Source organism: Lactuca virosa, chromosome 3 (assembly GCF_052849685.1).
Source record: "Lactuca virosa cultivar CGN04683 chromosome 3, Lactuca_virosa_CGN04683_v6, whole genome shotgun sequence".
Taxonomy (NCBI): Eukaryota; Viridiplantae; Streptophyta; class Magnoliopsida; order Asterales; family Asteraceae; genus Lactuca; species Lactuca virosa.
In genome coordinates, this window is record NC_136428.1 from 115,060,753 (window position 1) to 115,132,841 (window position 72,089).

General features: G+C 39.9%; 1 non-coding gene and 1 pseudogene across 1 annotated transcript; both read left to right on the top strand.

Annotated features, from left to right (window-relative positions):
* The first annotated feature begins 2,854 nt into the window (after positions 1-2,854).
* LOC145168082 (small nucleolar RNA R71) lies at positions 2,855-2,959 on the top strand. The gene has a single exon (XR_013741672.1). It is a non-coding gene; the product is annotated as a small nucleolar RNA R71 (small nucleolar RNA).
* A 27,327-nt stretch (positions 2,960-30,286) lies between these two features.
* On the top strand, positions 30,287-30,904 carry LOC145163947 (secreted RxLR effector protein 161 pseudogene; annotated as a pseudogene).
* The last annotated feature ends 41,185 nt before the right edge of the window (positions 30,905-72,089 follow it).

The window sequence follows — 72,089 nt, forward strand, 5'->3', positions numbered from 1 at the left end:
CCATTTCATACCAAAACAATTAAAAAACATAAATTTAAAAATGAAGAATTGGAACAGACTTCCCTTGGGTAGTAGTGACGAGATTGAATTCTGAAATTTGTATGGTAAAGCTTGGACTTCTCGTGTAATAGTTGGAAACAGTACTTTTGAACTTTCTCTTGTGAATACAAATGTGTTAGGTTGGAATAAATCGAAGAACCATTCTTGAAAAATGTGTTGAACCTCAAACACTTCATGGGAAAGGAATGTCACAACATGGTGTAGAGCTTGAAGTCCTAATGTTCGTGAAATTTAAAATCGCCACGATGTGGTCTAGTGTTGCCCCGTTGTGGTTCAGTCAGATGAGGTCGCGATAAAATAAATTGCCACGACGTGGTGATGATGTCCACGTCGTGGTGTTTTCTCATAGAACCTTGTAAGATCCAAAGTAATACATCGACTCCTCGTGATGGCTAGGACTATTATCGATCTCCTCTTTCAGTAAATATTATTTAAAAAATCTTCTCTTCTTAATGTGGGAACCCTACACTTATCTAAGAACATGGTCTTCAATTATAATCTTCACAAATCGCACGACTTCTTCATCCAATAAGCTCCTTCACCGCTTCACGTATTTTTCTAACACTAAAAACTAAAATCAGAATACTAAAGAAACACATGATCAATTGGTTAAACTAAAACCAAAATAAAACCAAAAACTAAAAAGAAATCAAAATGAAAAGAAAATGCAAATTATAAAACATCAGGTAGCCTCTTGAAATCGCTTCTTTCTGAGGAGTCGTGAGTCGGACTCCTTCCCACTCTACGTTGTTGAGGTTGGGAGTGGGATCTCCCTTTGCTCCTTTTGCTCCGTCCATTTTCTCTTGTAAGCTTGAACCCTTCTTTTGTAAACCTTCTTTGAATTCTCATTCTTCTTTTTGTTGGCATTGTCTTCATACTTGCGCTTTACCCCTTTTCCTTGCTTATTTGCCTTGTTTATCTTCTTGTCATCTTCTTTAGGACCTTCCTTATCTAACTCCATCTTTACCAAATATAGCTCATCTAATTTCCCACCCATGTCTTCATCAATTATCTCCACTTATTCGTATAAGTCCTCTTCTACTTCATCAATTTCCTCTTCCAATTGAACCTTAGGGGTAGTAAATGCTATCACCTTAAATGCCATAAGGAATCGAGGCTCTTGGTTTCGAACGTTTGACTTTGTCACCATGGGCCTCCTCCCAACCTTTAATTCCTCCTCCATCATATTCTCAATTTTAACAAGCTCATCAAGATCTTCTTTCATAACATCCATCTTGGACACTTCATCTCTTGGTTCTTCATGATTTACTATTGGGCTCATCTCAAAGGTAATTGCTTCATCTTCCACACAAAGTGTGAGTTTTGAGTCATGGATGTCAACTAAAGCTCTTGTGGTACTCAAAAATTATCTTCCCAAAATTATGCAAAGTTCTTCATCTTCCTTCATGTCGAGAACCACAAAGTCACTCCGGAAAGACAAACTTTCCCACTGTTACTAATAAGTCTTCTATAATTCCACATGGGTATGTGGTCAAGTAATCCTCCATGCAAATTGTCATTCTTGGGTCTTGGAGCTTTGGTAATCCTAGCTTTTGGTAAAAAGAATAAGGCATTAGGTTAATGCTTGCCCTCGAATCAACTAAAGCATTAATAGAAGTAGAATTGCTAAATTCAGAAGGAAATGTGAGTTGGCATGGATCGCCTATCTTTATTGGAAATCTTTTGATCATTGCAGCTAAACATAACTCATTAAGTACTATTGTTGAGGTCTTCTCCAAATCCTTCCTATTATTCATTACATCTTTTGCAAACATTGGACGTTTCACCATAGATTTGAGGAATAGGGCATTAATTGAGAGGGAAGGAACTTGTTCCATGAATTTCTTTTGTTTGGGCTCCAGAGAATGCTTGATTGCTTGAGATGGGAATGGAAAAGGCGGTTGATATGAATTAAAAGACATAAATTTTTTGTTCTCTCGAGACCACGACGTGGTGAATCATCAGAGTTCGATTCGCTTTTTGCTCTTTTTGCTCCGGGCTTCTCCTCTTCCGAACACGAGTTGGGTTGTATTGTAGCTGCTTCATGGGTCATTATTGGCTCATAATGAACCGCTTCTTCGGTGTAGATCTGCATTATATGCGGTTGTGACTTTGGATCTTGATTTTTAGGAAGCAATCTCTCATTGAAAAGTGTAGTAAGTTGCACAAGTTGAGTCTCTATGTTCTTTATGGAAGATTGATGATTTCTCACATTAGCATCAGTATCATCATGTCTCTTTTCAGATGTTTCCATAAATCTATGAAGTACCGACTCGAAATCCATCTTATTTTCGGGTGGTGGTTGCTCTTTTTGATAGAAGCCTCGACTGGTTTGTCTATACTTTTCATCTTTTTTCTTCTTATATTCTTCATATGGTTACCACTCCTTCTTGCGCTTCCTCCAATATTCATCATACTTGTCATCACTAGAGTAGAACACTTGTGCCTTCTTGTACCCATTTTCATCCAAATCACAATCCTTTGTCAAATGGGGCCCACTACAATTATCATACCTAACTCTTATGGTATGAATGGATTGATCCAACTTTATCATTCGCCCATCAATATTTTCTAAGTTTGCCAAAACCACATCCATGTTCTCGTTCCCTCCAGCTCCTTTTCCTCTAGTAACATCCTCTCGTGGGTTGTGGTACTCACGTGAGTGCTTTGAAAACTCTTTAATCAATCTTTTATGGTGTCCGACTCCTTCTACGTTATTGGTCATTGTGAGTCAAGAAGTTGTCTTGTTACATTTCCTCCATCATATAAAATGGAAACCTCATGTTGAACATTAAGAACATGTTGATGGCAACTTCTAAGCAAGCCCTTGTACCTCTCCATGCTTCATACAATGACTCCCCAACATTTTGTTGAAAGTTAGCAATCTGTTTTAAGCTTTGAAATCTTCGAAGGTGGGCTAAATTGCTTAATAAAAGCATCACGAAGAGTTGCCCACGTGGTAATGGATCCAAGTGCTAGAGAATTCAACCAAACTTTTGTGTCACTGATAAATGTCACCGAAAGCATCCTTAGTAACACCGACTCTCTTGGCACATGAGGAACATTGAAGTAGTTGCCAATGTCATTCACTTCATCGATATGCTTAAAAGCGTCTTCGTACTCTTTCCCGGCGAAAGGTGTCTCCTTGAGCATGGATAGAATATGCCCTTTGAGATCAATAATTCTTTCGGATGGTATCTTGGGTGGAACTAGACCTGGTCCATGTTCTTCTCGTATCCTCTACTTGTAGTCTTCCATCGTCATTCACGTTATGTTTTTCATCTCTTCAAACTCGCTTTTTACCTCTTCCTCACCTGAACTTTCTTCGGTAGATGTTTCTGGCTCGTATCCTATTTCCTTCTTACTTGGAGTCTTCTTAAAATGTTCGAATTTATCGGATTCGAAAGTATTGCTCGATTCGCCTTTCTTGTCTTTCTTCTTGTGGAAAGTGGATTATGGATCTTCTAGTGGAGGAACAATTGGAGTTTTTTAGATTCTCGGGTCATAAATCACTTAAACAAAACAAAAACAAAACAAAAACACGTAAAAGTAATAAAATCACTAAACTATAAATTAACTGAAGCGAGACCACGACGTGGTTAAGATGACCACGATGTGGTTGCACCTCAGAGAGAAAAATAAAATTAACTAATTGCAGAAAAGTAACTTCTTGCGGTTTTTACCCTACAAAAAGGATCGAATAACTAAAAGCAATTAAACTACAAACCAAATAAGTCGTTCCCCGGCAATGGCGCCAAAAACTTTGATGTGCACAAAAGTACCTACTAGTCCTAAATTTATAACCTAACAAACTCTTACTAACTGTGCACCTATAGGCAGTGTAACTAGTCAGATTATAATATAGCTCAGGTAAGTCGGGTGTTAATCATAGGGAATAGAATTTAATTAAATAAATTAACTACTTCTAAGTAAAGGAAGAACAAACTTTTATTTGGGGGGTTTTTACTGATTTCTCAAGATCATAAGAACTTAATATCACTTAACAAGTAAGCAAGCAAAGAAAACAAAGTAACTTCAAGAATTCAAAGAATACTTCTGCCTATATCTGATTTCACTTTCTCGTATGGTTGATGTCTAATGGATATATTATATTGATTACCAATTATTTAGCTATTAGGATCAAATATCTAGGCCTACCAATTTTTGAATAACAAAGCAATGATCATGCACAAGTTAAACACCAAATTGATAATAACACAATTAGACTGTGAATGATAACAATCTCTCTCCTCTGATGAAGTTAAGTAACCAAGCACAAATTAAGACTAATTACGCTCCCTAACACAGTTAAAGTTACTAGCTGTAATTACTTAAACTAAGATGTGATTAATCCTAACTCTAACTATTTAATGATCATAAACAATTAGAGATAGATTCATGCAATTAATATGATCAATTAACACACAAAATCTAATTTATAAGCAATATAAACTAGAACTAAAACATGCTAGGGTTTGGATTTATCAAACACAAGTAAAATCAAATATAATCATCCAATAATTGAAATCAACACATATTGATCAAGTTCATCTTCACCAACACAAAAGTAAAAGGTATTTAGCCTCTCATTGTAGCAGAAAAACACAATAGATCCATGTAAAATGAGCTAGGCATGAGTATGATAAGCAAACCAACTAGATCAATGTTAAAATCTTCTAAATATTCTTCAATTGTTGAGCTTCACTTGATTTTTAATCTTCTTCCGGTTTCTAGGGGTTCATAGTCGCAATTAACCTCAGGTAACCGAATGCATACCCCTGATTTCGACCTAATGTCCGGAATTATATAATTGTCATAATATGACCACCACGTTATGGTTGACCGCCACCATGACGTGGTCCTTGAGTAATTCCCGTGTTTGCCAAGTCAACTCTAATGGTCGCAAATATTCTATTCGTTACGTCGTGTTGGAGAACACGACGATGTGGTCTTTAGTCTTTTTTCTTCTTCTTTTGTTTCAGCTCCCGTTTCCTGCTTCCAGCTCCTTGTATGTTTCCTTTTCGTCCCGAGCAAGTGTTTTCCTCTACAAAATATATTTTAAACGTAATAAGTATATTTCGTTCCATATTATGCATAATTGTAGCTAAAAGTATTAGAAATATGAATTAAATATGTAGTTAATTATGCACATATCATACGCCAAACGTACTTGACTAATCTTCTTTTCCTCTATTAAGTGCTTATTCCATTAAGATGCCACGTCCAAAGTTCAGATCTAGTCCCAAATAACATTATAGGTCATAAAGTTTCCAACTTTATGAATTTCCAAGTCTATAATGAGTCCAACAACCAAACCTTAACTTAATACACAAACCAAAACCTCATATCTCATGCACGAAGAAAGGAAAGGGACGAAGATCACATTTTTATGGTTCTAAGCACCTAAAAGCATCTGAAAGGACAGCTCTTCTGGTTAGAGTAAGCCATACTCATGAGCACCAAGCTTGTGGGACCAAAAAGCATGAAAACCTAAGAACTAGCAACATCTAAAGAAAACATGCATTGAGATCCAAACTTTATACCTCCAAAGGATGCTTGAGGGTGAGATGCTTCTGGATCTATGTTGCCTTGAGCTTCCAAGAAGATTCCACTATCTTCTCCTTCCTTCAAGAACACAAAACACACATTCTTAAGCTCAAAATGCTCACACAGTGGATTAGGGTTAGCAAGGGACGATTTGGGAGATGGAGGCTGATGAGGGAGAAGGTCTTGAGGAGTTAATGATGCTTTACTAGGGATCAAACCCTAAGAATTAGGGTTTGAACCCAGCCACATACACTTGGCGTACACTTGAGTACACCCATCATACTAACATGAAAGCGCGACTTCATTAAACAAGCTGCATAACGAATTTGCAAGAAAATTCTACTTTGGGTCGAAAATGTACATTTACCTGAACAATAAATGTTACAGGCTTGTTTTTTGTTTCTTTGGCTGGGTTGGAGTCGATGTTGACTATTTCTGTCGGATGCTTCACATCAGTTTTAATTGTCTTCCTCATGATGTTCCACCCTCCTGATATTTCACCGCCTCTTTTAAACAAAGAAAACATGTGTATTTGTTTGGTGCAAAGCTTCACCTTTATCGATCACTGGACTTGCTTCCATCGATCACACCTTTGAAAATGTGAGATAATCGATTGTTACATGTTTTGAAGTGGAGAAGCTAACCTAATATGTGCAATGGACATGGTACGGCCGGCGGCCACTATTAGCAAGCTTTCTCCAAAACTGGCGACTCTTGAAGATGAAGCCGCCCGTCCTCCGATTGCTTCCCTCTTCTTTTCCGACATCGACACAGGTGCCTCAATGTTTGTTGGTTCCTCATGTGTTGCTTGTTAGAAATAGACACTCATAACTCACAGTAACAGTGACCTTACAAGAGAAAAAGAATGACTTTCTACTAAGTAACCAAAAGGTAATTCAAAGTTTCAGGAGGAAAGACTTATACCATACTCTCTGTTTTTTAAAGCTAAAGTGAAAAGTGAAGGAGGTTTATATATAGCCTTACTCACGTCAGAAAATGCAAAGAACAATATAATAATACTTATATCACCTAAAAACTAGCTGATTTCTTTTACCCTTCAAACTACCTCCCTAAGACCCGGTAACAGCTTTTACCAAACTTTTATTATTAAGAAAAACATGCATAATGGACCTATCTAAACCCATGAAACAAAATGGACTTAACCCATCATAAAGATTACCCAACATTCACCCCCTCATCTTGATGATTTTGACATGTTTCTTCATCACAACAAAGTCAGTTCTTCCTCTTATATCAAATTGGTTTCGTTCTCTTTGTCTTTCCATTTGGTACACTCATTTGCAAACTGTCCACGTCCTCTTTCACCTCTACCCCGTCCTCTTTCACCTCTACCGAATCCTCTTCCTCGACCTCTTCCTCGTACATATTGCCTGTCATCATGCTCACCATTGGTTAGTAAAAGTTGTTCTTGTTGTCCTTGTTGTCCTTGTTCTTCATCTCTTTCATCATGGCTTTTGGGTCTTTCTTCGTATACTTTGAGTCTTCCCACTGCTTCTTCAAAAGACATGGTTTCAATATCCAAGTATTGGTCGATGGAGGCAATGATTGGCAAATATTTCTTTGGAGCTGAATTGAGAAGCTTTCTCACCACCACTTCTTCTTCAAGAATTGAACCGAGACTTTTAAATTTTGCCATTATGCCACTAATCTTCCCCGAAACATCATTAATAGTCTCGTTTTCCTTCATCTTTAGCATCTCCAACTCATTCCTAATAGTTTGCAAACGTGCCTTTTGGACTCGATCGGCTCCTAAGTATCGAACACGAATTGATTCCCAAACATCCTTTGCATCTTCATGTTTAGAGACTTGCAATAGAATATATTCTGGTAGGGTTTGAAAGATAATGGCTTTGGTGGTGTGGTTCTTCTTTGCTTCCAAATTTCCCATGGGATCCACTGACTCCCATAAACCATATGCCCTTAGCATCGTTTCAACCATAATCGACCACGAAGTGTAATTCGTTTCGGTTAGTTTAGGACATTGCATGAACTTGCTCACGGATAGTTCCTCCGTTTGTTGGCATTTCTTGCTAAACTTTCAAGTTCCAAAATGGTTTTTGATCTCGTTCTTGCTTCTTATCCTCTTGTTTCTTGCTAACTGCTTTCTTGCTTCTTGCTATCTGCTTTCTTTTCTTTCTACTGCTTGGCACTTGCTTTCTTGCTTACTGATTCTTACTGCTTCCGTTTTGTTTCTTGCTTGCTAATAACAGAAGAAAATTTTGCTGCTTCTTTCTCTGATCACCAAACTTGATCAGCCTTGCTTCTTGCTATCTTACTCTTGACCTGATTACACAAGGTTGCAATCAGATATTTCTCTTTCTTGCTAAGAACCAGGTATGTGCCTGGTGCTCTAATACCAAATGTTGGAAATAGACTCTCAGAACTCACAGTAATAGTGACCTTACATGAGAAAAATAAAGACCTTCTACTAAGTAACCAAAAGAGATTTCAAAGTTGCAGGAGGAAAATACTAATGCCATACTCTCTGTTTTTAAAGCTAAAGTGAAAAGTGAAGGATGCTTATATATAGCCTTACTCATGTGGGAACATGTAAAGAACAATATAATAATACTTATCTCACCTAAAAACTAGTTGGTTTCTTTTACCCTTCAAACTACCTCCCTAAGACCCGGCAATAGTTTTTTCCCAAACTTTTATTATTAAGAAAAACATGCATAATGGACCTATCTAAACCCATGTACCAAAATGGACTTAACCCATCATCAAGATTACCCAACATTCACCCCCTAATCTTGATGATTTTGACATGTTTCTTCATCACAACAAAGTTGGTTCTTCATCTTCTATCAAATTGGCTTCGTTCTCTTTGTCTTTCCATTTGGTACACTCATTTGCAAAGCGTCCAAATCCTCCACAATCATAGCATCTAAGCCCACTCTTATCACCTCGACCCGAGCCTCTTCCACGTCCTCTTTCACCTCTACCGAATCCTCTTCCTCGACCTCTTCCTCGTCCATATTGTCTGTCATCATGCTCACCATTGGTTAGTAAAAGTTGTTCTTGTTGTCCTTGTTGTACTTGTTCTTCATCTCTTTCATCATGGCTTTTGAATCTTTCTTCATATACTTTGAGTCTTTGTAACACCGTAAGTTTTCAAACAGATTTTTCATTTTAAAATCGCATACTTTTCATAACATATTGTATGGAAATCTCGTTTATTCAAATTACAAAACATAGCTCCATTAAAAATCCAGGATCCTCAAAACATAACTCTTTCTCTGGTGTGTACAATCAAGTCGGTGCCTTCCCGCGATCCTCTGAGATACCTGAAACACATAACACATAACACGGTAAGCACGAAGCTTAGTGAGTTCCCCAAAATACCACATACAACACATACGCCACTCGAGGCTACAGTACGACCCTCCGGTCGATGTGTCTCAGCGGGACCCTCCAGTCCCGTAGCTTGTTGGACCCTCTGGTCCGGTCATAGCTCATCGGACCCTTCGATCCAGTCCGTGTCGTTGGACCCTTCGGTCCGGTCTATATCGTTGGGCCCTTCGGTCCGGTCTATATCGTTGGGCCCTTCGGTCCGGTCTATATCGTTGGACCCTCCGGTCCGGTCTATACAACACATAGCATACATATAACACAATGCACATAATCTCATATATACACATAGCATACAAGACCCTCTGGTCTACACATAAATACCACTCTAGGTAATGTATAGTGAGAAGACTCACCTTGGATGATGATCAGCCCCTATAAACGCTGCTGCTACGCCCCGGGCCCTAACTTTGTGCCAAACCCAAAATTATCCTAATTAGAAACTCAACCCAAACTCTCACTCGTTGGGTCTAAAGGTAGACCACCAACCAGTCCATCAATGACCTATATCCATTGGGCCCACCAAGGCCCAATAATAAATTGGCCCACACAAGGCCCAATTCCCAAACAAAAAGGCAAGCCCAACTCAAGGGCCCAAAGCACATACCTATGATTCTCTGATCCAAGGCTCTATTGCGTGAAGCCCGAACCCCAGGCCCAACACTCAAGGCCCAACACATCACTTAGCCCAAAACCCCACAGAGGAGTTACGCGGGGCGTACCTCCTTTTGGTACGCTCAGCGTACTCAAGCATGCACAATTCTGATCGGGGACCTCAGCCTAGTACGTGGGGTGTACTAGAAGTACGCTGGGCGTACTCTCAGTTCTGCTTAAACTAATTTATGGGTCTTAACCCATTAAGACCTTAACTCATCTCTTGGATCTGGACATCCTAACATCTCCTACTCCATAAAGTTAACGACTTTAAGCCTTTGCATGGCTAAAGAAGTCACAAACACACAAAACACTTATTCTCTTTACCCATTAAGCTCTTATCTCATGCATAACTTGGTTCCAACACCCAAGGTCTCATTTTTATGACATTACACCACTAATAACCTCAAAAAGGGAGGGTCTTAGTCTCTGGAGTTCAGGATCTCATCAAGTCTCCACCTTTTTGGGACAAAACCCTAAAATACCCCATTAACATACTTAAAACAAAAGAGAGGTAAAGTTTGAAGCTTTATACCTCAAAAAGAAGCTCCCAACTCAGATATGCTCGAATCTAGAACCTTAGACTCCAACTCCTTCTTCTTCAAGGCTTCTACTTCTCTTCAAGGGCACACAAAACTCTCAAAAGCTCTTAAATACACATACAAGCTCCAAGAATGAAGGACTAGGGTTTTGGAGGGTTTGCTCTCTGAGAAAGGTGGCCAGGAATGAGGCCATCTCATTCTTTATATAGGGTCACCTCAAATATTAGGGTTTACCTTCTGTGCCTAGTACGCCCAGCGTACCATCTGGTACGCCCAGCGTAGTAGGTGGCTCTTGCTTAAGGAATACGCGCATTTGTACGCTAAGCGTACGCATACGTACGCCCAGCGTACTTCGCTGCCACACTTCTCCACTTTAGGGACTCATCTTGCCAAATCTTCAAACTTCCATAGCTTCTTTGATATAACTCTGATTCCAAAGATCCTCATACCTACGGGAAGGTGATGAGATGCCTTACGATTCCAGCAACTCGCCACAACCCGAGACTTCCTCATGCCCGGTTCGTGGCCCACGAACCCTAATCATGGACAATCCGAATCAGGATGTTACAATTCTCCCCCACTTAATTAGATTTCGCCCTCGAAATTCTTTCTTATCAACACTCAGATTGAAACCAAAAAACCCAAGAAGCACCAATAAAAAGGACCTCATATCCCACCACTATCTTTGCATGGATGTCTGAGTCCAAACAGGAACTCCCAAATCCAGAACCAAAATCGAACACTCTGCCGCTAAGATACCCCTTTCTGACCTTCCCAAAATCGGAAACTCTAGTCGCCTGGCCCGCCGCCAGACCGCCCACTCATGCTATCACCATGATAGTCGCCCCTTGAACCTCAAACCCTGATAACTCACTGCTCCTCTGATTTCACAAGACAAAATTCAACAATCGGCTATCGATCACTCATACCAATGTACCAAACAATCTGGATCACGCCTCAAGGAACGGAAGGGTTCACATCCCACCAGGGCTCATCCACTGAACTGCTATACTAACCCATCCGAACAGTGAATTCTCAACACTCTGCCCTCAGACACAAGAGAATAATCATGCTCGCTCAGAAGTGTCCTCAGACATAAAAACAACCATAAGCCTCAGCTCCATTTCACATACCCCTTTTTAACATTGTGCACCAGGTCTGAACTCGACCCAACCGTTGAACCTCCAAGGTCCATTGCATTATCTCAACCGTCTCAATGGTTCCCTTCTCACAATAACTACCTCAGCCCATTGTGACACACAAGTCATGAAGTTCGCCTTACCCCAAGCGAATGCTACACTCCCAACTAAAGGTCGACTCAGCCCCGACCTATGTCGTTCACTGCTCATAGTTCCATGCATCTCGCGGTACTTCCCGTACCCGAGTTCTGACCTACACACGTCTAAGACATCAGATGATAAACAATACCCCTCAATATGGAATCCATCTCTGAATCCGGCATCTCATTCCACCTACTCAATACACCACTAGAATCAAACTCAACTCGAGAGTCTAGTCTGGCACAAAATTGGAACCACTCGTCCCAACGAACACTCAACTCGTGACCCATGACCCGCAACCCATGCGTACCTCACTGATTCACTTCCCTTGGCCATGAAAACCACTACTCCATTCGGAATATAACGACTTCCGACAAACATGGAGACCCCAGTCCCGCCCCTGGTTCGACCCCAGGCTTCTACAAGTCAAATATTAGGGCTACCCAAGCCTAAAACTCTTTTGCGTCAAGCTCTGATCAGAGAGCACTTCATCACAACATTCTCTTGCTGACTAGTGGGTACTACAGCTCCACGTAGTATCACAACGACCTCTCACTGAATAGTGAGTACTACGGCTCCCCGTAGCATCACCACACCCCTCACTGAATAGTGAGTACTATGGCCCCCCGTAGCATCACCACAACCTCTCGCTGAATAGTGAGTACTACGGCTCCCCGTAGCATCACCACAACCTCTCTGCACTGACTCATTGAAACTGCAGCTCCCCGCAGTCTTACCGCACTTACCCTTACCACTTCACAATCTCATCCTCAGGTTGACACCATACTGCGATCATTAACTCATGCTCTGCGGCCCAGCATAGATAGGTACACATACACCCATCCGGGCTAAGCATCACTACTTCGGACGACCACCGTCGTGACAAAACCTCTTTTTCTCGCTGCAATTCACATTCTCAAATGAATCCATTTGATGTCAATTGGCTGAAGGGCCCCCACCGGAACCATAGACACGTGATACACCACTCGACATCTGAAACTCAAACTCAAAACAATCCGAGATTTTAGGACATTAAACTCGAATACTCCGGAATACCATCACAACGCCTCGCAGGGTCTCGACTCTACCACTGATCTCATACTCATGGTATCATACTCAGATACCGCAATGCTTCCTCGGAACCTCACAACCGGTCTTTCTCTCGTGCCACTTGTAACCCCGGAATACTCCATCCCCCAATTTAAAACACGGAGAAATTGCCAACGACTAAGAACACGAAGTTGACAATCCGAAACTTCCTTCTCTATTGCTCAAAACTCATGCAAGAATACTCATAACGACCCTGAAGTTGGTTGCCCAATCAACTTCTTCCCTTCCCATACTGCATATAATAGCCCATACTCTGAACCAGAAATTCTCAACCGCCGAACTAACCTCACAAGCCAACCACCTCGAATTCACCATTTTAACCTTGAAGGATTCCTAACCCCATAAGGTCTCCGACCAACGGCCACTTGCCGTGGAGACACTCATCCTTTCTCAAGCACGTACCACATGCACTATCTCACTTTGCACCTCTCATTGACCACCAATAACCCTGGTCTCAGGAATCCATACCGCAAGCCTCTTTATCTAATTCTCTAACCGTTCTTGAACCATTCTCTTATCTCCTCAAAAGTACCCGGTTCTCCCCCACTCAGGGTTTGAACCATCACCAATTGGTTCGCCAACAATCTAACCCACAGACTGTTTTTACCAATAATACCGCACCTACTCTTGGAAGGGGATGCACAATGCTCGATGAGTTCCCGATGGAGGTCAAGCAATCCCAAATACCCCGAATCTCTGATGAAATCCTCAAAAACTTCTCATCAAGACTACCTCTAGTCATTCAGAATCTCGTACCATCCCACTACCGGACATCTCAACTGCCCAGTCGTAACCCTGACTCTCAGTCTGAAAGTAACGAACTAACATATTCCTCATCCTCGACTCTTCAACCAACGTACCATCACGTAGGTTGTAGTAAGAGTGGAGTCCTCATTACCACACTCGATACTCATCATAGACAATAAGAGCCACGCCCCAATATCCTATTCTCGATCGACTGCCGCTGTAGCTAATACATGCCCTACTATGCTCAAATAGGGTGTATCTTTGCCCTTAACCATCTCCGTCCCCGCTGACAACCTGTTCATGCTCTAACATCACCTATTGGTAGACATATTGCCCAAATACTCTGATGAAAGATCGTAACCAAAGCTACCCCACAGGGCTCGCCCCCAACCTTGGAAACCGAAAATCTCAATACCTCTCATGTTTCCCACCGGAACAGAAATAGCACCGCTCAGGTCACAGAAAATGACATCTCCACCATCGGCTGGTTGCTCGGCCCAGACCGTTTTCTCTCGTAACGTACCATCTCTACTCATCCCTGAGTCTTGCGACTCCAACTGGCATCTCACAAACAATCCCTCTGAGCTAACTTGATTTCCCTTTTAAGGGATGCTCGTTCATCATGGCCCTCTGGCCCCATATTCTTTCACATCTGATCTCAGTCTAGATAATCACAACGGAATAACTGGTAGAACCAGTAACACTAACCGCCACGGGTCATGGTACTCGAACCATGTGGCCACCTCTCGATCTGCTATGAATCATGGTACCCGAACCATGTTATCTCTTCTCAATCCGCTACGAATCATGGTACTCGAACCATGACATCACCTCTCGATCTGCTACAAATCATGGTACTCGAACCATGAAATCACCTCTCGATCTGCTACAAATCATGGTACTCGAACCAAGAAATCACCTCTCGATCTGCTACGTAAAACCTCCGGACTGTTCCCTGTATCGAGTATGGGTCCTCTGCTTTCAATAGTACGGGCCCATACTACTTTCCACATCTACCCATACTTTCCACACAGACCATCCCCGAGTTCCTAAGTAGCTGCTCGACCTTCTCAATCACCAACCCCGTCATGTGTGTTCGCTCCTCTACGAAATATCCTACTATGTCAGTGTACTCATCTGACTAGGGTCACCCTTTCCTAGGCTCTTCCTAGGTTCTCATACTTCTCTGCCATCAGCTGCTGAAGAACTCTTTATGATGCCAGCCATCTACCTCCTGAGTATCGTCATATTCACTTAGTAGCTGACTCGCGTCATCAAGAGTTCCACAAAGCACGAAGCAAGCAGCATTCAGGCATCGAATAATCTCTACCAACATGTAAAACCACTCTAGGCTATTATCCTACTTGCTCTCCTCATACACGTAGGATACCACCGAACTCAAGCGACTTCACCCCCACGTGGGCATCTGACTACCCTCTCAGTAGACTCCACAAATGCTCATCTAGGTATCTCTCCTAGATTACTCTTCTACTCAAATCCCTCTCTAAAAAGGATTCCTGCTGGATACTCTTACTCAGCACATACTCAAAAGCACATTACAGATAACAGTAACTCCTAGGCTAAGGCATCACATATCAGGCCACTCTAGTCCTAACATATGAAATACCTAGCCTATCTCTAGCATGCATAATATCTCATAGAATATCTCATAAATATCTCATAATACAAACGTAAGGGTATTTTGGCAAATCACCGTTCGGGCTCTGGCTGATTCTACACACTGCCCCTTTTCATTTTCTCTTAGAAACTCTTGTTCGCTTTAGAAAAATCATTTCTTTGAAATTTTTTCTCAAATCCTCAGTTTGAGTCCAGATTTACCCGAAGGTGCATCCGAATCCCTCAAACCAAGGCTTTGATACCAACTTGTAACATCGTAAGTTTTCAAACAGATTTTTCATTTTAAAATCGCATACTTTTCATAACATATTGTATGGAAATCTCGTTTATTCAAATTACACAACACAGCTCCATTAAAAATCCAGGATCCTCAAAACATAACTCTTTCTCTGGTGTGTACAATCAAGTCGGTGCCTTCCCGCGATCCTCTGAGATACCTGAAACACATAACACATAACACGGTAAGCACGAAGCTTAATGAGTTCCCTAAAATACCACATACAACACATACGCCACTCGAGGCTACAGTACGACCCTCCGGTCGATGTGTCTCAGCGGGACCCTCCAGTCCTGTAGCTCGTTGGACCCTCTGGTCCGGTCATAGCTCGTCAGACCCTTCGGTCCAGTACGTGTCGTTGGACCCTTCGGTCCGGTCTATATCGTTGGGCCCTTCGGTCTGGTCTATATCGTTGGGCCCTTCGGTCCGGTCTATATCGTTGGACCCTCCGATCCGGTCTATACAACACATAGCATACATATAACACAATGCACATAATCTCATATATACACATAGCATACAAGATCCTCTGGTCTACACATAAATACCACTCTAGGTAATGTATAGTGAGAAGACTCACCTTGGATGATGATCAGCCCCTATAAACGTTGCTGCTACGCCCCGGCCCCTAACTCTGTGCCAAACCCAAAATTATCCTAATTAGAAACTCGACCCAAACTCTCACTTGTTGGGTCTAAAGGTAGACCACCAACCAGTCCATCAATGACCTATATCCATTGGGCCCACCAAGGCCGAATAATAAATTGGCCTACACAAGGCCTAATTCCCAAACAAAAAGGCAAGCCCAACTCAAGGGCCCAAAGCACATACCTATGATTCTCTGATCCAAGGCTCTATTGCGTGAAGCCCTAACCCTAGGCCCAACACATCACTTAGCCCAAAAGCCCACAGAGGACATATACGGGGCGTACCTCCTTTTGGTAAGCTCAGCGTACTCAAGCATGCACAATTCTGATCGGGGACCTCAGCCCAGTACGCGGGGTGTACTAGAAGTACGCTGGGCGTACTCTCAGTTTTGCTTAAACTAATTTCTGGGTCTTAACCCGTTAAGACCTTAACTCATCTCTTGGATCTGGACTTCCTAACATCTCCTACTCCATAAAGTTAACGACTTTAAGCCTTTGCATGGCTGAAGAAGTCACAAACACACAAAACACTTATTCTCTTTACCCATTAAGCTCTTATCTCATGCATAATTTGGTTCCAACACCCAAGGTCTCATTTTTATGACATTACACCACTAATAAGCTCAAAAGGGGAGGGTCTTAGTCTCTGGAGTTCAGGATCTCATCAAGTCTCCACCTTTTTGGGACAAAACCCTAAAATACCCCATTAACATACTTAAAACAAAAGAGAGGTAAAGTTTGAAGCTTTATACCTCAAAAAGAAGCTCCCAACTCAGATATGCTCGGATCTAGAAGCTTGGACTCCAACTCTTTCTTCTTCAAGGGTTCTACTTCTCCTCAAGGGCACACAAAACTCTCAAAAGCTCTTAAATACACATACAAGCTCCAAGAATGAAGGACTAGGGTTTTGGAGGGTTTGCTCTCTGAGAAAGGTGGCCAGGAATGAGGCTATCTCATTCTTTATATAGGGTCACCTCAAATATTAGGGTTTACCTTCTGTGCCTAGTAGGCCCAGCGTACCATCTGGTACGCCCAGGGTACTAGGTGGCTCTTGCCTAAGGAGTACGCGTATTTGTACACTAAGCGTACGCATACGTACGCCCAGCGTACTTCGCTGCCACACTTCTCCACTTTAGGGACTCATCTTGCCAAATCTTCAAACTTCCATAGCTTCTTTGATATAACTCCGATTCCAAAGATCCTCATACCTACGGGAAGGTGATGAGATGCCTTACGATTCCAGCAACTCGCCACAACCCGAGACTTCCTCATGCCCGGTTCGTGGCCCATGAACCCTAATCATGGACAATCCGAATCAGGATGTTACAATCTTCCCACTGCTTCTTCAAAAGACATGGTTTCAATATCCGAGTATTGCTAGATGGAGGCAATGATTGGCAAATATTTCTTTGGAGTTGAATTGAGAAGCTTTCTCACCACCACTTCTTCTTCAAGACTTGAACCGAGACTTTTAAATTTTTCCATTATGCCACTAATCTTCCCCGAAACATCATTAATAGTCTCGTTTTCCTTCATCTTTAGCATCTCCAACTCACTCCTAAGAGTTTGCAAACGTGCCTTTTGGACTCGATCGGCTCCTAAGTATCGAACACGAATTGCTTCCCAAACATCCTTTGCATCTTCATGTTTAGAGACTTGCAATAGAATATCTTCTGGTAGGGTTTGAAAGATAATGGCTTTGGTGGTGTGGTTCTTCTTTGCTTCCAAATTTCCCATGGGATCCACCGACTCCCATAAACTGTATGCCCTTAGCATCGTTTCAACCATAATCGACCACGAAGTGTAATTCGTTTCGGTTAGTTTAGGACATTACATGAACTTGCTCATGGATAGTTCCTGCGTTTGTTGGCATTTCTTGCTAAACTTTCGAGTTCCAAAACGGTTTTGATCTCGTTCTTGCTTCTTGTCCTCTTGTTTCTTGCTAAATGCTTTCTTGCTTCTTGCTAACTGCTTTCTTTTCTTGTTACTGCCTGGCAGTTGCTTTCTTGCTTACTGATTCTTACTGCTTGCGTTTTGTTTCTTGCTTGCTAATAACAGAAGAAAATTTTGTTGCTTCTTTCTCTGATCACCAAACTTGATCAGCCTTGCTTCTTGCTATCTTACTCTTGACCTGATTACACAAGGTTGCAATCAGTTATTTCTCTTTCTTGCTAAGAACCAGGTATGAGCCTGGTGCTCTAATACCAAATGTTGGAAATAGACTCTCAAAACTCACAGTAACAGTGACCTTACAGGAGAAAAAGAAAGACTTTCTACTAAGTAACCAAAAGAGATTTCATAGTTGCAGGAGGAAAAGACTTATGCCATACTCTCTGTTTTTAAAGCTAAAGTGAAAAGTGAAGGAGGCTTATATATAGCCTTACTCACGTGGGAAAATGCAAAGAACAATAGAATAATACTTATCTCACCTAAAAACTAGCTGATTTCTTCTACCCTTGAAACTACCTCCCTAAGACCCGGTAACAGCTTTTACCAAGCTTTTATTATTAAGAAAAACATGCATAATTAATGGACCTATCTAAACCCATGAACCAAAATGGACTTAACCCATCATCAAGATTACCCAACATTGCTTTTCTGTAATTTCTTCTATATTTCTTTTGAATGATTTTATTTTAGAAGCCAATTAAACATTGATGGTGTGCTTCCTTCCTGATTCTATTGTCGAAAATGCCGATGTGCATCTCTTACCGGTTCAGCTACTCTGCGTGATTAAATTCTTTCCCTTCTGGGCCCTAGATCAATTGAATTCTTACATCAAAATTGTGCTCGATCTCTGTTTGTGTTTAACTATGTGTGTGTTTACAGGTCCTGAAGAAGGATGACGATGAAATATGGGATGAGATAGTTAAAGCCATTTGAAGATTCTTAAGTATTAATGTATTCCTTAAAGTTTTTCTTATTCAAATGTGAATTCTTATTACCAGAGTAGAAGAAAGAGATTGAACGATACAAGTGGTTTTGGTGTTATTGTGTTCATCCCAAAATTCAATTAATACATGTATAGGGTTATGTCGTTTGATTTGTTTTCAATTCAGATTTGATTTGGATGTCCATGGGGTTCCACGTACTTGCCGATTTTTGTGCAGGTTTTTTTTAAAGTTTGATTGGTTCACCTGTTGATGTGGTAAATCCATTGCCTTTGTTCAAAAACACCGACTTATTTTAACTGCAAATTGATATGCATTTGATTATTGATATGCATGTAATGGAGTTTTTCTTCGAGTGTGACGTTCCAAATTGTTACACATCACATACTGCCCTTCTTTTATTTCGTGGGGGAACAATGACAAAATCTGTAAGTGATCAAATTAAATTAAATAATGAATAATGTGATGTGCAGGAAGGTGTAAAATAAACTATCATATAATATATTTACTTATTGATTGTTTAAAGACCATAGTTTCTTATTTTTGCACCAACATTGCCAAATAATTCACCAAATACGATCAACATAAAGAAAGGGAAGATATATAAATAATGATTATAACACAAAACTGTAACACGTTGGATATGCATGTTATAAATCTAATGTATAATATTTTTTGTTAACATTTTATCGTTTAAGTTGCACCAAAATTGGTTGTATACCCAAAAGAATCTTAACTGGCTGCTACTAAGTATAAAGCTCTATTTATGTACAATCAATTATTTTGCCTTTGATGAGAAACAAAAGATATTTACTATTTAGACATACTGCATGCATTAAAAAGTAGTTGGTCACGTGACATGTTGAGATGTGTCAACATGTACTACTAGCAGCTTTCGAACATACGATGTTAGTAGATATTTCCTAATAGCAATAACATCCAAAGAGTCAAGTCGATATAAAGATAGTAAAGACTATATATCTTAATAACACAAAATTCACCCATTTACACGGTATATTTTCCTAATGGACCAATTATATATTTTATTGGTTATCGTTATAAAAGTCTGATGTGTGACAGCATACTGATTTATCGAGTGTTCTTTTAGGAAATTATCAAGAAAGTAGTAAATTACAGTTTCGGTTTACATCCACTGCCGTTTTATTAACATTCCACAGCTTACCCACGTAATTTTTTCTCATCAATTTTATATCAGATGTAAAATGTAAATGCAAGAAATTAGCACGTACATTCACTTAATTGTTTATTATAGCATTCTACTTTCACTTTTTCCTATTACAACATGGTACTTTGAAAAAGCTATATATAGTGTTAATTTTAGTATTTTACAAATGAAGTTGTGAGTTTGAGCCAGATTAACTACATTTTTGTCACAAAATTGCTTTGTTATACAGTTAAACCGATCACTAGGTAGATATAGATATTCTAGAGTGGTTGGTGAGCGAAGGTCAGACTCTGTTGAAATTAGACAATACAGATTTCCCAACATCTTCATTTTCTTATATCATTTAAGGATTAAGAAAGAGAAGGTTTTCACAAACTTACAAACAAAACCTCACTACAAAGAACCTACTCTACTCTCTTGATTTTTCACTCAATCCTAATCTAAACAGTCGACACAAATCTATTCATCTGAAATACTGAACTAATCACAAGAGAATAACAAATCATCAACATAACATATGAACAAAACAAGATCAGAAAGAAACGAGAGTACTTAGATGAAAACCCTAAACAAGAAACCCTATCTCTGGATCTGGAAGTGATAAGATCTGATGAACAACACTCTTCCTTAGCATATATACTACGGATACTTGGATATGGAGCAAACCCGTAAAAAGAACCGATCCATCTGATCCATCTTCTGACCCGCGTGCTTTCCCTGCAATTTCACTTAACACCCAACAAAATATATATTGACCAACTTCCACCCCTTATTATCAAGACTTAACATTTTAAGTTAATAAATATGAGATTGAACCTTTATTACTTTCAACATCCCCCCTCAATCGAAATATTTATTTTTCCTTCTTAAACACATCAACAAGACCCATTTTCTTAGATAAAAAATTATGTTGATTTACATTTAAAGACTTAGTAAGAATATCTGCATTTTGATCAGAAGAACTGATCTTAACCAATTTTAAAATTCCATTAGAAATTTTTTCCCTAACAAAATGCAAATCAATCTCAAAGTGCTTTGTTCTTTCACGAAACACAGGATTAAGAGCTAACTTAATCGTTGAATCATTATCACAAAACACATGGACTGGAATAAGATCTTTAACCTCTAATTCAAACAAAATTTTTAAAACCCAAATTATTTCACAAGTAACTGAACCAAGAGCTCTATATTCAGCTTCAGTAGAAGATCTAGAAACAGTAGACTGTTTCTTACTCTTCCATGATATTAGACAATTATTCAAATAAACCATGTAACCTGATACAGACTTTCTTGTAGTTAAACATTTAGCCCAGTCTGCATCCATAAAACCTTTTAGTTCAAACTTATCAGATTTATTTATTGCTACACCTCTTCCAGGACTACACTTTAGATACCTTAGCAATCTGAAAGAAATTTTCAAATGAGACTTCCTAGGTTTGTGCATAAATTGACTAAGAACCTGAACTGCATAGGAAATATCAGGCCTAGTAATAGTAAGATATATAAGCTTACCAATAAGTTTTTGAAATTCAGTTTTATTGTTTAATAAATCATTACCTTTCTCATTTTCACCTGTACTCATTATAAAATTTGTTTCTAAAGGTGTATTAACAGGTTTTGCACCCTAGCATACCATACTCATGCAACAATTCTAAACAATACTTCCTCTGATTCAAGCACAAACCATTATCAAAATTTACCACCTCTATTCCTAGAAAATACTTAAGAATACCAAGATCCTTAATTAAAAATTGAGTTTTCATAAAATCCTTAACCCTTTTCAATCCAGTCTCACAATTACCAGTTAATATAATGTCATCCACATATACTAGTAAGACAGTTATTGAATTTTCAAATTTCCTAACAAATAAAGAATAATCACTTATACTTTGTTTAAAGCCAAACAAGAACAAGGATGCACAAAGTTTTTCATTCCATTTCCTAGGAGCTTGCTTCAAACCATATAATGATTTGGTAAGTTTACAAACCCTAGAATCATTCGCAGAATAATACCCAAGAGGAAGACACATATAAACATCTTCTGAGAGATCACCATACAAAAAAGCATTATTTATATCTAATTGATATAAAGGCCAAGAATTATGCACAGATAATGAAATTACAATACGCACAATAACAATCTTTGCAACAGGAGAAAAACTTTCCTCAAAATCAATCCCCTCTCGTTGATTATAACCTTTAGCAACTAACCTAGCTTTATATCTTTCTACTTCCGCATTTGATTTATATTTGATTTTGAAAACCCATTTACAGCCAATTGGTTTTCTATTTTTAGGTAATTCAGTTATTTCCCATGTATGATTACGATGAAGAGCTTCCATTTCTTCATTCATTGCCTTTATCCAATTTGGATCAGACAAGGCTTCATTGTAATCTTTGGGTTCAATAGATTTATTCAAATTGGAAATAAAACATTTTGTCTCAATATCAAGCAAAGAATAGTTAACTGATCTTTCTATACCATATTTATATTTTCCTCCAACAACATAATCAGCATAGCTAACTAGCATATGTGACTCACGTCTAGACCTTGAAGCACCTAAAGACTGCTCTACAGAGGGGTTTAATAAAGAATGACTACTTTCCTCAGACACAACTGAAGAAGAAGGAACAGAATCAGCAGTGGGAGGCACCACTGCCTCGCCACTACGGTTGACAGACCCACTAAGGTTTACATCATCCATGTCAGTGGCTGCATCAGTACCATCCAACTGAGATTCTACTCTCAGCTCATCAGGGTTAATTGAATCATTTAAATACTCATTAGTGTCAAAAACATCATAGGAAAATGGATCACTAGGGCCAAAATTATTAGTAGTCTTATCAACCATAGTTGATTTTAACTTGTAGGGAAACACAGACTCATAAAATTTCACATCCCTGGATACAAAAGAAGTGTTAGTATCCAGACTCAAAAGTTTATAAGCCTTTTTATCAGAAGAATATCCTAATAAAACACATTTCTCAGCACGTTCTGAAAACTTGTCAGTAATATTTTGTTTAACAGCAAAACAAAGACAACCAAAAACTCTTAAGTGATCAAAACTAGGTGCCTTTTTAAAAACAAGTTCATAGGGAGATAAACCTTTTAAAATAGAGGTAGGCATTCTATTTTTTAAAAACACAGAAGTTAACACAGCATCTCCCCAATACTTAATAGGAATTCCTGATTGAAAAATAAGAGATCGTGCCACATTAAGAATGTGTCTGTGCTTTCGTTCCACAACTCCATTTTGTTGTAGAGTACAAGCACATGACGTTTGATGAATGACACCATGTTCAATACAAAAAAACTTCATTTGATTATTCACAAATTCAGTGTCATTATCAGAACGTACAGTTTTAATATTAACACCAAACTGATTAAGTAAAATATTCACAAAAGACTTGAAACAATCAAACACTTCACTCTTAGATTTTAAAAGAAAAACCCAAGTTGCCCTAGTATAATCATCCACAATAGTCAAAAAATATTTAAACCCCTCAACTGAAGCAAGTCTATAGGGACCCCATACATCTAAATGAATCAATTCACCTAGTTGTGTTGAACATGTTGAGTATGAGAGAAAGACTCTCTAGTTTGTTTTGCTCTATGGCAAACATCACAAGGAGGAAGAGAGTCATTCCCAAGTTTCAGCTGATTTTTTAAAACACTTAAAGCCTGATCAGCTGGATGACCAAGTCTACTATGCCAAGTTAGTTTTGAAACATAACATTTAGAGTTAGTTATACTCGCATAATTACCTGAGGGAACATGATCAAGATAATACAGTCCCCCAGATTCTCTACCATTCTCCACCATCTCCTTTAATAGTGAATCCTGTATTTTACAATTATGTTCAGAAAATATGACTTCACAACCACTATCCTTACATAGTTTATGTACAGACAAGAGATTCACATTAAAGTCTGGAACAACAAATACATCAAATAAAGTAAGGTGAGAGGATAACTGTAAGTTTCCTATTTTATTAGTTGGAGCAGAAGAACCATTAGGATGTTTTACAAGAAGGTTAAGTCTAGACACATTCACTGTATCTTGAAGATGTGACTCAGAGGCTATCATATGTTGATTTGCCCCAGAGTCAACAATCCAACTTTGAAAATTATTAGAATTGACAACAGAATTACAGCATGAAAAAATAGATGTACCTGCCATATTTGCAGCAGCAGATACATCCTCACTAGTAGAGCTTTCACTAATGAGACGAAGAAATTTGGCATATTGTTTACTTGTGAGATAGTGAGCATCACTATTATGAACAGACTCAGAAGAAACTACAGTACTACCATTAGAACCAACAGAAGCAGAATTTATAGAAAAAGATTTCTTCTGAATAACATTTTCATTCTTTTGCTTAAAATCTTTTGGATAACCTATCAGCTTATAACACCTTTCTATTGTATTACCTTTAAGATTGCAATGTTTACATTGTAAATTCTGATTTCTGAACCTAGTTTGACCTTGTCCTCTTTTAGAATCATTAACTTTACTATTAAAACCTGAAATCTGTGGTTTTGAAGAGATAATAGAACTTAAGGAACCATTCTTTTGAAGAGACTCTTCTCTAGAAAGAATAGAGAAGGAAGACTTGACATTTGGAAAAGGTTCCATCAAAAGAATGTGACTTTTAACTTGATTGTAAACATCATCAAGACCACTTAGAAACTGCATTAGCTTCATTAATTTTGAATGATCACTAAGTTTAGTTGCAGCTTCACACACACATTCAGTTAGACTAGTCAAAGCATCAAACTCTTTCCACAAGGAATTAAGTTTATTATAGTAATCAGAAAGAGAAGACCCATTTTCTTTTAAGCTGTTAATCTATTGATGTATGTTAAAGATTACAGAACCATCAGCCTTATTATAAGTTTCAAATAAATCAACCCAAATATCTTTAGCTTTATCAGAATAGACATGACAAGCATATATACTCTCAGAAATTGATCCTAAAATCCAATTACACACAACAGCATTAACACGTTCCCACTTAGAGGCTTTAGAAGTTTCAGTACCTTCAAGAGTAATAGTACCATCTACAAACCCTAATTTGTTTCTAGCTTTTACACCTCTAGTCATAGCACTACGCCACAACCTATAATTTTCATTACCGGACAACTTAATTGTTATAATAGAACTCACAAAATTATCAGAAGGATGTACATATAGAGGATCATCAAAGTCCACAGAACTATCTTTAGGAGTACCACTCCCTTCAGGTATATCACCAGCCATAAAGAATCACACAAAAAACAAACAAATAGTAAACAAACAAAATAATACGTAGCAAACTCCTGTGTTGACTTTTAGTCCAGATGGTCACCACAGTATGTCGGGGCCCAAGACAATCAACACAGAGTCGAAAAAACAAGAACTAACTTGAAGAAAAAACAAACAACAAATAACTGGTGTGTACAAGACACCAGGATCTCCCACATCTATAACTACAAAAGGAGGAAAAAAGAACGAGAAAACCTCACAGTGTTATAGGCAACAGAAGTTTATTAGAATCGACTCCCTGAATCCGTTCCCTCTAGGGTTTATCGGTGATGAAATCCGACCCCAAGAGATCTATTTCAGATTAGAGGGATTGGTCGATTAATCCAAAGATCGCAACAGCAAAACAACAGCCACGGTAACAACCTTGTTAATCTGCAAGATCAAACAAAGAAAAAACTCGCAGTACCAAAATCTCAAAAGGAAACAGATCATGTTTAGGGAACTATAATAAAACCCTAAAAATGAACAAAGATGAAAAAGCAACAGATACCTTTTCGACAGATCGTCAACGCGGAAATCACAAGAAGATGAACAAGCAACGAATCGAAGCGTCAGGATCACAAAAAACGAGCCTTAATGCTCTGATACCATGTTGAAATTAGACAATACAGATTTCCCAACATCTTCATTTCTTATATCATTTAAGGATTAATAAACAGAAGGTTTTCACAAACTTACAAACAAAACCTCACTACAAAGAACCTACTCTACTCTCTTAATTTTTCACTCAACCCTAATCTAAACAGTTGACACAAATCTATTCATCTGAAATACTGAACTAATCACAAGAGAATAACAACTCATCAACATAACATATGAACAAAACGAGATCAGAAAGAAACGAGAGTACTTAGATGAAAACCCTAAACAAGAAACCCTATCCCTGGATCTGGAAGTGATAAGATCTGATGAACATCACTCTTCCTTAGCATATATACTACTGATAATTGGATATGGAGCAAACCCGTAAAAAGAACCGATCCATCTGATCCATCTTCTGACCCGCGTGCTTTCCCTGCAATTTCACTTAACACCCAACAAAATATATGTTGACCAACTTCCACCCCTTATTATCAAGACTTAACATTTTAAGTTAATAAATATAAGATTGAACCTTTATTACTTTCAACATACTCTATTTCAAAAAAATTAAGTATCTATGAAACCTATTCAAGAAAAACTTTTGATCCTCATTGTTTTTGTTAATGTTTTCTGTAAAAAGAAGAAATAAATAAATAAATAAAAATTGCAAGCTCATTTGCTTTAGTAGACCTATCCGACTTGCTAGACCAAATAAAAAAATGAATGAAACTAAGGAAATGTTAAAGTACAACACCTGGTCACGTGCATTCATCTCTTTGCACATTTCTATCCTTTTTATTTTTATGCCCTTTTTGGTTCTTTCCATGTTTTTGTAATTTGACTTTGTCTTTCAAGTAATGGGTAGGTTTCCTTTATGTTCTCAAGTACATGTTAGTGGGTCAGTTACTTTTTGCAGTTTCCGTTTCTATGTAAGCATCATGGATATCTAGTTTTCAATGTTCTATAATTTACTTCTTCAAGAATATAAAACACACAACCTTTGTGTAAGGTACTTTTGTGTTCCTGTTCTCTGCAAATACTTCATTTAAGTTAACAATCTGGTATCAGAGCCTGACCCATGGCTGACCTTCAAGTAGTAGGTGGTTTCAAGAAACTCAAAAACCAAAATTACAACACATGGTCCACCTGTATGACTTTGTACATGTATGGCAGGATTTGTGGGAGCTTGTAAACGGTAGTGAGAAAGGGCAACCAGAAGCCGAAGATAATAATGGGGTTCTATGAAATTGGAAGATCAAGGCAGGAAAGGTAATGTTTATTATGAAGACAACAGTTGAAGAAGACATTCTTGAACACATCCGGGATGCTGTCACTCCAGCCGAAGCCTGAAAAACTCTTCAATCATTGTTCTCGAAAACGAATGACACAAAGTTGCAACTTTTGGAAAATGAGTTGCTTTCTGTGTCTCAGCGTGTGATGTCTATTCCTCAATACTTCCATAAAGTGAAGTCAACTTGTAGGGAGATTTCAGACCTTGATGCACTGTCTCAAATCAGTGAGACTCGTATAAAACGGATCATTATACATGGACTAAAATGAGAATTTAGAAGCTTTGTTGCAGCTATTCATGGATGGCTTGTACAACCATCCTTAGTTGAGTTTGAAAACCTCTTAGCAGGGTAAGAGGCTCTTGAAAAACAAATGGGGGAGTCACATTAAAAGCTGAGGATGAAGCCTTATATGTAGAGAAGGGAAAAGGGAAGGTTAAGACAAAGTACAATTCTAGTTCCAAAAGAAACTCAGAAAGAAACAAAAGTCATGGTGATGAAAGAAAGAATCATGACTATGAAGAGAGAACAGCCTGAAGAGAAGCAGAAAAATTACACAAACAAAAAGTTTCCATTTAAATGCTATAACTGCAACAAGAAGGGTCATTGAGCAAGGGATTGTTCATCAGAACATATGGAAGAAGGAAATGCAGCTACATCTAAAGAAGATGTTTGGGATGCTGAAGCACACTTTGCTAAAGAGGAAGACATTATGGCTCTCATGGCTACAACTAAGAGACGGATAGATCGGTGGATTGTAGATTCAGGGTGTTCAAATCACATGATGGGGGAAAAGGAAATCATCCAAGATCCAGTTGAATATGGAGGTAGTCGTGTAGTTGTGATTGCTGATGACTCTAGGTTGCCAATTGCCCATGTCGGTGATGTCAAGTTTCACTGGAAGAGAACACAAAAGAGATGATGTTACAAAGTGTGTATCATGTCCCTGGGATGAAAAAGAACCTTCTCTCTATGTCCCAATTAACCTCAGCATGTCAATATATGCTTTTCGGTCCTAATGATGTAAAAGTATACAAGGAGTTTAAAACCCCATCTCACCCAATTGCCAAAGGACGACGATCGAAGTCTATCTATGTGATGTTCGCTGAAACAGCTTATGTAGATAAGACAAAGAAGATTCAAAATGTGGATCTTTGGCATATGCGTTTAAGTCATGTAGCTTACGACAAACTCAATATGATGACGAAGAAGAAGCTTGTCACCGGTCTTCCTCAACTCGAAGTAAAAAAGAATCTTGTTTGTGCAGGTTGCTAATATGGAAAAGCTCATCAGTTACCTTTTGAGAAGTCCATGTACCAAGCCAAACAACCGATGGAACTAGTTCATTCAGATGTGTTTGGACCTGGCAAACAACTCTCACTTGGAGGTATGAGATATATGGTCACTTTTATACACGACTATTCAAGATTCGTTTGGGTATACTTCATGAAGGAGAAAGCTGAAACATTCAAAAAATTCAAAGAATTTAAAGCTGAAGCAGAAAGAGATGTGAAGCACAGTATACGATGTTTGAGGTCAGACAACGACGGTGAGTATCTTGCTAAAGAGTTTACCGACTATCTAAATGAGCACAAAATCAAGCGACAGTTGTCATGTCCAAGCACTCCACAACAAAATGGAGTTTCAGAACGAAAGAACTACCATATTGCTAAGATTAGTGGGAGTATGATCCATGAAATAAATGTCCCGGGTCGTTTTTGGGCTGAAGCTATGAAGACAGCAGCGTATGTCATCAACAAAATTCCTCAGCAAGGTCTTCAGTATGTGTCTCCTCTCGAGAAACTCTTGAACATCAAACCCAATGTAAGCCATTTACGTGTGTTTGGTTGTGTATTCTATGTATTTATACCTAGTCACTTGTGGTATAAAATGGAGATGAAGGCAGTTCGATGCATATTTGTTGGGTATGACCAAGAAAGAAAAGGATGGCGATGCTGTGATCCTAACAGTGGAAAATGTTATGTCTCTAGAAACATGGTGTTTGATGAAACATCGTCATGATGGTCTTCAAATCGTGAAACTCTGCCTGATTCAGATGTGCTTAAAGAAGGTTTAGAGTGGTCCAAGATTAATGTATGTATAATTGATGAAGAGGTTGTTGATGAAGAAGATGTTGCTCATACAGAAGCTCAACAACCATGGCAGACTGGAGTGTTTAATAATGTGCACACTGAAGATGAAAATATTGAGCCAGTAAGTCTTAGACGATCATCTAGACTTAAAAGACCAAATCCTAGATATGCTGATGCTTCTATTATTAAAAAGTGGAATTCGTGAACCAGAAACGTTTGAACAAGCGTGTACAAAACGTTAATGGTTAGTCGTAATGGAAGAAGAGATGGCAGCCCTAGTCCGAAATCAAACCTGGGAGTTGGTTCCAAAACCTAATGATGTAAAGCCAATCTCGTGCAAGTGGCTGTACAAAGTGAAGCAAGGTGCAGATGGATCAGTTGAGAGGTTTAAGGCCCGTTTAGTAGCACGGGGTTTCTCATAAAAATTTGGGCTTAACTATGAAGATACATTTAGCCCGGTAGCTAAATTAACCTCTGTGCTTGTTCTTCTTGCCCTAGCAGCAAGCAAAGGTTGGAATCTCTGGCAGATGGACGTGAGCAATGCATTGTTGTATGGTGACCTGGATCATGTAATTCATATGCAGCAACCTACGGGGTTTAAGAGAAAGCAACATCCCAAGTATGTATGTAAACTGAAGAAAGCCCTTTATGGACTCAAGAAATCGCCTAGGGCTTGGTTTGGGAAGATTGCAGAATTTCTTGAGCACAATGGCTATTCCATAACAACAGCAGATGCAAGCTTATTCATGAAAGTTGTGGGTGATAAAGTGGCAGTCGTTCTTGTCTATATAGATGACCTTATTATCACAGGTGACCTTGAAGATGTGATTGCTCAATTGAAAGAGAATCTATGTACTAGGTTTAACATGAAAGATCTAGGGAAGCTCAGACATTTCTTGGGTTTGGAAGTGAAATATGAAAGTGAAGGACTTGTATTACATCAACACAAATATATTGTTGATCTGTTGACTCTTTTTGGCATGCATGAATGCAAGCCTGCAAAGACCCAGTAGATACAAATGCAAAGATATGTGCAAACAAGGGCAGAGAGTTAAAAGATGCAACCATGTACAGAAAGATTGTTGGGAGTCTCATCTATCTTACTCTAACAAGACCAGATGTAGCTTTCATTGTGGGGGTGTTAAGCAGATTTATGCAAGCTCCAAGAAAATTATATATGGATGCAGTTCGAAGGGTCATACGGTATGTTAAAATCACAATTAACTATGGAATTATGTTTAAGAGGGAACCAGATTGCAAGCTTTCTGGATATTGTGATGCTGATTATGCAAGCGATTTAAACACACGTCGTTCCATAAATGGGTTTGTTTTCATGTTGGGGTCCAGTGCAGTGTCGTGGTGTAGTATGAGAAAGCCCACTGTGTCCCTATCTATAACTGAAGCAGAGTATAGAGCTGCAGCAATAGCTTCCCAAGAAAGTGTGTGGCTTGTACAACTTTTGAAATATTTAAATCAAAAAGTTGAATACATCATTCCAATGTTTTGTGACAACCTTTCGTCAATTTAGCTGGCCAAGAATCCTATATTCCATGCCAGGACAAAACATGTAGAAGTTCACTATCAATTCATTAGAGAGAAGGTTCTAATGGGGGATATTGACTTGCAGTACATTAAAACCTCAAACCAAGTTGCAGAAAGGATTGCCAAGCAAGAAGATGATTGAATTCTGTGAGAAAATTGGAATGACTGAAGCAGGTGTTGAGAGGGAATGTTAAAGTACAACACCTGGTCACGTGCATTGATCTCTTTGCACATTTCTATCCTTTTTACTTTTATGCCCTTTTTGGTTCTTTCCAAGTTTTAGTCATTTGACTTTGTCTTTCAAGTAATAGATAGGTTTCATTTATGTTCTCAAGTAGATGTTAGTGGGTCAGTTACTTTTTGCAGTTTCCGTTTCTATGTAATGTAACACCCAAAAAATTCAAGCCAATTTAAAACTTTTTAAAACATTTAAAACCATTAAGTTATTACAGTTTACTTTCAAAATAATTTAAACATCGAAGTATCCCCAAAATCAATCATGAAAATGTAAGGAGGTGCACGATCACGCCGTTGCCTTTCCACGATCATCATAATACCTGAAACAATAATTGATAGATGTAAGCTCGGAGGCTTAGTGAGTTACCCCCAAAATACCAACGCTATACAGATATAACCATATTATATAAACATATAAGCAAACAATACAACATGCGTAATGAGCCTTCAGTCTGACTGAACCGAATCCCGGTCCTCAGTGTATCTGGACCGCTCTCCGAGCCCTCAGCACGTCTGGACCGCCCTCCTCGGGGCCTTCAGCCTATCCGGACCGCTTGATGGGCCTTCGGTCTGACTAGATTTTCCCGGCCCGGGCCTGCAGTCTATCCGGTCCGCCCAGGGTGCCTTGGCCTACTGCACACAGCAGGACCTGCGTCAACCCTTTCCCCAAACCAACAAACATGTGCACATACATCTAAACAAGTAAGCATGCAGATCTAACCGATCAATAACATAGCAACCATCCTATAACCAGGATACCGATCTAACCGATCTCTAGTATAGCAACCATCATAAACCAGGATGAAATCTAACATAGCAACCATCCTAAACCAGGATGTAATCTAACATAGCAACCATCCTAAACTAGAATGTAATCTAACATAGCAACCATCCTAAACCTGGATGAAATCTAGCATAGAAATAACATAGCAACCATCCTAGACCAGGATGTAAATCATAAAGGGCCGGCCTTGGTGTTGTAGACCCTGCTGATATAGTAAGGATAACTCACCTGGCACTGCTGAAGTCCCGCTGATAAAACTCCAGCTGCTGGTTGACAGATTCTCGAACTGTCAACATCAAACAATACCTAATTAATAATTGGGTTCCAATACCCAAGACCAACTCACACTCCAAAAGCCCAAAAGTCAAGTAATAGGCCAAAGCCCAATATATGGCCCAATTTTCCAAATTGGGCCCAGACCTCTACATGGTCTTATCTTAAGGCCCATCGATTAATTCTAGTCCAAACTCTCGGCATTCCCATGGCCCAATATCACATAATCATAAAGGCGCAATTATGGCCCAATTTTCCAAATTGGGCCCAAGTCCTCACATGGGCCTTATCCTAAAGCCCATCTACTTATTTTGGTCTATTAACTTGTTCTTGGACAACCCTTCAATAGTCCAATCATCAAAGCCCACTAGGAAGGCCCAACCCAAAGCCCAAGTGAAATTAGGGTTTTCACATGAAATGACGGTTAGGGTTAAGTGTTCCTACTTAACCCATTAAGGACTTAATCCCCTAAGTACTTAATTCATTAAGTCCAATATTGCCTTAGGGTAATTTGCCAATAATTATTATTTAATATTTCAAGTTATTAAATAATCTCCTGTGTGTGCCGATTAAGTCTCAAGAGTTAGGGTTTTATGTTATTAGGGTTTTCCAAACCCTAATTAGAGTTTTCCAACCCAATACTAGCCCATTAGTCCATTGATTGGGCTTTTAGGTTATATTGGGCCTTATTGGGCCCATTAGGGTTTTATCAGATCAATTATGGTTTCCTTGGGCCCATTAGGGCTTCATTGGGCCAACTTTCGCCAAGCAATCCTCAAACGAGTCCAAAAAAATGCAAACGAGACACACCGTCACCCGACACGGCGGCCGGTGGCGGCAGCTACCACCTCACAGTGGTGGTTTTAACTTTCTATCCATTATTCCATTTGTACAATTTACAATACCATCCAAACACACATACACACACATACTAATAATACACACACAGCCACTAAAACACACCCACCTACAGTGGTTCATGGCGGCAGCGGGGTTTTCCTTGAATCTCCGGCCAAGGGACGATCTCACAACCCTTACACGTGAAACACACGCACACAAACACTGAATCCCACTCACGACCACCCATACACGGCGGTTAAGGGCGGCAGAAAAGAGATAGCATGGCGGCGGCAGCGCTAGCAGCAACCGTAGTGGCTGAAGGCGGCAGAACCCCCCCACGTCGATGGCCACCTCGAATAACAGCAGAGGAATGGACCCACTGGTGGTTCTCGTCTTCACTGGCAAGGAGGGAAAGTCGATCTGCGACCACAGCAACAGCGCTAAACGTCCGACAGTCCACTTATTCGACGGCGGATTAGTCTTTACGGGGACGGCATAGAGGCGGCTGTTCGGTGGATTAGCTGCTCGGTGGCATGGTTTGATCGGAAACGAACGGAGACAGAAGGCAGCGACGCAAGTCGCTTCGCCGGTCGAAAAACATATATGAAGAGGGGTGGTGGTGCAGCTTGGAGAATCCGGGGGCATAAGATGGCGGCTGGCAACTTAACTTAGGGTCAGGGTTAGGAGGTGGATGCGTAAGGCATTTATACGCACCCGTCTCATCTCAAACTTTGTCCCTATTGCCACTTCTAGTCCATCCTTATTCTTTTTCTTTCAAATTAAATCCCAAAACTTACCAAATAACCCCCATCTTTCATAATTCATTACAATTCAAGTACAATACTTACGAAACACACCCTAACTTCTTAATTCCTTTTTAAAATAACTCCCGAAATTACATTTTAACCCCCGAAGATTCAGATATCGTCATTTGGCTTCCCGAAACCAACACCCCATTTATTATTATTTGGTTTTGGACTATAATAACATAAAATAATAATAAAATTACTTCTCAGGGTTCCTGATTTATTATTTAATTAATCTCTTTAAAATGGGATGTTATAACTCTCCCCCACTTAAATTTGATTTCGTCCTCGAAATCATTTCTTATCATCCTTTACACGCCAAAAACTTGAACAACTTGGCTACAATCCCGAGCATAACCCTAGCCTTTCCACGGCAACCGTAACCAACCCTCGCAGGGTTTTAAAACCTGAAAATAAACGAATCCCTTGCAATATGATCACATTTACTCGACCCGTAACCTGAAGTCTCGAGATGGTCTGGCTTCCAGACAGACCTCTCATCCAAATCATTATTTTTGAGCCCAGTCCGCTTGTCTCTTATCTGACTATTCAACTTTTGATAACCTGGGGTTCCTACTAGAAGACAGAGTCACAGACCAAATTTCCCTTGCAGTACACTTATACTTGACAGGAAACTCGTCCGGAATACCGGATTCCTGCCCGGTTGCTGAACCAACGAGCGATCTTACAGTCGTTCCATGCGATTCGCGAAGGTAACTCGACCAGCAATAACTGCCCTAGCTCTATCGCCACTCATGGATCCATCATTCCTTCTGGTCCATCCGACCATGATAATCTGACAATATGTCACCATCGAACCGAATACGAAAAGTGAACGCTACCAGAATATTGTAGTCTTACATCATGTCCGGTCTCCAACGACCTAAGGTTTCCTGATTCCGATTATGCTGTGGTCTACCCATAATCTTGCGAACTGGCCCACCCTGGCCTAATCGTATGAAACAATTCGTGAATGCTACGGGTCCTCCCGTAGTCTCACAACACTTCCCTCACTATCTGACCATTAGACCTAACAGATTACATACAGAGTCTTCAACACGACTGGACTGCCTGACCGGGCCTTCAGTCTATCTGGACCACTCTCAGAACCTTCAGCATGTCTGGACCGCCTCTCTGGGCCTTCAGCCTGTCTGGACTGTTCCCCGAGCCTTCGGCCTGACTGGTACGCCCCGCTGGCCTTCAGTCTATCCGGACCGCTCTAAGTCTGTTGTGCATAAACCCGGACCCATCCTGGAGCCCTTTCCCATATAGCCAATTCTCCCCCACTTGGGGTTTCGAACTCCTGATCCAATTCGTGGACTATAATCTCGGCCTAACTCTAGACCTCATGTTGATCGCCCACTCTTTCGGGAACCCGTGGTCTGATCCTAGATCCGCGTATCTACCACCTACGCTAAATAACCAGCACACCAGTGCTGAAAGTACTGCCAAGCCCTGACAGCTAACACAACCCTCAATCTATCAATCCACAAACCCTGATAGTCGAGCACACACTCGACCGAACCCCCGAACTGAACTAAATTCATGACTAGAATCCCAAACTGATTCTCCAAATTATGCTATCAAGCAATGAGAAGACGCGATACACATGCTGGGGAGTTCTACCGAACTCCCAACTCACAAAACCCTCAAACCAAACAGCCACTTGGGCCGCCTTTCTTCCTGAAAAGGATGCGAAAACTTATCCCAGTTTCGAAACGACTCCCGCTTCCGAATGCCAGGACGATTCTCCCCCACTTAGATTCGACTAAGTCTTCACAATACATGAATATTGGAGAATTCCCAATCTTTCTCCCTTTCCAACGATCGATCCGATAACAACCAACTCTTACCAACTAGTGCTCCATTTCTAGCCAATCCCAAATGATCACATGCTTCTAATAACTAGATGAACACTTCATGAAACCCAGTGAAACCGACAATCCCTAATACTTGAATGATCCCACACTCAAATCTTGAAGTCCAAAAGATAGATGCTCCAACTAACATCTCAGCAACGAGCTACTTCCCTTGGCGTTTCCCTCCGCCAACCAATAACGGTTACTGAACTACTGAATCCTGACAATGCTGAATAACCATCGTGTGGGACCCTGTCCGCAGACCTCCCACATAATACCCTTCTTTTCAAAGTGTTCCAACACTCCTCCCGTTCTCGGCTCTAGAAATCATATCATTCAGGCCTTGCACCCTGACTCACTCACCAGTTCAATCATCCACAGCTGAACTGCAGTAGCTGAAACAACCTTTGCCCTAAACCGGGCCACAATTACTCCCAAGACATAGTCTCCAATCCCCAGAAGTGCAATAGATAGCACAATCAATCCTTATCGTCAGATGCAAGAGATCCAAGGTGAATCGTATCTTAACTCCTATGGGTCGGAACGGTAATCGCGTACGCCTCACAAGATACTCATACCCCATCGACCAACCTGCGCTCTCCAGCACTGACATACTATCACCAATCCCTACAACTAACTGACCCCGAGCTGGAATACAACCTGATCCTTGGGTCACAATCCTGCTCACTCCTCCGAGCTCGAAAATCTGAAAGGGCATAATCCTTGCCCTGGGAAACGGCATCTCAATCCATTAATTAACCATTCTAATTCTGGATACCAAAACTCCAGCTAATCATAATCATCATTCCTCTTCCGTAGTCCTCGCGACTCACATTCCGGCCTCGAGCAAAACCCCCGAAGCCTCAAATCTAGAAACTCCTGTGCTAGCCTCTCCCGCTCAACCTGCGGAATGTAACGAGTATCGAACATCTCCATGATCCCAAGTAATTGAAGTTGTCTACTCATCGGAATACGTCCCAGTAACAAGTCATGGTACTAGAAAGCTCGACCAGCTCCTCCCCCTGCCGTCGTTACAGCTGTTGAAGCTGCTGCGGCAGCCGTCTCAGCAATGGTTGCATAGCGCTCATCAAAATAACCAACCATGGTGACCTTAATAGACCCAAACATCTTCAGCAACTGTCCCCGGAAAATCTCGATCACCTCCTCCCCGATGATCTCCCTGACACGATCCTCTGACAATACTGGCATATCCTGACTGCCAGCTCCCGATCCTGATCCTGATCCGGTCTCAAGACGTCTCGTAACCACCACTCTGATGATACATCAGAGAGATCTCGTATAGTCCATATAATAACCGGGAACAAACTCCCAACTAAACCCCAGGGGTTGTGACTTCCTTGCTATGCGTATAGGTCATGTGCTTTCAGTAGTACGTGCCCATACTACCTTCCACACCTACCCATATTTGTCTCAAGTATCACCACAACACCCTAACAATACACATAAATATAGTGAGCACTCAACCCTCACTCCTAGAGGAATGCTACATATCTCACAACTGGCCTCCCGACCTCTCACAACCCACCCATGAAACTTCCACCAACCCTGCAGCACTCGTGTATGCTAACCATACATAACGCTGGACCCTATAGACTTTCGAATACCTGATACTACCCTAAGCCCTTCATCAAACAAGAACAGGAAATAAGGCCAAACCAAACATTCTCAGGCTATAAGATCTTAATTATATACAGCCGTGATGCATACACTAAGCAACTATAGTAATGATGTCAATTTCATATAAGGAAAAACTCTAGGCTATCAGGCATCATATGATCAGGGAATTCTATCATGCAATTCCTGAAGATCCCTAGCATAGTACTAGCATGTTGTTCTAATCATATCTCATAATCAAATAATACGTAAGGTATTTTGGGGTCTATCCGCGAGCTCCGACTGATCGTACACCTGCATCCTCCTTTTATTATTTTGGAAACATTTTAAGAAAATCGTTTTATAACCTTGTCCTCGGTTTGAGACTGGAGACACATGAGTGTTCCCTCTAATTCACTCAAACCAAGGCTCTTATACCAACTTGTAACACCCATAAAATTCAAGGCAATTTAAAACTTTTTAAAACATTTAAAACCATTAAGTTATTACAGTTTACTTTCAAAATAATTTAAACATCAGAGTATCCCCAGAATCAATCATGAAAATGTAAGGAGGTGCACGATCACGCCTTTGCCTTCCCGCGATCATCATAATACCTGAAACAATAAGTGATAGATGTAAGCTCGAAGGCTTAGTGAGTTACCCCCAAAATACCAACGCCATACAGATATAACCATATTATATAAACATATAAGTAAACAATACAGCATGCGTAATGAGCCTTCAGTCTGACTGAACCGAATCCCGGTCCTCAGTTTACTCGGCCCGAGCCTGCAGTCTATCTGGTCCGCCCAGGGTGTCTTGGCCTACTGCACACAGCAGGACCTGCCTCAACCCTTTCCCCAAACCAACAAACATGTGCACATACATCTAAACAAGTAAGCATGCAGATCTAACCGATCAATAACATAGCAACCATCCTATAACCAGGATACCGATCTAACCGATCTCTAGTATAGCAACCATCCTAAACCAGGATGAAATCTAACATAGCAACCATCGTAAACCAGGATGTAATCTAACATAGCAACCATCCTAAACCAGGATGTAATCTAACTTAGCAACCATCGTAAACCATGATGAAATCTAGCATAGCAATAACATAGCAACCATCCTAGACCAGGATGTAAATCATAAAGGGTCGGCCTTGGTGCCGTAAACCCTGCTGATATAGTAAGGATAACTCACCTGGCACTGCTGAAGTCCTACAGATAAAACTCCAGCTGCTGGTTGACAGATTCCCAAACTGTCAACATCAAACAATACCTAATTAATAATTGGATTCCAATACCCAAGACCAACTCACACTCCAAAAGCCCAAAAGTCAAGTAATGGGCCCAAGCCCAATATATGGCCCAATTTTCCAAATTGGGCCCATACCTCTACATGGTCTTATCTTAAGGGCCGTCCATTAATTCTAGCCCAAACTCTCGGCATTCCCATGGCCCTATATCGCATAATCATAAAGGCTCAATTATGGCCTAATTTTCCAAATTGGGCCCAAGTCCTCACATGGGCCTTATCTTAAAGCCCATCTACTTATTTTGGTCCATTAACTTGTTCTTGGACAACCCTTGAATAGTCCAATCACCAAAGCCCACTAGGAAGGCCCAACCCAAAGCCCAAGTGAAATTAGGGTTTTCACATGAAATGACGGTTAGGGTTAAGTGCTCCTACTTAACCCATTAAGGACTTAATCCCCTAAGGACTTAATTCATTAAGTCCAATATTGCCTTAGGGTAATTTGCCAATAATTATTATTTAATATTTCAAGTTATTAAATAATCTCGTGTGTGTGCCGATTAATTCTCAAGAGTTAGGGTTTTATGCTATTAGGGTTTTACAAACTCTAATTAGGGTTTTCCAACCCAATACTAGCCCATTAGTCCATTGATTGGGCTTTTAGGTGATATTGGGCCTTATTGGGCCCATTAGGGTTTTACCAGATCAATTATGGTTTCCTTGGGCCCATTAGGGCTTCATTGGGCCCACTTTGGCCAAGCATTCCTCAAAAGAGTCCAAAAAAATGCAAATGAGACACACCGCCACCCGACACGGCGGCCGATGGCGGCAGGAGACGACAGCCACCACCTCACGGTGGTTGTTTTGACTTTCTTTCCATTATTCCATTTGTACAATTTACAATACCATCCAAAAACACACAAACACACATACTAATAATACACACACACACACTAATAATACACACACACACTAATACACACACAACCACTAAAACACACCCACCTACGGTGGTGCATGGCGGCAGCGGGGTTTTCCTCGAATCTCCGGCCAAGGAACGATCTCACAGCCCTTACACGTGAAACACACGCACATAAAACACTGAATCCCACTCACGACCACCCATACACGGCGGTTAAGGGCGGCAGAGAAGAGATAGCATGGCGGCGGCAGTGCTAGCAGCAACCGTAGTGGCTGAAGGCGGCGGAACTCCCCCACGTCGATGGCTACCTCAAACGACAGCAGAGGAATGGACCCACTGGTGGTTCTCGTCTTCACTGGCAAGGAGGGAAAGTCGATCTGCGACCACAGCAGTGGCGCTAAACGTTCGGCGGTCCACTTATTCGACGCCGGGTTAGTCTTTACGGGGACGGCATAGAGGCGGCTGTTCGGTGGAGTAGCTGCTCGGTGGCCTTGTTTGATCGGAAACGAACCGACCACCTCACGGTGGTTGTTTTGACTTTCTTTCCATTATTCCATTTGTACAATTTACAATACCATCCAAAAACACACAAACACACATACTAATAATACACACACACACACACTAATAATACACACACACACACTAATACACACACAGCCACTAAAACACACCCACCTATGGTGGTGCATGGCAGCAACAGGGTTTTCCTCGAATCTCCGGCCAAGGAACGATCTCACAGCCCTTACACGTGAAACACACGCATACAAACACTGAATCCCACTCACGACCACCCATACACGACGGTTAAGGGCGGCAGAGAAGAGATAGCATGGCGGCGGCAGCGCTAGCAGCAACCGTAGTGGCTGAAGGCGGCGGAACTCCCCCACGTTGATGGCTACCTCGAACGACAGCAGAGGAATGGACCCACTGGTGGTTCCCGTCTTCACTGGCAAGGAGGGAAAGTCGATCTGCGACCACAGCAGTGGCGCTAAACGTCCGACGGTCCACTTATTCGACGGCGGGTTAGTCTTTACGGGGACGGCATAGAGGCGGCTGTTCGGTGGAGTAGCTGCTCGGTGGCCTTGTTTGATCGGAAACGAACGGAGAGAGAAGGCAGCGACGCAAGTCGCTTCGCCGGTCGGAAAACGTATATGAAGAGGGGTGGTAGTGCGGCTTGGAGAATCCGGTGGCATAAGGTAGCGGCTGGCAACTTAACTTAGGGTTAGGGTTAGGAGGTGCATGCGTAAGGCATTTATACGCACCCGTCCCATCTCAAACTTTGTCCCTATTGCCACTTCTAGTCCATCCTTATCCTTTTTCTTTCAAATTAAATCCCAAAACTTACCAAATAACCCCCATCTTTCATAATTCATTACAATTCAAGTACAATACTTACGAAACACACCCTAACTTCTTAATTCCTTTTTAAAATAACTCCCGAAATTACATTTTAACCCCCGAAGATTCAGATATCGTCATTTGGCTTCCCGAAACCAACACCCCACTTATTATTATTTGGTTTTGGACTATAATAACATAAAATAATAATAAAATTACTTCTCGGGGTTCCTGATTTATTATTTAATTAATCTCTTTAAAATGGGATGTTACATGTAAGCCTCATGGCTATCTAGTTTTCAATGTTCTATAATTTACTTCTTCAGGAATATAAAACACACAACCTTTGTGTAAGGTACTTTTGTGTTCCTGTTCTCTGCAAATACTTCATTTAAGTTAACAGGAAAAACCAAATATGATGCTCAGTGACACAAATAGATTTAACTATCCTCCTAGTCAGCCTAGCAACCACATAATTAAATGGTTCCACTTAATCAAACTAGAAAGTAATGTCTAAATTAAAGACCTTTCTCATGTACATTATTAATCTATATTTTCATTGATCAGGGTTGCCATGGACAAGGGATGAACACAATCATCCTTGATCAGTTTAGAAAAGCTTGGAAATTAAAGGTGATTGGAGAGGGACTTTGACGAAGTATGTGCAAAGAACAACACCACCCGATGCATCTAGCCATGCTTATAAGTATTTCATCAGAATCAAGACACGAGAGAAAGGAAAATGCAATTGGAATTTGAAAACGCGATTCCAGGAGTCAAATATGGTTTAGGAGTGAACACTGACGTTTATTTCTCATAAGTCTTTTCAAAATGAACATAGAACATGAGTGTGAATGGAATGTAGCACATAATATCTTTATTATTGAAGATCTTTTGGTTGCTGCTAAGCTTCAACTACAATTTCTTGTATTGTATACGTAAACCATTGGCTTAGAGATGAATTAAAGATGAATGTCAAATGTTAATTTATTTTTTCCAGGCGATATAAAAACAAAAAAGATTAAGCAGTAAAGCCAGAGGTTGATCTTGAAAGCGATGAACGCACAGTATTTAAGTTTCAAGTAATATAACATAACTCTTATTTGATCATATTAAATGACTTTTTTCCATTATGGGAAAAGTCCCATGTACATATATCGAAATTCCTAAAGCAAGTGTTTCAAAACTACTTTCCTGCCCTTTAAGAAATTCTAAAATCTAAGTTTGACTTTTAATGTCGGAAGAATAGCAATTTGCTTGTGTGAAAAAGAGTTTGATAATAGCTAGGAAGAATTTAATGAAAAAAAAAATTGATTGGAAAGTTAGGAGGTGGAGAATCATATTATGCACACTAGTACAGAAAAGATTTGATAATGCAGTTAATATAGTTTGTTGATGCGGTATTCTAACCGCACTAAAAAAATATAGCATCAAAAAATAACACTATTTGTTGATGCGGTTTGTAAACCGCATTAGAAAAAGGGGGAAACCGCCTTAATAAAATACGAAAATTAAAGTCACAAATCGCATCAAAAAATAACACTATTTGTGATGCGGTTTCTAAACCGCATTAGAAAAAGGGGGAAACCGTCTTATAAAATACAAAAATTAAAGTCACAAATCGCATTAAAAAATCAGGAACCGCTCTATTAAATATTAGCACCAAAAAATAAGGAAGTGGAGGATCAGATTATGCAGCAAAAGCTCTTGTATTTGGAGAGGCTGAGGGGGGAGAGAATGATGAAAATCTATTTAGGAGTATATGTTTGCCATTGGAACCGCCAACCAGGTTTTTGGTTCATTCTTTTCTGTTTGTTTGTTGGTAGATGATGATTTAAAAAACAAATTTGTTGTGTTGAAAATATATGTCAAATCAGGCAAGGCAGTCGGTTCTGTATTGTTACAATAACATCCCATCACGCTGCTTTAGGTCGTGTTTCAACATTAACAATAAAGTGTGTTGCTATTTCCATCTATTTAATTGGGTTTTTGGTGTTGTCTGTATATATGACTTTATCAGAAACTGTATATATGACTGTCTGTATGCGTCCCTTCTTTAAAATAGAAGTTCATGTATTAAATTTGATGTCACAATGTGCAGTTAAATTCATAAAATAAAACGATTTTAGTTTATGGATATTTATTGCTAACGTCAACACACACAATGGTTATGGATGAATGGATGAATAGAAACCTCAGATCAAACAAAACCCAATAACAAAAAGAAAAAAAAATATCGTCCCGTGGTTCACCATGGGTCACCTCCTAGTTTATTATTAATAAATAAAAGATATTCAAGTATTAACTATAATAACTAATTGGTAAAAGATAAAGGAAAAATTGACAAATTAGAATTATGAAAAATAATGTGTGCCAAATATAAGGGTAAAAAGGTCATTTTTATCGTTCAACACAGTAAGTCAGACGTACATAGACTCAGTCAGCTTAAATCCAGTAATGTTCTAGTCAGATCTAACTCAATCAGTAACTATTAAATAACCCCTTAGCTGAAACATTTATGGAGAAATAGGAGAAAGACAAACGATACAATAAGAAGCTTAACTTGAAATGTATGTAACTTTTGATTCTTTAAGAATTAGGAGGTCCACAATACATCATCGAAAAGCTATTGACGGGCCGAAGTTCCATGTAGCAACTACGTCCTTCCTCGCGGCCGATCCTCAAATTCCACCGTTTTAGGCCTTAAATCATAGTTTTCTCCAATTTTCATGCAAATTTCATTTTTATTTTATTTTGTTTTAATGACAACATATTTGTTTTCATTACTTTATGAAATTTCTATTTTTATTTAGGAGGTTAATTAGAGAATTTCAATGTCAATTTCAGGTTTTCAAAATTTGATTTTTCTTTCAAATTTAACTCTCTTTGTATAATTTTTTTTGGAAATCTCTAAAAAAATCCTAAAATTTTACCCTAATTTACGAAAAAGTCTCAAACTAAATTTTGTTTACGAAAAGGCATGAATTACCGGTAAAAATTGCGATTTGACCCATTTTTTCCGGTTTACCGGTTTTATTACTTACCTGTTTCACTAAAGTCCCATTATTTTACCCCAATTTGCGAATAAGTCCCAAAATAAAATTTACTGATGATTTGGCTTTTTTCTCTATGTAACATACATTTTACCGGTTTCATTGCTGACCCGGACGCCTAGTCATTAAATGAGATGATGAGATGAATATGTTGAGTTATATAATGCTATGTTTAGCATGAAACTTGATATCTTGATGTATTGTATATCTTTTTGGAACATAAAATGCATCCAACGAAGACTACAATAATTACATAAACTAACAACAACTGCGTTATTTTTTACGTTTATAAGAAATATCAAATTGTCTATCTAATCTTATGTAACCCAATATATCTATCTCATCAGACATCAACTCATTTTCTGCCTTTTTTTCTTGGAAACACATATTTTATTGGTTTCATTGCTGACGTAGATACATAGTTATAAATGAGCCGATGAGATGGGTATCAAATTTTATAGTAAATGTGACAATATATAACCATTCGTATTCATCTTATCAGCTAGTTTAATGACTATGTATCTAAGTCAGCAATGAAACCGATAAAATGTATGTTACATGAAGAAAAGAGTCAAATCATCAGTAAATTTTATTTTGGGACTTATTCGCAAATTAGGGTAAAATTATGGGACTTTAGTGAAACATTTAAGTAGTAAAACCGGTAAACCGGAAAAAAAAGGTCAAATCGTCATTTTTACCGGTAATTCATGTTTTTTCGTAAACAAATTTTAGTTTGGGACTTTTTCGTAAATTAGGGTAAAATTTTATGACTTTTTTGGAGATTTCCCTAATTTTTTTTTTAAAGTTTTTAGAGACATCTTGAATTCAATAAAAATAACCCTACAAGAGTTTCCAAAACTTTATATTTTAATTATTTATCTTATACGTCTTTTTCTCTTGTAGTATATACAATTAAATCTTAGGATGCTTATGAACACTAAGCTGGGTAAGTTTTTTAGCCGCCGACTACTGTTCATCAGTAGCTTTTAATTTTTATTGGTTTTATGTTTTTTTTATTGGCTGAAGTGTTAATGTTGATCGACTTTGAATCCTTTTACCGGCTAATCTTTTATTGGGTGCTGCTAATCGGCTGCTTCCACTGCCTTCTTAAAATTGTCGGCTTCCTCCATATACGCGTGTTTTTCTACTGCTCACCGCCAATGATCTCCAATAAAATGCTTACAATGGTTGCATGTCTCCACCACCTCCGATTGCTTTCATCCTCCTCAAATAAACGAGTGGATATTTCCTCCACCGGTTAACTTCTCAAAATCACAAAACATCCATCCTCATGCATTTCTTCCGGTCTCACCATGCTAGGACAGCAGGGAAATTTGTTTGTCGCCCCTTTCTCTTCCAATCAAAATCTACCACCGCCTAATTATATCGGTTACAGATGATCCACGCCCTAACAACTTGGATATCGTCGAACACTTCTCCCAACAATCATCACCAGCTGCATCTGCCAGATCGATTGTGCGGCCGCTGCAGGTGAAGGAAGTATTTGGTCTCACAAAATGGCGTCGGTGAGTCTCCCGATGTCTTTTTTCTACAACACTAGAAGGAAGTGGCAAAAATGGAGGGATTGAGTATTAAACCTATTTCAACGATGGCAACGTACCTCAAATCTCTATCCACAGGTTCTATCAAATCTAATTGTTCTTGAAAATCATCCTACACTCTCTGGTTCTATCAATCATCAAAAAATATTGTTTCGCAAGGTTGGTACATAACCTCAAGATTCATTTTTGATTTGTTGATCTGTTAACCTAAAAATGTGAAGAATAATAAGTAAAAAATTATTTTAAATTTCTTAGATTGCACAGTATGAAGAAGAATCCAGGTAAAGCACCAATAAGGAAGGAGTGTCGCTTTCAAGGGTTTTGGAGAATCATCATATAGAGAAGACTACAACTGCTCCTCTCCCTTCTACGCCACCAAAAGCGAACCAATTGTATGTTCATTTTCGTCTATAATTATGTTTTCTACTTCTCTATAACTGGTAAACTTTGCTATGTCCCTTCTATTATTATATCGGTTTCAGTTTATTTTTCATTTGTTAAGTATAAAATGGTTTGTTCATATAAAACACTTCATTGGTCATAATGGTATGTTTTTATGGGCACCACCACATTATGCCTCTTATATAAACTAAGACATACGAGTTGCCTTTTTCCAAGATTTCATTACCATCAATTTTTTTGAGGCAAACTATTAAAATCAAAACGGTTTTGAAATTAGTTATAGATTTATATCAAATTTTTTCTAAAATTTTAAATAACCATATGTAATTTGGTGTTGGATCTGTATTGTACAGAGGTTGTTGTTAGTTGGAGGTTTATGTATTGGCCAGTGATTATTCAGTATTGTAAGGTCACACCATATAATCTGATGAGTCAAACACTCTACACTATCTGTCAGCGTCAACGTATTGTCAACTACCAGCGCCAACATATCAACCTTATCAACGCCAGTGCATAATATAGTTATTCTATTGCATTCTTTTGTATATTAGGCAATGATATAGATAAGTATAGAATAGATAGCAGATCCGATATCTTTTTTATTAAGATTCGTTCTTAGTATATATAATATACAATTCCTTAAATCATGGGATTGATATATAGATTAGTATATAATCTACATTAGGGTAAACCCTAATGTAGAGAGAATTCGACTTTGTATCAATCGTCTTTGTGACAAACCGTCTTCTTGATGAAGACAAAACCCTTTCTTGGTGAAAGAACAATTTGGAGAACTATCTGTGTTATTTACTTTTTGTTCTTTGTTTTTCTTTGACTAATTTACTTTCGTTCTTTATACTTGAAGTGTATCCGATTGATATTAACCTTCAATTGGTATCAGAGCAGGTTTGTGATACACTCAAGTAATTATGTCGAATCCTAAATCCTTTGGTCTCAACAAAATTCCTCCCTTTGATGAACACAATTTCACTATGTGGAAGACAAATGCCATGGTTATTCTTGAGATGAAAAATATTGTTGTAAAAGGTCCCCATGTTCCTATGCACCAACCCATGGCCAACAACGCTCCCGTTTCCCCCCTGAAGCAAAAGCTAGAGACGAGTTATGATGACGATGAAAAGAGACTTCTTAGTCTTGATGTGAAAGCCAGTGCTGCTATTAGAAACTCTCTTCCCTACCACGTGTATCATATAGTACAAAATTGTTAGTCAACTCAAGAGATGATGGATACACTGACAATGGCTTATGAAGGCACCGTGGAAGTTGAGGCCACAACCATCAACAACCTCAATCGGAGATATGAGCATTTCTTTGCTCGACAAGATGAGTCATTTACCCAAACCTTCAATAGGTTTAACTGTTTGGTTAATGATATGCGCAGACTGGGAATCATCAAGCACTAATCTTAGTTGGTTCTGAAGTTTCTTGATTCTCTTGGGAAAAGTTGGGAACATCATGTTGATGTTCTTAAGAATTGTGAAAAGATCGACACCAAGGATCTGAACTCCTTATTCGGTAATCTGCAAAATTATGAAGAGACCAAAGCTCTTCGTGAAGAAATCATGAAGGAATCAAGCAAGGAAAAGTCTGTTGGCCTGGTGTCTCGAAAGGAAGCAATAAAACACATCAGTGACTCAGACAACTCAGATCAGTGTGAAGAGAGTGATGAAGATCTTAGTTTAAAGGAAACAGTTCAGCAAGAAGATCCTCTTAAGAGAAAAAAACTAAAGTAATTGTTTTAACGATGGTTGCCCTGACCATTTTTCCAGGGACTACAAAGAGAAGAAAGAAGCTCAAAGTCCTGAGAACTATGAAGTTTTGTACAAGAAGCTGGTAGCCCACATGAAGAAGGAAAACATCTCTCTTCTGAAAGCCTTCATTGCAAAAGAAGAGGATCATGAAGAATGGGTGGAATAAGAGGAGACATTTGAAGATGAGGGGCTGAATGTTAAGGGTTTTATGACACTTATAAATGATTCACTTGATGGCATATGTGACGTTGATAGTTCTCACGCTTTCAAAGTATCAAATCCAAATCTAGGAAAAAATCGGTACCTAGACAATGAAAGTTTTAGACACATGACCGGTTACAAATCCCTCTTAAGAGATTTTACATAAAAGAATGGTACAATGGTGATCTTTGGTGACAATAGTGGAAGAGTTGTTACATGTGTTGAAACTTTTGAATGCAGGACGATTAAGATGGAGGATGTGTTTTATGTCGAGGGTTTGAAAGGAAACTTCATCTCCATCAATAAACTTTGCGATGCTTGTTATAAAGTTCTTTTTAATCGTAATGAGGGAAACGTGTTCGATTCTAAAAACAAAATTGTGTTGATTGCACTCAGAGACAACTACATTCATATAGTTTGATTTTATTGGTTTAAGATATTGCTACATTAGTTTTACTTTATCCTTCGCTTCTTTTAAAGTGATGAACATAAGTTGCTTTTTTATTAGCTATAACTTTCTACTTTAAAATTTCTTTTTAACTTTTATTTTACCAAAGGTGTATACATTATATATATACATGTTGCTACTAACATTGCTAACAATCGTTTTATACTTTCCTTTGTATGTGGCAGGACCTTCTGTCTCCATCTCGACATTGATCTTAACTGTTTAAGATCAGCATGTCACTCCTTGAAAACATCACCTTCCTTGTAAGAGCTAGTTGACGCTGACTCTTCATCTTTTCTTCATCACCAACTGTCCTCGCACTGACGCTAATGCGCATGTTGATTAACATGTTGCTTCATGTTGATGAGACCAGATAGGAGAGAACTGTTCCAACAGATGTTCTTTTGGACATATATATCTTCTGTCTTGAACAACCTATTTCTCTTGAAATGGGCTGAAGTGAAGATAGCTGACAGAGCACGTCTAATTTCCATTGACGTTGTCACTACAACACCATCCCCTCAGAGATCCAACGGCGTCTTCAACAACACATTGGTCCTACTTTCTCTTCCTTCATGATTTACAATGAGTGGAACCTTTGAGTTTTGTCTTGGTGAAACTTATAAGTCGAAGGTTACAAAGATTGGAACCTTCTAACTTATTGATTATAAATACTGGTTCATGTTCTTCTTTCGTTCTTGTTGAACATGAAGCTTGGAATCAATCTGTAGAATCTCAATGATTAAAGGCATTCTCTCTCTTTGCTTACGATGAACTGTGTTTTTTTTTGTGCGCTATGGTTGATCTTGTTTATTCTCTTTTATAACCAAAATTCAAGTGGTAGATATTTCGGGAAATGGAAGTGCATTTATAACCATTTACTTCTAAATATTTGATGACGAGTCTTTATCACCCTTCTGAAAAAGTTGCACATATTTCGCTGTTTAGAATACTTTCTTTTTTGAGTAACTCTTTTGTTTGTATTTGAATATTATTTTCTTAGGGGATCTGATGGAGGCTATTCTAAACCTAGTATGCAACTTTTGACACATCATCATCCTTAGAAGCGTGATGTTGTATGTGACTAAATCTCTCTAAGTTTCTCATCGGCAAGACCATCTGCTGAGAACATTTAGTCACCCCCTCAAACTGATTGACTAGTATTGTCTAAACATTATAATTGAGATTTCCTGGTCCAAATAAAAAATTTGATTGAAAGAATGGGGCGTTTATTTTTAATTAATGATCTTTACCTGACCCTGTCCCTGGATGCATGCTTGCTGTATGCATCAAGTCTCACATTTTGTTGAAACATTTAGCAAAACCCAATGGCTTACATTGATTGCATAGTCATAACCATAAGCGATACTTGTCTGGTCCTTAAATGACAAATGGTTGTTCATGTCCTCGACCTCCTAGTATGAGGTATGACTTGGTACTATTATGAGTTAACGGTGAATCTTTGATTCTAGATTGCAACTTACTCTATGATACGAAAGTTTAAACCACTTCTTGTTGATGAGTTAAACTGTTAATGATTCATGTTTATTTCACCTCAGCGTGACAGAAACACTCCATTCTCTCCTTTATCTCCTTAATAAAACTTAACGATTCACTATGATATACCATACAGTGATGAAAGTTTCAAACTTTGTGCCGATGGTTAGTCTATGTACCATAGGCTATCACACGCACCAATCCATTCTTGCCCTTATATTTTCCTTTAAGGCTTTATCATCCAACATAATCTACCATACGCTGATGAGAGCTTGACAAACCTGTGCCGATGGGTATATCATTGTACGTGATATATTACACGCACCTATTACTATGTCAATGAGTCAGCGTATGAAACCACACACTGATTAGATCTCGTAATACTATGTCAATGAATGGTAGTTTAAGCCCACACTATCAGGAGACATCACAAAATAACGTTTGAAGGCACTTGCTGATCAATTACGCTGATGTTCATTGACGTTGATGGCATGTCTCACTAATGTAACTTATATCAACGTTAACTTTTTGGACGACGACTAAAAGTTTCATCATTATCCTGGGATACGAGATTTGTACGACGCATATATCTTCCTTCATGATTACGTAAAAAGGAAGAAACATTTTGTGTATAAATTTTGAATTCTTCATCGTAGGTCACTTTTACAAGCTATTCATGAAATTGGCTATCTCTTTCAAAAAGTCTCCCAATCGCCATCTTCCTCAAAGCTTTCTCCATGTCAAAGCCTTTATACGAGTTTCCACCAGCGCTAACGTCATCAAAGGCCCTCATGCTCCTGACATTCCTGTCATCATTCAATCAACCAATGTGGCGTTCTCGGATGAAATCCCAAAGCAGTTCGTAAATTCAGGTTTAGAATATTTTGTCAACTATGTCAAGAGTTGTCCTCTTCGATATGCATTTTGTGACTTCCTGGATCCATTCTACCCTAAACAAGTATGTGAGTTCTACTATTCATTAATTGTTAGCACTAATGATAACACCATCACTGGAACCATTGGAGATGGTCAATATAAGGTTATTTTTGATGCAGAATCCTTTCGAATTGTTCTTTGTCTTCCTTGATTTGAAAGTTACTCTGAAACTCCTTCTGAAAAAGTTCCAAATTTGTTCGTGAAAAATTAGGGTATAATTTCAAACTTCAGGGCCTCACTCGTGATCAATACAAGAACACTCTTCGTCAGTGTTTTAATGTAGGATGGAAGTACTTAACAGGTGTATGTAACACCCCGATTCCTGGATGTGGAATTTGAGGATTTAGTGCAAGTTGAAGGGCCTGCTCAACGAGTTGGTTGGCCACAAATCGTCGTGTAGGAGTTGATTAGGACGCGTGGGTTAGGAAGCCTAATCGTCGAGTTGAAGGGCTGGACTCGACGAGTTGATGTTGTGTGATGAAACCTTAACTTCTCGGGTGTGCAACCTATTTAAAGGACCTTGAGTCCTTTACCCCGCCTCCCTTACCACCTTTCTTCTCCAGAGAGTAACCCTAGCGAGCTAAGTGTGTGTGTGAGGCCAAAAGAGTGTTTTTGGTGCATTCATTGAAGAGGCTTAAGGAATTTGAGGCTTGGAACGAGGGAAAGCTTGTAGATCCAGTATCTACACCGTGTTGGCATCCAGTGGGAGGTAAAAAGTCTTTACCTTGGTTTTCCATTCCTTAGATCTTTTCTTATGTGAGTTTTATGGGCTTTTTGGTGCAAAATGAGGGCCATTCTTGGGTTAAGCTTGTCCAGAGGGTATGAGTTTCAGATTTGGACTTCTCTAGGCCCCATGTACATAAAGCCTCAGTTGTATGAAGCTTTGACCAGTCTTCATGTCCTAAACCTCTTCTTGAGCTTAGTTTTGGGTGTTTTCGCCTTGTGAGGCCTTGCATGATCGTAAAGTTAGCAACTTTACGTGGTAACTTCATCCTAGGAGGCTGGATCTGGAGTTTGGAGCATTGGAATCGACTGCAATGAGATTAATGTGTAATTGCTGAAGAACTCGACGAGTTGGGCATCCAACTCGACGAGTTGAGTTGTGTTTTCCCGTTTCTGGACTTAGAGTAAACTCGACGAGTGTCTAGGGTTTTCCCAGATCATCTGGACTCTGTATGGACTCGACGAGTTGGTTAGCAACTCGACGAGTTGACTCGAGTTTTCGTGACTTACTAAGTTCTGAGGGGGACTCGACGAGTTCATGAGCTGCACTCGACGAGTTGAGTCAACATGGACTATTGTCTTGAGTGTTGACTTCCGTTGAATTTTAGGGTTGGGTCAAGTTGTGGATGTTGGAGAACATGGAGGGGTAAAATGGTATTTCACCCTTTTTGGGATTTAGTAGAGGAGTTAGCTTAACATTTTATATAATTGTTAAGTAGAGATGATTGTGATATGTGTAGGCGGAGTCTAGACCAGCAACTCGAGTATGGGATACATTGCTTTACTCTGCAAGGTGAGTCTTCTCACTATACTTACCTGAGTGGTAATATTATGTGACCAGAGGATCTTATTTGAGTTATTGACCAGAGGGTCTTATGTGCTTATTCTGAGTTATTTGATATCATGCATTTTGTCTTTGTGATTTATGTTGTATATTATTCTGTGTTTTATTGAGTTAGGACCAGAGGATCCAAACCGAGTTGTGAGACCAGAGGGTCTTCACTTAGATACCGGACTGGAGGGTCCGACCCGAGTTGTGAGACCGAAGGGTCGTCACTGAGACACATGACCGGAGGGTCCTTATTAAGATATAGCCATGATAGGCTAATTATTTGTGTGTGGTATTCTAGGGAACTCACTAAGCTTCGTGCTTATAGTGTTGTGTGATATGTGTTTCAGGTACTTTTGTAGATTTCGGGAAGGCGAAGGATCGATCGTACACATCCGTCGGCTTATAGAGATATGAAGATTTTGGGATACTCTGATGTTGTTTTGATAATAACTTACAATTTGTGTGATGACTTGGATTTATGAGTAATATTTTGAAAATTAAAAATGAAAAATTTATTTGAAAATTTAGAGTGTTACAAGTTGGTATCAGAACCTTGGTTTGAAGGATTCAGATGTACTCTCGGGTATGTCTGCACTTAAATTGAGGATTTGAGAAAAAATTTCTAAAAGAAATGATTTTTCTAAGACAAATAAGTGCTTTTGAGTGAAAACGAGACGAAGCAGTGTGTACAATCAGCCAGAGCCCGAACGGTGATTTCCCAAAATACCATTACTTGTTTATATTATGAGATAATTATGAGATATTAGAGCTGCATGATAGAGGATAGGCTAGGTATTTTAGGAATTTAGAGCTAGAGTTGCCTGATTCACGATGCCTTAGCCTAGGGGATGCTATTGGTTGACATTATCTACTATTAGCTCTATGTATGTGCTGAGTAGGAGTACCTAGCAGGAATCTTTTAGAGACAGCTTTGAGTAGCGGAGTATTCTAGGAGAGTTACCTAGATGTGAATTGTGGAATCTACTGAGAGAGTAGTTAGATACCCATGAGAGGTAGGATTGCCTGAGTTCGGTGATGCCTTTTGAGTTGTTGATAGAGCAAGTGGAGTTGTATGCTAGAGTGGTTTTATGTGCTGGTGTAGGTTATTCAATGACCGAATGCTGCTTGCTTTGTGCTTTGTGGAACTCTTGAAAGATGGGAGTCAGCTACTAAGTGAATATGACGATATTCAGGAGGTAGATGGTTGGCGTCATGAAGAGTTCTTCAGCAGCTGATGGCAGAGAAATGTGAGAAACTAGGAGAGAGCCTAGGGAGTAAGTTTATTCTGATGAGCACGCTGTTTAGAGGTGAGTATTCGCTGGAGAGCGAACATGTGTAATGGGATTGGTGATAGAGAAGGTTGAGCAAGTACTTAGGAAATATGGGACGATCCGTGTGGAAAGTATGGGTAGATGTGGTAGATAGTATGGGCCCGTGCTACTGAAAGCAGAGGACCCATACTCAAAACAAGGAAAATTACAGAGGTTCTAAGTAGCATGTTGAGGGGAGATAACATGGTTCGGGTACCATGATTCGTAGCAGAGTATGTTTCTTTCTTTACCAGTTATCTGACGATGGGTATTCAGACTGAGTATGGATATGGTAAACTGTGGGGCCAGAGGGCCATTTTGGTTGAGCTTCAATAGAGTGTACCTTGCGAGGAAAATTGAGTTTAGATCTCGAGGGGTTTGATTGGTGAGGTGCCAGTTGGAGTTGCAGGTCTCGAGGAAAACTGCAGATGATGCTTTGTGGAGGATTGTGGTCTGGGTTGAGTGATCGGCCGATGGTTGAGATGTCACTTTCTGTGACGAGAATTACACTATTTCCGCTTCCCGTATGGAGCGAAAGAGATAACGAGCTTCCGGTTTCAGAGTTTGGAGGTAAACCCTGTGGGGCAGCATATAGTTGCGATATTTTCACCAGAGTATTTTGTAGTATGTCTGCTGCGAGGTATTTCTTATACCATAAGAGAGTTATCGGTGGGGACTGAGATGGATGAGGACAAGGATATGCCTTAGTTGAGTATAGTAAGTCATGTTGTAGGAGCAGTTCTAGGTAATTAAGAGGAGTATATTGGGGCGGCGGCCCTCGTTGTTTACATTGTATATCGACTTTAAGAGTGAGGTCTCTTGCTTCTATGATATTTCACACGACGGAATGTGGGCTGAGGAATCAGAGATGAGGTGTGTGTTATAGTTCATGATTCTCAGGATTGAGAGTCGTAACTAATTCGGGATAGTCGAGATGTCCGATGATGTGTCGGTATGAGATTTTGGGTGACTAGAGGCAGTCACATTGGGAGGATTCCGAGGTTTTCATATGAGATACGAGATACTTGGAGTTATTTGGTCATTATCTGGAAGATTATTGAGTGATGCGTGTTACGTTCCATGAGTCAGGAATGGTACATCTGGTGAGCCAGTCTGTAGTGTGGTCTGTTTTGTATAACAATGGACAATGGTTCGAACCCTAAGTGGGGGAGAACTGGTGTTTTGTGGGGAGGATCCTCAATCTGACGTGGTACAGAAGCTTGGGTTATGGGGATCTACGGTCCGAGTATATGAGACGGGAGTCAGGTGGTAGTGAAGGCAACATATAGAGCGAGAGTATGCATGTTGCATATGCTCAGGAGAGAATGATTGTCTTCACGACAGGTGGCCGTTGGACATGAATCTGATTGTGGACCGTGTTCTTCAGGTTTGCCAATGTTTGAGTTTCGAGACGGATGGGTTGCTGAGGTCAATATTCGATTGCTGAGAGATTAATAGCTTGACATATAGGTTGTTATCTGTACTCCGGGAAGGGCAGCAGTTGATTTTTCAATCAACTTCAGAGTCGGTATAAGTAGTTTCGCATGGGCTTGATCAGTAGAGGATGGGGCTTTAGAATGTCGTCAACGTGTTCTTAGTCATTGACGATTCCTCCGTGCTTTAAGTTGTGAGTTGGAGCACTTCTAGGTTTCGAGTTTTGTGAGTGAAAGATCAGTGGTCGTGGAAAGACATCATGAGATTTTGTGGTGGTGTATCGATATATCCGAGTGTGATGCCCTAAATTGTTGGATAACTATGAGACTTGGGTTTGTCAGACGGCAAGTGAAACATCAAGTGACTATATTTCTAGATATGAGACCATCAGTTAATTGTTGCTAGACGGGGATGGTCCAGGGGTGTAAACTGTACCGAGGGAAAGTGCCTTGTCTACAAGAATTTTCGTCAAGAGTAGTGAAGCATAATCTGGGTAGGTGTGTGCACCTATCTATGTGGGACCACAAAGCATGAGTTAGTGAACTCAATATACTGATGGCTTGATGGTGAGATTGTGGGGTGATAAGAGAGTGAGTGGATCCAGGTGGGAGTAATCACTTAGGACTGTCAGGGAAAACCGTGGGATGAGCCCATGGCGAGTGAGAGAGTGTTGTGAGACTACGGAGAGTCGTAGCATTCACGAGTCGGAAAGATAGAGTATCATAATACTAAGGGGAGCCGTAGCATTCACGAGTCGATAAGAGAGAGTATCGTAATACTGCGGGGAGCCGTAGCATTCACGAGTCAGTGAGAGAGTATCGTAATACTGCGGAGAGCCGTACCATCCATGAGTCAAGGAGAGAGAGAGTATCGTAAGACTACGGGGAGCCGTAGCACTCAGTAGTCAGTGAGAGAATGTCTTAAGACTACGGGGAGCCGTAGCACACAGTAGTCAGTGAGAGAATGTTATAAGACTGCAGGGAGCCGTAGCACTCATCAGTCAGTAAGAGAGAGTGTTGTAAAAAAAACTACAAAGAGTCGTAGTATTCACTAATTAGAGCGTGACGCAGAGGGGTTCTTGGGCTTGGGTAGCCTTACTAGTCGAGTCTTTGGGAACCTGGTGGCCGGAGCAGGGGCGAGACTGGGGTCTCTGTGACATCCCCATTTTTCACGGCCAGAAAAGACCGATTTTGTTTATTCTTTGTTTAAAAATCAGAGTAACATTTTAAATAAAAGTGTTGCGGAATTTGTTCCTAAAATAAAAATATGATAAAGATTTATCAAAGCATTTCCGTAGAAATGTATTCCATTAAAAAGACTCGGGATGTCATGTTCGATACAGATCAAAAGCTTAAAATAGTACAATATAAGCCTTACTACATTATTTCATATCTACAGGCCTATATCCGTAATCCCTCATCCAAAAAAACATCACATCTATGCTCGAGCGCCACTACCTGTAATACATGAAACTGAGTGGGTCAGGCTTGGGAGCCTGGTGAGCACATAGCGTTTTCAACCCACAATAAATAAGTTATTTAATTTCATCAACCAACAATAACCCGATTACCCGTTCCCGTTATCCTCACTTTACGTCCCTAAACACCTATTATAAGGGACCTAGCCTAAGGATCATCATCGCGATGGACACTACTGCTAAGGGGATTCCTCAGCAATAAATGTCCTTAAGGCAACCATGAGGGGGATGGAGTACGCCGGTGAACACATCGTTCACAAACACCTACAGGTTGCGAGCCTGCTAGCGTTCCACTGGACTGTCTAGAAGAGTCTGTGGTCGTCATCCATACTCCGCTAGATGACAGAATCAACAACAACAACATCGAGGCCTCTCATCATTTATCACACATCGTCTATTACATCTACCCATGGTTTACCCCAACATTTTTGTAGATATAAAATACATATACAGTTTATATGATTTAAAACATGTATAAAAATCTTTCACCCAGCATAGACAGCAAGTATTCAGACAATATGCACACATAGCACATAATTTATATTAAAATACTTCATATCTATATGTAAGATGTAAGTGACTATGCACTCACTTGATTAGGTGGTGACTCGGTACTCGGATAACACTTCGTTATCTCAAAACAATTTTCCCTTGACAAAATCTAGTATCAATACCACTAGGGTTTAGTCTAACGTTAACCGCGACTAATTAATAGTCTAGCTATTATTACTATTATATAAGCGTTAAACAACACTCTATATAACTCATAATAATAGCCCAAATAATTATTTTAAGTTCCTAATAATGTTACTATAATTAAATAAAAGCTATATTAAAAATAGCGTAGGCGTAGCTCACTTACAACGGGTTTTATAGAAAACCGGGCTTTGCTTGGAGCAGCGTTTCCGAACCGAAAGACCCTTTTTCTCGGGACTCTGGGAGCCTTGGGGCTTCCTTCGGGTGCTAGGGGGTTTACCTAGACTTTAGGGGGGGTTAGGGGGCTTAGAGAGAGAAAGTAGTGAGAGAAAGAACGTGGAAAGGGGTGAGTTTGCCGGATGCCTTTGCATCTATTTATAGGGGCTGAGCTGCTGGGAACACGTTGCGCTCCTCGGACCTGCGCGAGGCGCTCCTCGGACGCATGGCGCTCCTCGGCTTAGCTCAGCGTTCGTACATCCACCTGTCCGAAGTTCCAAGGGTTCCGAACGCGAGGCGCTCCTTGTACGCGCTGCGTAGCGAGGCCAGGTGTCCTCAATCCGAAGCGTGGCCGAGGTTAGCAAAGGAAGGCTGAGATCGTGCCACGTCACCTCTTTTCGTAACAGCTTCGCAAATTCATACTCCAACTTCAAAAATTTGTATCATTCGCATACGAGCTCTGTTTTCGACGTTCTTTATATCCACGCGTAGGCGGGAACGTACTCTACAGCTTTTGTTTAGACTCCGTTGGCTAATTTTGAATTTATTTTAAACTTATATTTTTAACAGGCCGGGACAGGATTGGTCCGTTAAAAATTCATAACTTCTTCATCCGACGTCCGTTTTCGTCTGTCTTTTTATCGTTATGCTACTATTAACGAGATCTTCGATTCTCGTTTAAGTTGTGTCGGCTAGAAACCGCTCGATCTAATATTCGAACTTCGGGCTGTACACTTCTAAGCCGAAACTTCGAAAAATCATAACTTCCTCATACGAAGTCAGATTTGGGCGTTCTTTTTATGGACGCTCTCGGTTTAACGTTTTCTACGACTTTCATTTAGATCGCTAAGGCTAAAAGTCGCTGTATCGTAAATTCACTATTTATGCTTCCCGGTGCCGTGCTAGTACCGTCGCGAAACTTCGACGGGTCATAACGTCTTCGTTATAACTCGGATTTCGGCGTTCTTTATATCTCCAGAATCCTTGTTTCGACCACTACAACTTTATATCTCCAGAATCCTTTATTTATTATACATTTATAAATAAGTAATAAGCACATAAATGCACATAATTCACATAATACTCAAATATTTCATCTTTATTATCTCAAAAGAGTTACAATAGTTGACCTAGACTATTACATCATCTGATAATGCTTAGCCCCAAAACCCGGGCATTACAATTCTCTCCCCTTTAGGATTATTCCGTCCCGGAATCATGCGTAAGCAAACAGATGCGGATAGCGACTCATCATGTCACTTTCTGTTTCCCAAGTGAGATTCGGCCCATTCGAAGGTTTCCAATGGACTAGCACTAAGTCGACCATCTTGCGTCGTAACTTCGTAGTCTTACGGTCAACAATTACCTCGGGCTCTTCAATCAGCCTCTTGTACTCATCCATACTTAATTCTGAAATTGGAATTATGTCGGGAACTTCCCCCGTGAACTTCCTCAAATAGCACACATGGAAGGTGTTATGAATACCATCTAGTTCTTCGGGTAATTCGAGCTTGTAAGCTTGTTTCCCAATATTCTAAATAACTTTGAATGGTCCAGTAAACCTCGGACTCAACTTTCCTCGTCTCCCGAATCTTATAAGTCCCTTCCACGGTGAGACTTTAAGCAAAACAGAATCCCCAACTTCAAAAGTCATCGGTTGTTTTTTCTTGTCAGCATAGCTCTTCTGACAATCCTGAGCTTCTAACATGCTTTCCCTAATCACCTTCAGCTTCTCGGCAGTGTCATGGACTATTTTGGGGCCCATAAACTGCTTCCCTCCAGCCTCGAGCCAACAAGACAGCGTACGCCACATTTTTCCGTACAAAGCTTGATAAGGCGCCATCTTGATGCTCGAGTGGAAACTATTATTGTAGGAAAATTCTACCAGAGGTAAATGCTCATCCCAGTTACCCTGGAATTCCAGGGTACATGCTCTCATCATATCTTCCAGTGTTTGAATTGTTCTTTCGCAATGACCATCAGTCTACGGATGGTAAGCCGTACTCAAACACAACTTTGTACCTAATTCCTCTTGTAGACTTCTCCAGAACCTTGAGGTGAAACGACTATCACGATCTGATACAATTGTTAGAGGAATACCATGAAGTCTTACCACTTCTTTCACGTAAGCATTTGCGAGCTTATCCATAGACCACCTCTCGTTGGCTGCTATGAAGTGTGCACTCTTAGTGAAACGATCCACGACCACCCAAATCATGTCCTGTCCGTTCTTCGTCCTAGGCAGTTTAGTCACAAAATCCATGGTGATGTCTTCCCATTTACCCATGGGTACAGGTAAAGGTTCTAAACTCCCATACGGTTTCTGATGTTGTGCCTTAACTCTTGCACATGTCACACACTCGGCCACATACTTCGCAACATCGAGTTTCATCGTCGGCCACCAGTAGTAGGGTTTTAGGTCCCTATACATTTTAGTGCTACCGAGATGAATCGAGTACATGGTCTTGTGCGCTTCTTCCATCAGAAGTTCTCTTAGGTACCCAAATCCGATCTTGGAATACATTCAGTCCTTGACTGTTTGTACCAAACACTAACGTTTTGCCCAAACGTTCTTCCTTTCGGTCATTCTTCTCTGAAGCTTCTTCTTGAGCTTTCCTGATATTTTCCACAATCGTCAAGACAAATTCTATTCTCAACGCTCTTGGCCTTTTTCTTTCAAGGTTGACTTTTCGACTGACAGCATCAGCGACAACATTTGCTTTACCAGGGTGGTAAAGTATCTCACAGTCGTAATCCTTGAGTAACTCCAGCCAGCGTCGTTGTCTCATGTTCAATTCCTTCTGATTAAAGAGATACTGGAGACTCTTATGATCAGTGAAAAGTTTGCACTTCGTGCCATAGAGGTAAGCCTCCATATCTTTAACGCAAAAAATACTGCTGCCAACTCCAGATCATGAGTGGGGTAGTTCCTTCAATTGTCGAGACGCATATGCTATCACCTTCTCTCTTTGGGTTAGGATACAACCCAACCCAACTCTAGATGCGTCACTATACACCGCAAAGTCTTCAACTCCATCGGGTAGAGAAAGAATCGGTGCTTCACATAATTTCTTCTTTTGCTTCTCGAATGCTTCTTCGTGCTTCTCACTCCATGTATAAGTAGCTCCTTTGTGGGTCAACGCTGTCAATGGAGCAGCTATCGAAGAAAAGCCTTAGAGAAATCTTCGGTAATATCCGGCTAATCCCAGAAAGCTTCGAATCTCCGTGGGACTTTTCGGTCGTTCCCACTTCATCACAGCTTCGATCTTTGCTGGGTCAACCATTATCCCTTCTTGGTCAACTACATGACCTAAGAATTGGACTTCTCGGATCCAAAAATCGCATTTGGAGAACTTTGCATAAATTTTCTCCCTCTTCAACACTTCCAATACTTCTTGTAGATGCTTGCCATGCTCCTCCTGGATTTTCGAGTAGATGAGAATGTCATCTATGAACACTATCACGTATTTATCGAGGAATGGTTTAAAAACCCTATTCATCAAATCCATGAACGCTGCTGGAGCATTGGTTAGTCCAAATGACATAACCAAGAACTCGTAGTGTCCATATCTTGTTCTAAACACAGTTTTCTCAATATCCTGCTCTCTTACCTTTAGCTAATGATATCCTGACCTGAGATCGATCTTTGAGAAATAGCTGGAACCTTGCAGCTGATCGAATAGGTCATCAATCCTCGGCAATGGGTACTTGTTCTTCACTGTTGCCTTGTTCAGCTCTCGGTAGTCTATACACATTCTCATGCTTCCGTCTTTCTTCTTCACGACTAGCACCGGAGCTCCCCAGGGTGATGAACTAGATCGAATGAAACCGTTTTCCAACAACTCCTGAAGTTGCGTCATAAGCTCCTTCATCTCCGTCGGTGCTAATCGGTACGGTACCTTCGCTATCGGTGTTGTTCCTGGTAACAAGTCTATTCTGAACTCTACTTGTCTATCAGGTGGTAATCCGGGAAGATCTTCGGGAAAGACTTCCGGATAATCACACACCACTGGTATACTCTGCACCTCCTTTTTCTCCTTCTTTGCATTGATCACGAGTGCCAAGTACGATGCACATCCCTTGGACAAACATTTCCTGGCTTTCATCAGGGAGATGATTCCAGAATTTACTCTGTGTTTGTCCCCGTACACCATAAATGACTCCTTTCCGGGTGGGTTCACCCTTACTATCTTCTTCCTGCAAAGAATCTCAGCATCGTTGACACTAAGCCAATCCATTCCCAGAATGATGTCAAAACCGTTCAACTCTATGGGTAACAACTCTTCGTGGAATTCGTTTCCGTTTAGGTCGATGACGATGTTCCTAATACGATCACTAACAGGTACGAACTTGCCACTGGAAACTTCTACAATCAGGGTATTATCAAGTTTTTCTATAGACAATGCTAGTTTCCCACCAAACTTATGTGACACAATGGAGTGGTTTGCTCCAGAATCAAACAGTATATTGGCAGGCAAACCATTTACAAGAAAGGTACCTGAAGTGACATTTGCTGCCTCCTTTGCAGCTTTGAGCGTCATCTGGAAGGCTCTTGCCTTCGGCTTCGGTGGAATGTTGGGTCTTCCTGCCTCCTTCTTCTTCGGGCAGTCCCTCGAAATGTGCCCTTCCTCGTTGCACTCATAACAGACCTTCTTAGTGAACGTGCACTCGTTGGCATAGTGCCCGATCTTTCCACACTTAAAGCAGGTGACTTCTCCGTCGCATTTTCCGGAGTGCTTCTTCTTGCACTTGTCACACCACTTTTTTTCGGCTCCTCCTCCCTTGGAACTGGACTTCGAGAATTTACTTTTCTTGTTGGACCTTGAAGATCCATCGAATTTCTTTTTCTCACCAACCTCGACCCTCTCCAGACCCCTTTCCTTTTGCTGGGTCTCCACATTCTTAGCTGCTCGAACAACTAATTTCAGAGTGGTTGCAATCTTGACTGTCGGGCCAAAGTCGGCTGGCAGTCCATTTGCGAACTTCTCAATTTTGGAGAGTTCGGTTGGCACTGGGTATGGAAACAACTTCATCTTCTCCGTGAATGTAGTAGTGGAGTCGTCAACGCTCATTCTTCCCTTCTTCAGGTTTTGGAACTCATTGTTCAGATCAATCAGATCTATTTCTGAACAGTATTGCACCTTCATTTGTTCCAAGAACTCATCCCATTACATCTTCAGGGCTTCTCCTCGCGGCATTGTATTTGCCAATAGCTTCCACCAGCTCAAGACTCCAGTTTTCAGTTGCCTAACTACAAAGACAGTCTTCTGTTTCTCACTACAGCTGCAGCTCTCGAACACCATCTCCATTTCGGAGATCCAATCCATAATCTCAATAGGGTTTGGGCTTCCTAAGAGACTTGGTGGCTTCGTACTCAAGAAATTCTTATACATCTGCCCATCCTTGTCGTTTCCCCTCTCCGGGTCATTCCTTCGTTCTCCTTGAGTCCCAACTTGACTCACATGGCGGCTATAGTTCCCTTCCTCCGATAGCTCGGGAATCAGCTCAGGTTGCTCAATGAGCATGGTAGGTTCGTCCCTATTTGCGTGCAACATCTGCCTCATGTCCTCCCTTTGTTCAGCTAACATAGCACGAATCATGGCTTGTACTCCAGCCATGTTGATTGGCTCGGGTGCAACTTCTACTACAACAGGTATTTGCTGAATCACTGGAGGTTGATTCCTATTCCAATTTGCATTCCCAGCTCTACTGCGGGTTCTTGCCATTTTGATCTGTACACCGAATAAGGTGAATTTAGATCTTTATTTAGGATAGACGTTTAAATCATCCTTATCGCTCTGAAACGGTTACATGTTAGTTCTAATATCGTAGTCGGACGTTTAGAATCCTAAACACATAAGGTTTCCAGATCCGTTCGGCAACAGACCATAGATCCGAACAAATAATAGCATATAAGGCATAAATCATTTATCACATAAAGCATATTAGGCATACTTTCCTAAATAAGCTAGTGCTCACATCTCAGAATCATCGCTTAGCATTCTAAGTTTAAGTCTAGAAATCCTACAAATTCCTAGGTCGCTTAAACTAATACTCTGATACCAACTGTGGCATCCCCATTTTTCACGACCAGAAAAGACCGATTTTGTTTATGCTTTGTTTAAAAATCAGAGTAACATTTTAAATAAAAGTGGTGCGGAATTTGTTCCCAAAATAAAAATATGATAAAGATCTATCAAAGAATTTCCGTAGAAATGTATTTCATTAAAAAGACTCGGGATGTCATGTTCGATACATATCAAAAGCATAAACAGTAGAATATAAGCCTTACTACATTATTTCATATCTACAGGCCTATATCCGTAATCCCTCATCCAAAAAAAATCACATCTATGCTCGAGCGCCACTACTTGTAATACATGAAACTGGGTGGGTCAGGCTTGGGAGCCTGGTGAGCACATAGGGTTTTCAACCCACAATAAATAAGTTATTTAATTTCATCAACCAACAATAACCCGATTACCCGTTCCCGTTATCCTCACTTTACGTCCCTAAACACCTATTATAAGGGACCTAGCCTAAGGATCATCATCGCGATGGACACTACTGCTAAGGGGATTCCTCAGAAATAAATGTCCTTAAGGCAACCATGAGGGGGATGGAGTACGCCGGTGAACACATCGTTCACAAACACCTACAGGTTGCGAGCCTGCTAGCGTTCCACTGGACTGTCTAGAAGAGTCCGTGGTCGTCATCCATACTCCGCTAGATGACAGAATCAACAACAACAACATCGAGGCCTCTCATCATTTATCACACATCGTCTATTACATCTACCCATGGTTTACCCCAACATTTTTGTAGATATAAAATACATATACAGTTTATATGATTTAAAACATGTATAAAAATCTTTCACCCAGCATAGACAGCAAGTATTCAGACAATATGCACACATAGCACGTAATTTATATTAAAATACTTCATATCTATGTGTAAGATGAAAGTGACTATGCACTCACTTGATTAGGTGGTGACTCGGTACTCGGACATCACTTTGTTATCTCAAAACAATTTTCCCTTGACAAAACCTAGTATCAATACCACTAGGGTTTAGTCTAACGTTAACCGCGACTAATTAATAGTCTAGCTATTATTACTATTATATAAGCGTTAAACAATATTCTATATAACTCATAATAATAGACTAAATTATTATTTTAAGTTCCTAATAATGTTACTATAATTAAATAAAAGCTATATTAAAAATAGCATAGGTGTAGCTCACTTACAACGGGTTTTATAGAAAATCGGGCTTTGCTTGGAGCAGCTTTTCCGAACCGAAAAACCCTTTTTCTCGGGACTCCGAAAGTCTCGGGGCTTCCTTCGGGTGCTAGGGGGTTTACCTAGACTTTAAGGGGGGTTAGGGGGCTTTGTGACAACCCGATATTTCGAGTCAATGTAATGTTCAAAAAGTCAAATATTATAAACTATTTCTGAACCAATAAAATAGCATAAAAAATGTAGTGTTTTAAAGTCTCAATTGGGTTGCATAAAATGTTAGATATATTGTCAAGGTTTCCAAAAATATAAGGAACACTCAAATCCGGGTTATAACGAAGAAGTTACGACTAATCGAAGATACACGACAAAACCGGTAAAACACTATCAAGTGTAAAAGTGAAATTTCAATAAAAATACTTTTTAGCCTTAAGTATCTAAACGAAAGTCATAGATTATGTTAAACCATGAACATGTATAAAAAGAACGCCCAAATCTGACTTCGTATGAGGAAGTTTTGATTTTTCTAACTTTCAGAACAGCAGTAGACAGCTAAAAACTCGAAATAAAGTTCGAGCGATTTTTAGCCGATGCAACCTAAAAGAGAATTAAAGGTCTCGATAATAGTAGTACAACGGTAAAAAGACAGACAAAACGGACATCGGATGAAGAAGTTATGGATTTTTAATGGAATTATCCTGTCCCGTCCTATTTAAAATATAATATTAAAAATTAAGTTCAAAATTAGCCGATGGAGTCTAAATGAAAGTTGTAGAGTATATTCTCACCTACGCGTGGATATAAAGAAGGTCGGAATCGGAGCTCGTATGCGAGAGATATGAATTTCTGAAATTCGAGGCACGCACACCAACCTTATCCGAGACTCACGACGTGAGCAAGAGACTCACGACGTGAGTCTATGACTGATGTGTGCCAGAACTAGACCACCAGGCGTCGCGTCTACAGACCAAACTCACGACGTGAACTATCCCATGTTCACGACGTGAATCCCGAGAATTCACCCTATAAATAGCATGCGAGACTTCCGACTTTCCTTGCTCATTTCACTCTTCTCTCTCACTTCTACTCCACGTTTAGCACCCCGAGACGACCCCGACACCCCGGTTACATATCCAAGTCCCGACGAAGGTCCGAAGCGCCAAGAATCCCGAGAAATTTACCACTTCCCGGTCGAAGTGCTGCTCGAGAAAAACTCGTTTTCTTGAAATCACCACACTTTCCAGGTGAGTTCATACCCCTACATTTTCACGTCTTTTTCATGTTTTAGGGGGGAGAAATACAAGTAAAACACGAGATAAACTCACATCTAGAATACACATCGTTAGATACGTTTTCAAATACTTTATCTACATTTCGTTTATAAATAAACAATATTTCTACCAACGTTACTCTTTACATGCAAAGTTAGTATTACACCGAGCTCTTATCATCAAAGTTAACACACTTTCGAAAAATTATAGTGGGTATAGTTTACAAGTTATTCATAACATTGTTACATTAACATTGAAAAAGGGACTATTTTCATAAAGGCTTTTCATTCCGTAAATCTTTTGATACTATGTTTTGTGAGACACTCATCTTCAACATACTCTCTAGTATGCATTTCAAGTCCTGTATTATAAACCATAATCTCTTGTAGGGAAAGCGTGATACTTGTGTATAGATCTGTACGGGATTGACAATCCCGCACCTAAACTGTTAGCTACAGTTAGACCGGCAGTTCTGGGGTGACAAATGTCATAACACTGCAACACCTGAAGAACGTTGTTACAGGCAGTCTGGGTCAATAGCATGGTTATAAAACTCACATGGTGTATCAAAATGTACTTGATTTACGAGACCCTTAAATGCATTCAGGAATTTCATTATATATGCATAACATTCACTTTCACCATTTTAGCATGAAATATACTATTGCATTCCAGTCTTTGGAACTTTTTCAAACTACCACACATACATGGAAAATATTGGATTTTCTGGAAACACGTTCAGTTATTTTTACCGAAAGACTTACAACTTTTAGAACAAAAACGCTTATGAACTCACCAACTTAATTATTGACACTTTTTGAAAACTACTTGTATTTTTCAGGGAATCAGTAATACAGGAAACCATCAGCTTTTGGAGAAGAGGCGCTAAGGCGTCTGTTATCAAAATATTTTAAATCATCATATTTGTAATAATCTTTTGAAACATGTATTATATGCAACAATGTAACTTTTTATTATATTTATGATGGTTGTGTTTACTTTCTTTACGGATATTCAACTGTTATGATACTACGTTAAGTCATCCGCCCTCGAATGTTTCCGCCATTCTGGTTTGGGGGTGTGACAGATTGGTATCAGAGCATTGTTTATAGTGAACTAAGTATATCGAACCACATAAGATATACAAACTATAAATGCAAAGGGACTAAAACCCTCTAACAAAACGTTTTCACAAACTATACTTTTAAGAAAATAAAATGCTAGTTTTATAAAAGTATAAGTACATGCATGCATCGGTCTAGTATCATAGCCAAAATTTTACAAAAGTATTAAGGCAAGTTGAGACGCTACGATTAGGCCTTAGGGTATGTAATCAGATCGAGAATAAATATAGCCTGATCAACTATATTTATCCGAGATATGACCAACGTATGTCGGGGAATGGTCGTAGTGAGCAACAAGTCAAAAACTTACCAAAGCAAACACTAGAATCAAACTTACAAATTTAAAATACTATAGGAGTATTTTATGGTATTATAAGAACTGAAATAAATGTGTGAACCTCGATATTTTGTTAGATCTAGAAATCGTCAAATAAATAAAATCTTACCATAAAAACTAAAAACCTTTACTGGCAGGTCTATGATTCCGGAGTGTATACTTCCAAGGTTTTATATAATTGAGATTTTATAGACTTAGAATCTCCGATCTATGCTTCAGTACCTGTTCCTTGTTTGGTTGTGGTTTTGGAGTAGTATCACTTATTCGAAGGTCTATTTAATCTTAAATTATATACAACTTATATACATTGCGTGGTTATAGGAGGACCCAGTAAGGATCGCCTCATAATGTTACCCTTAATCTCATAGATTCGTTAGACACTTCCATTCTCGCACGACAAACCCAGATAGGTGTAACCACTCCATCATAGCAGTCAGTAGAGGAGACAAGGAGAAACAAGGAGAGATTTCCAAGAAGTGATCAGCCAGAGAAACTAAAACATCTTACGCGTCACACTAATGAATAATTACCGTTACTAATTATATTAGATAATTCTTATATCCTTATTCTCGCTTAGATAACAATGGTTGGATTCCATTCTCCCGGAGATCCATACTTTCCTAATCAAGGGAATGTTGGTTGGCTCAGTGCCGAACCAAAAGATGAGCCTGCAATTCCCCTAGACGATGATTTTGCTGAAGACTTTCTCGAAGACGAAGATTCTGGATCAGAAGCTTACAATCCACCTCCAGTTACTCAGAACCCTAACCCTCATCAGAACTTTCAAGGCTCGACGCCTCTGTGGGCCATAAACCTAGACAGGTGGAGTCATGAACAAGGTGAAAATTTACCCTACCAAGGAGACCGAAGCTTCTAAAATCTAGAAGCCGGAGGTTTAGCAGATAGAGCACCTCCCGTGCTGGTTCGTCACGTTTCTCGCAAAACGGAACAGGGAAGAGCTATCATCGACCGAGTGGTACAGATTAAGGCTACCACTGGTGTCGATGTTGTTCGTCTTCGCAACCTGGAAGACAACCATAACGCAACAAGGGATTGTACCAACTTCTTGCAGGGAGAACTGGCGGCTTCGGAAGCCAAAGTGCAACGATTACGAGAACATCATGTTGTACAAGATGGGCGTATATTCGAAAGAGAACGCCATTTAGCCAAATCCAGGGCCGGATCTAGTAGGAAGTAGATCATACTCTACTCGCCCTCTGTTTACTCTCTTGGTTATAGTCTAAGTCTTCGGAGATGTCTTAGAGTTATTTTTCATGCTTTTTCAGTTCGACCGCGAAAATCCATTTTCGGTAGGTCATTTTAATGTCGATGATTTTTCCCAGAATTGTGGTGCATTGTAGACTTGTTTAAGGTCAAGTTTTCCAAACTCTATGTACTTAATACACCTATACAATCAACATTTACTTCTTACATTTTGAAAAATAACCACTCAATTTCACATTATTTTGTTACAAGTCGTACTTATATTGAACTTCTAATTCCAATTCCTTACAAGATCCCTATCGAACTAAGTGTTTTGGTTATGAGATATCAAATTCATGTTCATTCTTGATGTCTTACAATCGTTTCATCTTTTAATCTTTATAGTAAAAGATGCCTCCGCGTAAAAACCCGAACCAACTTAAAATGTTAACGTCAATACTCTGTCTTAATAACTTAAATGCTTTTACAGTACTGTAGAAACGTAACAAAGATGTAGGTCGAATCATCGAGAACAGCATAACAAAACGAAAAACTTGCATTCGCTTGAACCCCCGCGATTCAAACTCTTCATTATGAAGTAATGGAGATCGGTGTAAGAATTGGAAGTAAGATGGCACAGAAGTTCAATATACCTACGAAGGAGAAGGACAGCCTATAAATATCAGGAGAGAACAAATCATTATCACCTAGAATAGAACAGAGAATGGAGGAGGACTACGCGTGTTACATGCGAAGTGTTTGAGTGTCTTTTTCGTCACAATAATAACTAATAAATAATGCAACCTCGTGAGTTAATGAATACATTACTCACATTAGGTTTCGAACTTATCGTCTTTTCCTGTATTGGCTAATAACAATAATTTGGATCACGAAACCTCAATCAAGAGTGATTACTTCTCAAATTCATAAGTCGATTTATTGTAGACTCTATTATGAATTTCTTTAAAATCTTTTCGAAAACTGAATCGTAGTAACTTCGTTCGGATGACACTCGTCTGGTAACCATTCTAGAAACTTCATTCACTCTTTTACCAGGACTGCATCATAGGGATGTAGGTCGAATCTTTGAGATCAGTATGACGAAACGAAAAATTTATATTAGGATAAATTATTGGAATACATCTAAAGCCAACCATAATCGCTCATGAGCTCATGTTCTCATCTTGTAACAGAATCATGCCTACGAAGAAACGTAACCAACCCTTCGATAAAACACCAATCCTTCAGATAGATGCGGCTACGTTTCAAGCTGCAGTCACCTCAGCCGTAGCAGCTGTCATGGCTCACCTTAATGCTAACAACACAAATGTTAGTAGAATTGCGATCGGCAATCCCGATCGTGGTGATAATCAATTTCAGCAACAAGTGCCTACTTGTAAAGACACTCCTAACCTCAAACCTAATATTCTGAAACGAAAGTTCGAGAACAAGAAAGGGAGTTGTTCAACTCAAGGACCTACAAAAGGGCAACAAGCTGGGGCAGTCAATACCCCCATCAGCCCTGCTATCCCAATACCAACCACACCGTACTTAGGAAACCTCCCACACTGCAGCAAGTGCATCTACCATCATCATGGAGTCTGCCGAGTACTGCATTGCAATAGATGCAACATGAAGGGGCACACCGCCCGTTTCTATAGGACTCCGGTCAAATTCATCACTTCAACTACCAATGTTGAAACAAGTCCAATATGTTATCTCTGTGGTGAGAAAGGACATTGCAAGAGGGACTGTCCAACAGAGAAGAACGACGGGGGAGCAGGAGGAAATTGACCCCAGAGAATGGGGAAACATAAAAGAACCCTGCCATAGTTTGGTACGCTTCCAAACCCCAATAATTTATTTATAATTAAAATTACTCTCTCATTCGAACCAAATTACAACATTCATATAAAACTAATAACCCTATCAGGTAGGCTATGATGGCTTAGTGTATACATTAGGGTCATTTATAATTAAGATTTGTAGATTAAAGGTGAGTAATCCCGCCCCATTTCCTGTTCCTTGTTTGGTTGTGGATTTAGGGCAGGGTTGCTCAGTCAACTGTCTTACCAATCTTAATGATATATGACTCGTGTACACCAAGCAATGATAGAGAGACCTAGTAGGAATCATTCCATGAAAGTTCATAGTTTCAAAATTTTCAGAACCCTCGTATTAGTAGTATCCGCCAAATTTTAAATTAAAAAGGGGATTCGTAGCAAAATAATAGAATAAAACTGAAGGCGCTGAAAACTTATGTGCGTAGAATTGTTCATTATCCTAGTAATCATCTCTTCCAGAATAACTTAATATCTACTTCGTTGAGAAGTTCCGACATCCTCATCCGACACCGTTCGGCTAAATCCTTACCATAAATTTCTTTTTATGTCGTGTAACAGAACGTTTTCCTTAATCAGCTGTCAGATGAAAATTTTCAAATCCATAACGAAAACCCTTATATCGTCTATCACTTCAAAACTTCAGAAGTACCCATGCGAGGGGTACCACACCTTCTAGCCTGCTCAATAGATAGCAAAACTTGAAACAGAAAGCACCAAAGAAGTCTCAGAAGTCAGTAACCACCCATAGCATACCCAAGAGATCTCTGAGGAAGACCACTTGTACTGCAGGTCAAGTTCAAGAATAGAGTATAAGAACTCATTAGGTTAATCTATCGCTGCTAGTTGTATATGAAAGACTGGCATATAATTTAGACTCAACAAGATGTAGGATGTGTGATTCCGCCCTACTTCCTGTTCCTTGTCTAGTTTGTGGACTTGGGGCAGAGCCACCCAACCGAAGGTTTTGTTGATTTAAATTATATACAACTCGTATACACGAGGTGAGGATGGATGAGCCAAGGATGAGTCCTATCATGAACTACAGAGCAAAAGCCTGCATGCTTACTATAACAACCGGAGATACCTGAGTGGGAGTGGTAGAGAATTGCAATGGGCTTAAAAATCAAGTTACTAAGGCAACGGATGGACTGGATGCCATTTTGGGTGATCGTCGACAGGTTATCCAAATCCGCATGCTTCCTACCAACAAAGGAAACAGACAAGCTGGAGAAACGGACTAGAACCTACATTAGGGAGATTGTGCGACTGCATGGTGTACCAATATCCATTATCTTGGACCGAGATAGTAGATTCACCTCGAGGTTCTGGCAGTCACTACAAAAATCTCTAGGAACGAGACTAGACAAGAGTACCGCCTACCACCCACAAACCGACGGACAGAGTGAGAGAACCATTCAAACCTTGGAAAAATATGCTAAGGGCTTGTGTGATCGATCTTAGTAAGGCATGGGATACCCATTTACCATTGGTCGAGTTCTCGTACAACATTAGCTACCACACTAGCATCAAAGTTGCTCCATTCGAAGCCCTCTATGGCCGCAAGTGCAGATCACCTTTGTGCTGGGCTGAAGTGGGTAGCACGCAACTAGGTAGGGGACAAGTACCTAACAGCACCCTCACAGGCCCAGAAATCATAAGAGAAACGACCGAGAAGATTGTCCAAATCCGGGAACGACTAAAAGCTTCAAGAGACGTACAAAAGAGTTATGCGGACAAAAGACGGAAGCCCTTGGAATTTCAGGTTGGAGACTGAGTACTATTCAAAGTCTCACCCTGGAAGGGATTAA